At 39.0% G+C, this 72,089-nt stretch overlaps 1 long non-coding RNA gene across 1 annotated transcript; it reads right to left on the bottom strand.

Annotated features, from left to right (window-relative positions):
- Positions 1-40,128: 40,128 nt before the first annotated feature.
- On the bottom strand, positions 40,129-71,133 carry LOC112992540 (uncharacterized). Its single transcript, XR_003261554.2, has 3 exons — positions 71,058-71,133; positions 47,164-47,264; positions 40,129-40,895 (listed from the first exon to the last, which is right to left on the bottom strand). It is a non-coding gene; the product is annotated as an uncharacterized LOC112992540 (long non-coding RNA).
- Between the last annotated feature and the right edge of the window lie 956 nt (positions 71,134-72,089).

Below are 72,089 nucleotides of genomic sequence, written 5' to 3'. Positions count from 1 at the left end.
TTTCACTTTATGGAAGAAGGCCCTGTTTAAGAAGCTATGCAATCTTTGAAGTTAAAATAACTGAAAATACATTTTGAGAGACTTTTTACACTGGTGAAAGGCATGAGTGTCTCCACAGTGTCCCGATAATGACCTAGAAGGGGCACTTCTTATTTAAAAATGTTAAGCTCTATTCAGTCTTTTGGTCTCTGTTGAGTCTCATTAAGGATGCTGCTTGTGATGGCAGTTTCTGTAACTTGGCACATGTCCACTGGGAAATGCATTGATGCCATCAAGTCACTTCATGAAGATAAATTTATTTGGTCACTACTGACCTTTGATGAATTTGAACTGGTGACTCCGACTTTAAAGTCTCCTTTCTTTTACTGCCCTCCTACCATCCAAATAGCAGTGTAAACATTGTGACTTTTTCAGTTTGTCCTTCATCTCAGCCTTAGTTATATTGGGTATGTCATCTACCTTTATACAGGTTTAACAAAAATTAGAGGCTATAATGGATGTTTTAGAGTTTTCAGTTCAGTAAGCAATATGTAAACAGTTGTCTACCAGTTACAGGATACCATACACCTCAGCCTTGCCGTTCAGGCTTATTCAGTAAGGATGTACACATCATGTAATCAACTGCAGGTGACTCACCTTTGGTTCCCCCAAGCCCACCCCATGCTAGCCCAGAGCCTATGGGGATTCAGCAGGACTCTCTGAAGGTGAACTGCTGCAGCCATGAATAGCTGGTATGCTCTAGAGTGGGGTATAAGCTACCAGATGAAATTCTCCTTTCTAAAGAGGAAGAGCAGGGCCACCATGCCTAGCTTGACAATTACAGCACTCCTCCAGAAAATTGAGACTATGAATTTAAATGTCAGGAAGCCACTGAACCCAGATCTCCTCTGTAAGTGCCCTTGCCAGGAAGCTATTGGACCATAATGGACATCTTTTACATTCTCATCTCTTCTTCTGGTCAGAAATGGAAAAAAGAAACCGACAGCTGTACTATACTTTGGTAGGCTAACATTCATTGCCAGCCTGGGATCCTGTCCAAGTATGCCTATGGAGCCTCTCAGTGGAACTAGAAGTGGGGAAAAAAAGAATGAAAGAAAAAAAAAATAAACAGTCCTTCTTTCTAGATGTAAGGCAGAAGATGCTCAGCTGTGTTAAGACAGACAAAAGTTCTGCTGGAAACTTCTTGATATTCTTAAAGCACATAGGGGAAGTATCTTTGGAATTCAGGCAGCAGCTGAGACTGCAACTCTGCACAGAGGCATCTAATTGCTGCCTTCAACATCTATGTATGTCCTTTATTTGCTCAAACTCAAAATTAATATACCTCTTTCACTGAGTAAGAAATTCAGTTACAGCACAAACTCGGGCCTCAAATGCACTTTTTAGCACTGAGACTTCACTTCCCAGTGTACACTGCTAGAAGACAGGCATATTAATTGGGAATCACTGAGACCAGACGCGTTAGTATCTTTTGGTGTTCAGTCACCACTAAAGCCTCCACCGCACTTTGAGAAAACCAATATAATATAAATTAAATATAAATTATAAATTTGTTTCCCTCATCATGCTAACTGACAAAAATCAACAAAGCAGAAGAAAGGCACAGAATTTAGTTATGAGCATATTTTCAACTAAAGGTAAATAGCCATTTCTTTCACAACCTCACTGCAAAACTTATTTGATGGCTGTGGTCAGGGCTGGAGAACACTAATTTAAAATACCCATTCTCTCTTCAGAGAAGCTCTGGTATATCACGGCTGCATTATTTCATGTGTGTTTTCCTTTGCAAAAAGGACTACACAGGCAGAATAGATGTTCATATGATCTTTCTCAAGAGTAAATTAAATTACTATTGCATGGACGCTCTGCCATAAAAGAAGGGAAGTTATTATTTGAGGCGTTCCTTCTCACATCCAAATATCATTTTGTAAGTCACCTGCTAAAGCAAGCAGTGTTACATGATAGTCTAGCTTACCACAAGGAAATGGTTGTACAGATTTCCCTTTCCCATTTTCTAACAGCTACAAATGTCTGCACCTGAAGATAAAACCCCAAAGCTTACCCTTACAGTTATTTTATAAAAGAAATAAAACCATATGATAAGTTAAATGAATGTGTCCTCTTTTTTCCTGTTATTGTGGATGTGGTGAGATACCCTGTTTACAGCTGCAAATACCAAATACCTTAAGTTCTGGCAAGTGATTGACTCTAGATGCCTTTTGCCAGATAAATAATCCCATCTCTTTTAGATTTCTAGCTTCATTCCTGAACTGCTTTTCTGTCTCATTCTCATTATCCTTGCAGCATGTGTTCCTCTAGCCGGACAGAAGAAAAGTTACCACTTGGGCACTGGCAAGGACACAACAGCTGATGCTGCCCATTTCGGAGGGTCTATCAAATCTCCTCAGCCCAAAACAGAGTGAGTGATGTGGGGTATAATCATGGGGATTTGAACCTCTTTGGCTTTACAGATAGGTCCAGAAACGATTGTTTTCAAAATGATTAAGAAGCGCTCTCTTCTGGCCTACTACGTGGCAACTTGAATCCACACACCGAAGTAAAGATACCTACATCACCGCCACACCTGGTTTAGTGTTGCGGTACTTCTTTGAAGGGGAAAATATTAATTACTTCACATTTTCTCCGTGGATTCTGTGTCTGACTTTCCTTCAGCGCAAGGTGAAGCTGGGCCCTAAATGACTACCATTCACATCTTCCTCACAGAGGGGCTGACAAAAACTTAGGAATGAAGACTTGCTCTTACAGATGCTTTAGGATAGAGGCAAAACATGTCAACTGTCTGGGAAGACTTACAGTGCTCCCACACTAGGTGACCTGATCCCCAGAGAAAAAGTTTCACTTGCCATTATATCAATTCTTTCAGTTTTCGTAAGTGTATACTGCAGCTAATTCTGGGATTATTTCAGTGTTCACCTTGAAGTCAGTGTCCCTATTTGTATGCCCTAAGAAAGGCCACACTCGCCCAAGGTCTCTGTTTAGCCATGCTATTGTAACCATGCTTTCTATTTTAGCCACAGCACCTCTAGATAAATACAGTGCAGCCTCCACTTTCCTCCACGTCTCATCTCTGACCACTCATCCCTTTTCCATGAAGTTTTCCAGTCCCGACCAGTACAACTCCCACCTGTTCAGCACAACTGGTGAAACACACAGAATAAAAACTGTGGAGGGTGCTTTGCACCTGGGACGCCCAGAAAGGCAAGGCCAGGGCCAGCACCACCCACCACCCCGCACCACAAAATGGCTGCCATGGGCCTGGCGGCTTTAAAGGGGCTGCGCAGCGGTGGCCGAGCCAGCGCAGCTGTACTCGATGGGGCCCCGCAGCCCCGAGCGGCGGGTGGTGCAGATGGGCAGATTTGGGGGTCATGGTGGTGGCTTGTTTTCCCGCACCCCCACTTCATCCTGATGAGATTTGTGCCAGATGCTGTGTTTCATAAAGTAAACACCCAGGCCCATCTTCTCACTTTGTAATTACGTGCATATATTCTCCACATAATAAAGCTAGAATAAAATCACTCCTCGCCCACAAGTAGTAAATCAAGCAAATGGTGAATTAAGTTTGTCTGATGAATGTTGCTCTTTATAAAATTAAGCTGTTTACAACGTGTGGTTCATCTTCTTTTACATGTTTAATGATTTTATTGCTTAGTATTTGTTCTATTATTCCATTATTGTTCTATTATTGTGCAAGGAAGAGAAGTTAGATTTCTGTGCTGTGATTGTTAAAATTATCCTCCTTTCCATTTCTTTGAAACATTTGCATTTGCTGCAGTTTTTCATGATTATAAGTACAAAATGAAATGTCACTCTCAGATGTCCATCATATTTTTTCCTCTTACATGTATATACACGGATGAGCAGCTGATTTCCAAAAGTTGGAAGAAGACAAGTTTGTGTTGTGGAAAATATTATTTCGCACCCAACAGAAAGTTTCGTTTTGTTTTCAGTTTTGAACTTTTTGCAGTAACATCAAATGCGTTTCCATCTGAAACATTTTCCAGCAAGAACTGTGCTATTTACCCATTCCAAACCACTTTCGCGTGAAACGCCTAAATGAAACCTTCACCTTCCCACCTAGCGGAGCAATTCAGTGACTTCTACCTATTTCTGCAAAATGCTTCAGTCAACGTTAAACCAGATTTTGCAGGCAAAAGACCACTGCAGTTGTATGTTCTCACTTATCTCTGTGTTATTATGACAGGTGAGGACTTAAAAAACAAATTGCTGGCACCTGCACTGCCCTGCGAAACCGCCCACGGCGTTGTCCCGGGTCTCGGCCAGCGGCCCCAGGGGAGCACGGCCAGCGCGGCGGGCCAGCACAGGGCCCGGAGGCGGTGTTTTGAGGGACGCAGGCTTTCAGGGACAAGCCGTCAGGCAATCCCCACGACACACCGTGGCGGGGAGCCCCTGGGGCTGCGGCAGCGCCTGGCGCCCTGCCCGGTACGCGGGGTGGCCATCATCCCTCGCGTGCGCTGCCAGGCCTCCTCACGTTGCGCAGCCCCCGAGGCTGTGGGGCAGGAACAGGGTGACTCTGGCTTGGTGGGGAGGAGAGGTGGCCACTGCGGGGACCCCAAGGGAGGACTGGGGCAAGGGGTAGAAGGATGGAAAAACAGGGGACGATGAGGACAGGCTTAGAGGAGGCTGGTGGAGGGAGAAGAAACCAGATGCTGGGGACAAGGACGAACACAGTGGCGGTACTGGGCGGCCCCACAGCCATGGAAGAAACCCGAGGACTCAGCTGGGCCAGCTGGGCAGGGGGCAGCAATGGCTCGACACAGGGTAGGGGGGTACCCGCACACCCCAAAAGCTGGTGCCCCGTGGGTGAGCATAAAGGAGAGGCATAAAAAGTTAAGAGGGAATCTCAGAATTGAAGTCTGTCATATCAAGTTGCCAAGTTCCTTCTGTAACCAAAAGCTGATTCTGCTTCCTACAAAAGCACAGTTTTTATATATTAGCAAGCAATTATACTGTTTTTAAAAAAGCCTGGAAAGAGTTTTAGAAATAGAAAATATGCAAGTTATTGTAGCCTAAGGCTGGCATTAACTCACAAAATGTTAATTTATATTTTATGTGGGTTTTATTTTTATACACCTGCTTTTCTTTGCAATTCATAAAAAAAATATTGATATCAAAGGAATTGCTCTGTCACAGAATTTATAATCTTAACTGAGAGGTTCAAATCATTGTGCCTTATAATCTTTTAATCTTTTCAGATATCAAGGGTAATTTGTGGGGGGGATATACAAGTTGAAAAAAAATCTTATTTTTCTAATGATCTTAAAAATATTACTCATTCATTTATTTCTCAACTGTTTTTCTAATCTGCTGCAATTCCTGTTAGTCATTTACACAGTGCTTTTTTTTGTCTCATTTTTATTAAGTTTTCTTAAAGAAAAGAAAATGTGAGGCTTACATAGCAGCAGGCCTGCATACCCTTCACAGCTGAATGAAGCCAAGAGAATGCAGTGTTTGGGGTTTTCCTTGCTTTGGTTCCCTTCTCATGTTCTCTGATGTTTTCAAAGCCCATAAACTGCTTTCTTTCAGGTTCAGTCTCGCAGGCAAGCCACTACTTCCTTCAGTGTCCCAGCAGGAGCCTTGGGTTCGATGGTGTCTCTAGGTCTCCGGGCTGGAAGACACAAGGAGCCCTGCAGAGACAGCACCCTCAGATTCAAGAGGGAGAAAAGTACCTCACATCACCCAGGAGAAATCCCTCCGGTCCATTAAGGTGTTGTGCTGATTGGCTTTAAGAGTCTGATTCATCCCTGGAGTAACTCCATTGACTTCTGCCATCTTACACAAGGGACAGTTTTGTCTTCAAACAGCAAATTGCAAGCAGGAGACTTGGGAGTGTGCATGCTTTTCTGAGGCGGGGACAAATGCAATCAGTTGTTATTTTGCTGAGTGTTTCTGCCTGAAGAAGATAGGAGGAGTATTTTCCTGTTAAATCAGCCTTGAATTCATGGACATTTGATTTTTCAAATGTTCTAATCACACATTCAGCTTTAAGCTCCCATTTTAGGAAAGCTGAGTAAACCTGACCTGTTAGTGCTTTACTTGCATTCCTGATATCATTGAGCTTGATGTGTTAGGGGAGAAGGGAAGAATTTAGGGTTCTCTATAGCAAGGTATGGATTGAGAATCGACCTTTCTGCACTTTAAAAGGCCTCAGGCACCATCAAGGTGCCCCTAAAATGCAAGGGAAGGGTATAATTACAGTAGGATAATGATCAAACTTCTGCTTCTGCTGCACTTCCCTTAGGAAAACTTCATTCACTTTCTGCCTTAGAGGGTAGATGAAAATATCCTCGAAGGATTAGATTCTACTGAGTAGCTGTTTCAAGGGAGTTCCAAGACTGGGATTTATGCAATGTCCAAGTGCTGGTTTCATGCACCCTTTGGCCAGCCCGTGTGCTCCCTAAAACTAGCAAATCATGCCTCCATTCATGCTTCATTCCCCTGCCTTCTCTCGGGGCTACTAACAAATGGTTTAGATCTGCAAGGCAGGGCAGGGTCAGCAGTACAAGTATGTTCCCAACCACAACTTCACAGTTGTTAACTTATGCGAAAGGTTAAGGCAGATGTTAATTTTCAAATGACCTCCTATCTTTGTATCACCTCTCTCCCTTCTCACCAAGCAAGCAGTGCTATGTTTTTAATTCCCTAATGTGTGACCCAGCAGCCCGTATCATCTTACAGAGAGTGAATAGAAAAGTGAAGGGCAGGCTGTGTGGTCACTGTTTTCAATATCCTTCCTGCTAGCCATTACATCATCCAGCTACTCTCTAAGAGGATTTTCAGCAGGCTTGGCTTCGTTATTAAAATAGTAATTAATTTTTTCCTCTTCACAAAACCCAAGGACCTTCAAATGGAGGCCTCAGGAGTGAGGGCAGTTTCCTTTTGAAAGTGGCCTTTCTAGAAGCCATAATCAGCTCTCCAACTTTACAGTACACATGTTCCCCAGTAAATGTGATTAAAGAGCCACACAAAAACCCCTTGCAGAAAATTAATTCAGTTTCCAGAATAAAAAGTTTGATAAAGTTGTGCAATGCTCCAATGACAACACATAATAGAAGTGCAGAGTTTTATCCTCTTGAAGGATAAATGAGCGGCCAGAAAGGTCTGGTAGTTCCCAGAGTAAAAACATCTGCTACAGCTAATTCACTTTAGCTTTTGATTGTAAAATTCATTAGCCATATCAGGCAGCTGTAGTTTCAAACATGTTGCTAGGAAGTACAGTTTTACAGGCTGGGATGTGGTTTGTTCTCCTCAGCAGTGGTGAGGTAGCATGAGTACCCAGTGAAATGCAACCTCCTACAATCCAAAAATAGGGGCTTGAATGATGGGGGAGGGTGGGTGGACAGGAAGTTTAGTGCTAAATACAAAGGAGTGCCAAGCACCATCAGAGCCACGGTGGCTGATCATTTCCATTGCCGTATCAATTCCATCTGAAAACTTCAGCCTTCCTGCAAGCTTGGGGAGGAACTTGCTTTGTGGATTATAAAGTAAACAACATGCACATACATAATGTGGCAGTATATTTCATTTCTGTATTCTACAGCACCTTTTTACAGATTGTATTAAGCGTACAGACTGAAGTAAATTTTATGGAAAAGTGCTTCCACATGCCGTTTAAGAGATGAACTCAAACTGGATTAAAATATATATATATATATATATATATATATATATATATATATATATATATTTAACTAAACTAAACAGGGATAGACCAACATAAAACTGCCTCCTGTAGGTATTTTATTCTTGCCAATTAATACTGATCTGTGAATCCAAAGATAAAATTAACATAGCAAATATATCATTCCATACTTCTGACTAGTATCCTGTCAGCTTTCCTGGTGCACAGGTTTGCTTTCCCCTGCACACTGCTCATGGTTCTTGTAAATCATTTTGTAATACCAGGGATATCCCTTGCTATTTGGACTCAGTTTACAAAGGCAGCTAAAATGGAGTGGGAATCAGGGACAGAAAAACTGCGCCTTTGTCTCCATCAGACAATGACTACTCTATCCTGGAGTATAGGTATAGAAAAAGTGATTTTTTAAAATTATTATTTTAAATTATTATATCCCATAAGACTGGTGATGGTCAGTGATCACCAGTTGACTGGTGAAATTCGGTGTTGATTTTTGAAGGCCAGAAAGAATGTCTGAACACCTATCAAACCATCACTGAGGTTGGTTACTGCTGCAAAACTATTGTCCCTCAAGAAAGAGTGACAAATTGGCATTTATGTTTCCATTGCTTCCTTTTCACCAGTCACAATGAGTTATGGATGACTGGCACCTTACAGATAGGAGGGTGCAGGGACAATCAGCCTGGTGATGATATATTTTGCTTAAAGTTGATTTCAGCACAACAATTTTTGTATTTTTAAGCTTTGACCACATAGGGTAGAACTTGTTACTCTCTCCATTCTAACATAACTGTAAGGCAACTGTTGTAATTAATTTTGTAAATTCACTCAGTTTTCCCTATCACAGCCATTATATTTTGTCATTACTGAGAATGGTCTAGGTTTTGCTAATAGCAAAAGTCCAACAAGGACCATTTTGATTGGTGGCAACGATGCTGGTGGGAATACACCATTTTTTGAAACTTTTTTCCTACCCATTTCACCTGATTCATAACCTATATACCTTGTGAAGACTGTGTTCCAGCTTTGCCCCTTTATTTAGTGGGAAACACTGAGAAAATGCTGATTCAGGAAAATCTACATTCTGAGTTCTGGGTTTCTCTTCTCTTCTCTTCTCTTCTCTTCTCTTCTCTTCTTCATTTCATTTCATTTCATTTCATTTAGCTCTGACTAATTTCAAACTTGTATTCACAGCAAATGCATGCTATTGATGATCTGTGGTGGGTAATCTATGCTTGAAATGGGTGAGATAATTTCGATTTTTCAGTAGAGATGTTCAGCTACATACAGAATCTAGGGTATGAACTGCTATTAAAGGCATTGAAATGTTTCTATTTCTGCAAATTATCCACACAAATAAAGGATATGATTCTATAGGCATTCCTCCCCATTTTTCAGCTAGCTTCCATTACTATACATACGTTTTATGATGGTAGTTTTTTCATTGAGCTTTGACTCATATTTGCTTCCACTTCCCGTGCAGCATACTTATTATGGTGACACTTAGAGTTCAGGTCCTCACTGCAGTGACTTTCCCTGAGTTCTTCACAACACCCAAGATCTGCTGGGTTGCTCTGGTAACTCCTGATGCTTTCCCTAGCTGGGCAGTGGGGAGCATTTGCTGGCAAGGGTCTTCCCCTGCAGACCTCTCCTTTCATTTTATTCATGCTGTTTTGGGCACCATTCACAATCCATTCACTTACTCAAACCTTTAATTCAGTATTACTATAACCTATGCTGTGTTTATTCTGCGAGTGAAGCTATTTTATTCTCTTTAATTCCTTTAATAGTCTCGGGTGCCACTCAGTGGGTGCTGCATCAAAATAAATAAGTAATAAACCAAAGGTTTGGTCATGCCTCTGGAAACTCTGCTGCCTTACATGACTATTCTCAACTTTGCTGGCAGACATTTTATTATGCTTCTGACTCTAAAACTGCTTACACAGCACCCGAGGTGACAGATCAAAATTTAGTAACACTTCTCTGTCTTCATGGTCTTATGTGCCTGTCTTCTTCCTCAAAGGCCTACTGGATACTGTATGATTTGGAATAAATAAAGGAGATAAAGAAATATATATATATATATATATATATATAAATTGTATTGAGAACCACATCTGGCCTTCATCCAAAGTTCTCCTGAGCTGAAAAAGCATACAGTAACTACTGCTGAACACCACAGGTGGTGGGACCCAATATGCTACACTTATACCATGATGTCTTACAGCATACTTGCTTCAACATTTTACAAAGTGAGCTTTCCTCCTCAGTGCAGAATAAGATGGAAAGAGGATGGTTTTGGACTGAGCAAATTTCACTGGTTATAGTTCTCTACCATATCATGCTAGTGCACTGAATGCAAATTATCACTTTCCTCTCATGTTCTACATGGGGAGGCTGGACACATTTAATTTAATTTCTGAGTTGTAAACAGCACTAAACCAAGGAACATACCCGCATAGCCTACACTATGGAGCAAAGGCTGTGCCTGATGGGCCTGCAATCCTGCCTACTACATATACTTGGGCTGCACCCTAACTCCATGCTGGGATCAGTGGGGTTGTGTCTCTCCCCCCTACATCTTAACTCCCTTCCAAAGGAAATCCAGAGTCCCAAATGAAGAGGCTGAGTGCTTTGGTGCACTCCAATGGACTCTTGATGGGTACAGGCAGGGGCCAGGACTACACAAAGCACACTTCCCCCACAGTATAGTCTCAGAGTTAATTCCTACTGCAAGCTACCATCGATCAGCACAGTTCCCCTAAAATAAAAGGAGTTATGCTAATCAAAAAAGGCCCCCTTTTCCCCCTATAAATATTCCTCTCCTGCCCTTTTCTTCTAGCTCTCTCTGATTCTGGACAGAGAGGTATTCTCTCTGTAACACTGACTTTCAATTATTTTTGTGACATTCTAGGCTGTTAGCTAAGGATCTTAGCAATAAAAGGCAAAAGGGAGTATTTAGTTGCTCTTGTGGCCATAGTGATGTGAGAGGTTGGACATTCATTTCCCCTACTGTTTTTATAAAGCCATATGGACATGGACATTAACCACAAGTGTTTGATGATGCAGATGTGCCTTCTCCCTTTCCTTGATCTTCTCTTACAATGGGCAACTGTAAAACTTTAATATTGATTATTTCTTCTGGTCATATTGCACCTGGATTTGATCTTTGTAATATTATACAACATTCAAATATGTCTGCTAGATACTGCTACCTCTGAAGCTGTTGTATTCATATGATTGGTAGTGTATGTCTAAATGAATTTACAACAGTCTCATCTCTCTCATAAACTGCAGGATGAATTAATACTGAACCAGGGGAGAAAATTCACAGCTAATCTACATTGTCATTGCTTCACTGCTATCACCGAAGTTATAGCAATTAATACCTACTGAGTATCTGCCCTAAAGTTTCCAAAATGTCAGAGATACTTTTTCTTAATTTTGAAACAAACAATTTAACATGCAGGATTAATTTTCCTATGTTCTGTACTGAAATATTAACTCTAAACATGGGCATCAGTGACTTTCACATAAATATAGGCTTCTCAAAATCTTTTAAAATTCCTTCCATTCTCTGGAGGAACCTATATATATATCTGTATACATCCATATATAAAAATATATATCTATATATATACACACACAGATAGATCAGTGTGACATATTATTTTCTTACATTTCATGTTCTCCACTCTGTCTCATGAATAGGCCAAGTCTTTTGTCTCTCTCTCTCTCTCTCTCTCTCTCTCTCTTTCTTTGCGACCAAATGGAATGGGTACCCACAAAAGTTTTGTCACGTGGGAACATGGTTGGAAAAAAGAACAGATGTTGCACAGCACTTCTTTCAACTTATTATTCATATTGCAGTAATTCCAAGAGGCCATATTCCGATGGGGCTAGACACAGTACATCTAGTCACCAAATACTTCCCTAGAGTGCCACAGAATAGTAGTTAAGTGTCTATGTAAAATGAAGTCTGCCGTATTCAGCACACCTTGAGTATATTTATGTATTCTGAACCACATCTCTACCTTTGGAAGTCTTAGTAAGACAGACACTAAATCTAGTCTTATTCTCTGTGAATCTTCCTTTTAAAAAGTAACATCAGAAAGTGCTCTTGTGACCAGCTGACCAAAGTTGGTTCTACTCAGGGAAAGTGGCAGTCTCTTCTTGAACAGTATTGCAGCTTTGTTGGCCGGTGCAGAGGACAGGACATGGTCTGCACTTCAATTATTCCTACACAATTATATGGACTTCAAATCCCACTCATACGTTTCTGTAAATCCACTGGACACAAATGTAAGAAGAGGTTCACTCGTCTAGGAATGACATCAGAAGAAAAGTAAATAATTGAGCCTGATCCTTTCACAAGGTTGAATTTAAAAGATTGTCAGAAACATAGTCTCCTAATTTGCCAAATTTGCAAAAGGTTCTTTTTGGCACAAAGTTTACTTACTTAATAGAAAAAAATGCTTTAAATAAACCACAGGACATCACTGACTGGAATTCATTTATTTTGTTCAGGTTCCCCATTTTTGTCTTCTGCTGGAAACAAATACCTGCATTCCCCTTTCCTCCAAGTAGGACCAGGCTCTATCCTCAAAACTGAGCTTCAGCTTGATAAACGTGGAGCTGTGAGATTGTGGGCATGATGGAAAGGGTTTATTGCCACACTTCTTCAATCTGCTAGGTCTCTTACAATAATGCAAATGCCTGTTCACTATAATCAGTTTCATGCAAATGCCTGTTCACTATAATCAGTTTCATGCTATTTTTGAAGTCAATTCTCTTTTTCCCCTCCCTTGAGTATGACATAGATGCCAAGTAGAACAATAACCTACACGGGGAAAAAAAACAGACTTGCAGTGCAAGAGGATTACAAAATGTATAAGCTTTCTAATGTTTATGATATTTTTGTCTCACAATACCCAGGAATTAGGAATAAAATGGAAAATAGGACTGAGCTATATAGCTGTGAAGGATATCTGTGCTAATTTTGATAATTTTGATAATTTCTTTGAAATTAGAAGCCAATACTTGAATTATTTATCAGAATCAAATTTCTAATTTCAGATTTATGTAGGTATAACTGTAATCAGATTCTAGCTGTAAGGATATCATTATAGAAATAAGTTGCAGAGAGAAAAAAGAATTTAACAAGATTAAACGACATTGATGATAAATAAATCTACTTGGGCTTTCAAGAGAATTGAGAAGGCTATATCATCAATGACCTGCTATAGAATTTCTCTGTATAGTGACTGCTTACAGGCTCTTGCTAGTTCTGTGGCAAGCATACTGTGTCACACCTATGATAGAGAAACGCTTGTTAAGTAAAAACAAAAGGCCCCTTCGAAAATATGTGCCTTTACTTTGTCATTAAAATATACACATATATGTGAAAATGGCATTGCCCATGAGCGTAGTGATTACAAGAATGTCCCAAAGCTTTTTTCCTCAGTATCTAACTGAAAATAGTATTTTTTTTCCCCACTTTTTCCATAGGGTACCACAGCAGCACGGCTAAAAAAATGGATAGCTTAATTTTACTTGCTGAGAGTAAACAGAAAATATTCCCCAGCCTGACTGGTTTTGTCCCTAGTGATTTTAAAGAGGTGCACTTTTTCTTCTTAAATACGATATAAAGTCTGTATTATTTACTGTGGAAGTTTCCACTATTGAAATAATGATTGCTAATATAATTGAGTGAGAACATTCTGTTTCCTAGTAGACAGAGGTCCTGTGCAACCTTGCACATTTAAACAAAATGATTACCAGCAAGCACCTACTTGAAATTCCTCCAAGGGTTTTTGTGTAGAGCGTGTGAATACACAGGAACAAAAACAAAATACACATTTTGTTCTATTTTAGTAGTTCTACTTAAATTTGAACTGGGAAGCTGCAGAACTGGGAACGATCATTTTGTTCTATTTTTCTGAGTTTGATTAAATGTTAATTGCCCTAAGATGGAGATCTTGGGATTTACTTGCATGAACTGTGGCAACACAGTACGTGAGTTGCACACAGAAGTAACTAAAGAATCTGTTGTGAGACACATGGACAAAATGAAACAACAGTTGGGAATAATTATGCCAGAATATCTAAGCATTTTAAAGATCTCTTTTTATCTGGGAGACTAATTTGTGCCCAGGTGACTAGGATGGGCCCAATCCAAATACTCGCAGACTTCAAGGGATGTTGCCTAGGTAGAGACTGCAGAACTTACTCCAGTGCATCTTAGTGATCAGATGTGAAATGAAGAACTATGGCACTTGCAGAGTATATTGAAAACAGGGGCACAATCCATCAGGTAGATCCCTTTCTATCACTCCAATTGGGAGGCAGGTGGAGGGTTTAGGATAGGTCTTCAAAAGCACATGTGCCAGGCAGAAGTCAAACTTTGAGGAATAATAGCCATGTGTCTTTAGTTAACATTATTGTATCATTCCTCTGCTTTCACCGTGTATTTCCATCAGCAACACATTTAAGCAACGATTCAATTTTGATTAGTCACTGGGATCTGAACACATGCTTAAGCCTGAGAGTTAAGCACATAGTTAAATCCTCCCTTGCCTACAGGGCTGCTGTGAATCCAGGCCTTTCTGCATAACTTCTCTTGATGGCTCACAGTACCCCGTTCTCTGTTACTTTAGCCTAAGACAGAAAATGATGGAGCTGCAAGTTTTACCTATGTCAAACATTTTGAAGTATGGTATTAGGGTTTTTTTTTTTCTTTTTTTGTTTATTGGTGTTACATTTTGTCTTTCATGTTTGGGAAGGGTACCCGTAGTTGCATTATATCCTTTATTCCTGCATGTGCTTAGCCCTTTGGTTCTCCCGTAAGTAGCTAGTATTCAGCCTGTCACAGGTACATGAGGCTAATAGTTCAATCACTAGGGAGAAGGGGGAGAGGAAGATGAAAGGGCAGGAAATGGCTGTCATGGCCCCAAAGGAAATATTTGTAGGAAAAGGAGCACAACAGCAAATAAAGTGCTAATTAATGTCCAATTCCAGCACTGATATACGAACCACAGCAGTAGGCAAAACCCAGCCTTCTGTTCCACTGACTGCTGAAGAGCTTTTGTGTTGCAGCTCTGTGCAAGTATGCATCTGTAAGTTTTGAATTTACAAAATTTTTCCATCCATTCCTGGACATATGTTCTCTCTTTAACTGAGTTTTTCTGTTCAGTTTAGACCTAGTCTTTTTCTCTGGATTTTTTTTATTTATTTGGCTGGGGCTAGTTGTCTGTGCTGATGCTAATTTGCTCAGTGCATCCTGAATTTATAGCAGGAGATACTATAACTAGAAACATTTTGGGAGGTGCAGTGGGAAAAGGGCATATATGATAAGCTCAAGAACAAAAAAAAGAGGAGATCAGAATCCCCCAGGTCTAACAGTGCTTTCATGGGAAATACCAGAATTCACAGTCAAATTCAGGGGATCTGAAAAATACAGTGGCACTTAAGGTACTAATTTCTTGGCTTTGTCCAGCAGAAGGTATTGACAGTGAACCTTCTACTGCGGAACATAATAGCAAAAGCAGCACTGTTTTTATGCAACATAGCAATTGGTACATATTACTGACTAAATGTGATGTTAAAAGAACAAAAGCGAAAGCTGAAATTCACAAAGGAATGTCATGATGATCAATTATTTCTGGTGTTTAGTATCTGAGAAGCACATCTTAAGGTACAATGTTATTTGCTGATGACTGAATGCCAGAAATAATAATCTGACATTAAGCTTTTGTGAATCTGACCAAATGAAAGCCTAAAAAGGGAATTTTTAGAGCAGAGTGCATTTGTTTCAGTAATGCACAGCTTTTAGAATATAAATGACTGAAAAATTATTCATTACCCCATAATCATAAAGGGAACGTAATAGTTATTAAATACAAAAAAACCCTTCATTGAAATATACTTAAAGATATGGCTTCAACCAAGAGGAGATAAGAAACTTGAAGAGTCAGAGTGGAAACATCTCTTTTTTGCTATACTGTGTTGTCCATGGCTGCTTCATATGCACACGATGGGGGAAGTTACTTGCAGTATAGCACATATTGTAACTCTCAGGTCCAAAGAGGTTGGAATATCAGCGAGACTCCAACCTCCTGTACTCATGACTAAAGGACGAGGGACAGGCTCTCCATGCAAGATGCTTTTTGAAAAGGAGATACTTTTACAGCTATAATCATGGCAAGAGTACAAGATACAGCTATGGAAATAATTTTCATTCCACGAGCCTTTTGGAGGGTTTATGTGTCCCTGATTCACACTATCAAACTTGCCTGAGATTAAATTGTTTGATGCTAGCCAAAATCATGCATTGCTCTGGCATACCATGCCAGCCTCCCGTGACGAGCGACTGTGTCTCTCCCTTTAATCTCTGGCCTCATCTGCACCAGCAAAGTGCGGTATGCTCACCAGCGTGCCGTCTTCCTAACACGAGCAGCACAGCACACGTCCACAGCGAATTGCTCCCAGGGGCAGCAATATTTCAGTTCATGAGATTACTTTGCTTTAAGCCAGTGTTTGCTTCTCACCTTGCCAAGCGCAGCATCAGTGTAGCTGGAAGTCCCTGCTCTAATCAGGACAACCTCTGTGCTCACAGCCCTGCTCAGGGGGCCTGCTGCAGTCAGCTGGCGTGCACCCACCCGGGGATTACGATGGGCCGTAGCTCTCAAATGTGTCAGATTAGCATAAAATGTAGCTACAGGACACAGTTGCCTGACTCTTGTCTAGTGTTTAACGGGCTCCCAAGATGAAGCTTTGACATGCTAAGTTTCCACCTCAAGTGTCTACAGCAGGATGGTAACAAAAACCTTTCCCTAATTTTGTTGTGCATGACAAAGTTGGGAAGTTTTAAACATACATAAGTAAAAATAAAAATGGATCTCCTATGGTTATATGTTCATACATATATTATGTTCATTTAGCACCACATGTTCGTAATATTGCTCTCAATGAATATGTTCAATGTGGTCTTATGCACCAGGCTATTCAAAGTCTTATGTATTATGTATGTAATGATTTGCTCCTGTGCATGCAGATGTGTGCGAGACAGTGGCCAAGCAAAAATTTTGCTGCTCACATACCTGGTATTTTTTTACCCTATTTTGCTCAGGCATGAAGAACTGCACAACTCTGAACTCCCCAAGGACCACTTGAGTTACATGCTATCAAGTGTTACCTATCTAAAATCATGGTACCGGATTCTGGCCTTTGACTAACATTTAGCAAGTTGCTTTCTGTAAACAGCTTTCAAGTTCCCACAGCTCTGGATAAAACTGGAACAGAATCTTTCTTGATCCTTTTGCTACTTCATTGAAGTCAATATTCACTTCCTTCAAGTAAGTGAGACTTACATGGATGTAACTGATGGGAGAAACTGGACCTTTGTCTTTGTAGCAACATAAAACTACGTAAACTTGAGTTCATGGCCATCCCCACACCCCTCCCTTCAGAGAAAAAGGGTACTAAATATAAGCTCAGGAGTATAATCAAGCACATTCGATCCTTTTCCTTCTCTGAAAAGACTCGTTACTTTCTTTTCTTTTTGTTATTTTAATCTTACAGATTAAAAAAAAAAAAAAAAAGATAAGAAAGATCTGCTCAGTACTTCAGTAAAGTAGATCAGGATTTTTCACCTTTCAGGAACAATTGCAATTCTGGTGAGGGACCTTTTGAAATTGTCTCCATTTGAGTTATTGCTTTGACACTGGGAGTGGCTTTTCAAAGGATGAATACAGAGGTTCAATAAACTTCATTTCCTGATGTCAAATGTATTGATGAAATTGAAGTGAAAAGCATGCGAGAGATGAAATTTCTTTCCCAGGCTATGGATGTGCCTCTGACTGTTATGATGGTTCCTCCCCTGGCAGGAATTCCTACAAGCTGGATAAACACAAGCATTCTAAGCTTAGCCTGGCTGATAAATACACTGCTCGTGGGTATGCTCCCATATCATATAAAGCATTGGCAAAGTATTTGGATAAACACATCACTAGACAAGATAGCTGTGAAAGAAAAGAATGCATTTGCTTTTAAAACAGTAAGCACAGTTTACAGGCTTTAACGGATTTAAACCAATTATGAAACAAAGATCATTTGTTTTTGTGAGTGGAATATGCTGAGAAGGGTGTATTGTACATGAAGTATATGTTACTTGAACAGACTAAGAAGGAATAGGACAATATCTGAATATTCTATGCAATATATCATTGAAACTGGTCTCTTCCATGGCAGAGACTGACTGGACTTTGGCAAATAGCATTTCTTTAGTGACTTACTTACATTCTAAATAGTGTACAGGATAGTAGAAGGAAACAAGAGCCTTCCTGTTTTACCAGTGTGCTTTATATTGTTTCTTTGCTGGTACTGAATTCACTTTTACTTCGGAAATTTTTACCATAAGCTGGGATCTCTATATTTTCACAAGAATTTTGACAAGTTGAACTTGATTTGGCCCCTCATGGACACTGAAGTATTTTTCAGAGAAAAATGACAATGTGACAATTTAGAATAACTCAGCCAGATGAAATTTTGCCATTTCTGCTGCCTACAATAATGTAAAATCAAAATGTAAAATTTCTATTTCTGAAACTATAGAAAACACGATTTGTTTTATTCTACAGGTATGATTGGTTTTTTGCATTAGCTATCCTATTATTAAATCATTTCTACTTACTATATTATTATGATATTTAATCTTCACATTATCATTCATTAGTTTCATCATAGCACTGAGAGGCTTCAATTAGGTTCAGGCTACCACGTGGCTTAATGGCTCAGCAAGCTTTCAAACTCCCAGTACTGGACCTTTTTACAAACTGACAGTAAAAGGTAATTTGAAGAACAGTGTCTACAAAAGCCTTTTCAAGCACAGAGAGAAAGCAAGAGATACCGAGTCTGAAGATTTAGTCTACAGGTGCTTTATATTTATTTTTAAATGACTTCTGGCTCGGCTCTCTTGTAACAACAACAAAAATTATATTACAATAAGGGATAGATACCTGACCTAAGACTGAGATATCATTGCCCTAGCACTTAAAAACCCACCAAAAAATACAAGAAGATACTGTATCTCCTCCCCAAAGAATTTACAAATAGCTATGGAAAGCAGAGGCACAGAAAGATAGAGTGAAAATCAAGTGGCAGATGAGAAGCAGAGCCAGAAGCAGAATCCATGTCTTTTAGTCTAAGGCCCTATCCATTATGCTCCTGCTATCCCTCCTCTGTGCAGATATGGACAATATAGTCCTCAAGTAAACCATGTCCATGAAGTTTCTAAGGAAAGAGCCATTTCAGGGAACACCAATCCTATCGGTTCAAGCAGAGCTGAGCGCTATCTGCGGTGGTGTTATCAGGGCTTGTACACCATAAAGACATTCACTGGTGGGAGACAGGATCTTGCCTTGCTAGCCCAACTAGTATTCTGCTCAGCACCGGGACAGAATACACATTCTTAGTCTGAACAACTGTTGTTCAATTGAATGTGTATGTGTGTATGCATACACTTACAAGAAGATATCTTAAGAAAACGTTGTTTCAGTTGAGGATCTGAGTGCCAAATGGACTTTTGAAGTTTCCAGTAAAATGGTATTTGAGTAGTCATTAGTGTGAGATGTAATCAAACAGGTCATTGTGGGATGATGAGATTGTGCTTGGAAGCACTCTATAAAGAAGTATATCTTAAGCGGTAAATAGAATGGAGCTAGTTTCGTACTATAGAATATTTCTGATGCTTTGAACAAAGATTTTTCTCTTTTACTGCCCTTATAAAGGTGTAAATTACCCACTGATATTCATGCTATTGTCAAAATAGAAATTCGCTACTGAAAGGAACATTTTTATATAGCTACACTTCTTTGAGATGTGGCTTCATTGGCATAATCAGCTGGCATTTTTATGTCTGGTATCTGAACTGTACTGTTTCATACTGTTCTGAGGAAACAGGAACTCATTTACTTATTTTTGTTTTCTGGGGGTAATGCTTTTGAAAATATATGTGAATTTCAAAACACACATACTCTTTGGTGATTAAAGCATTTATCCGGGATCTAACCCTACCCTAATTTGAACGCAGATAACTATATTACAATTTGCAAGGCTGAAGAGCATAACCTAGAGGAGGTTTGAAGTTCTGAGTAGAAAACAAGTCAGGTGGGCTGGGGGTCAGCAAAACATAGGAACAAACACAAAGAACCTGCAGAAAATTTCTGCCTAAAGAACCACAAATATAGTATAGAAGCAAGGCAAGGCCTCAGGAGTGCCTTACCTTTGGACACATCATTATATGTGCAAGAGACAAAACAACCTTGCAAAAATGTTTAGAAGACATAACATTCCTAAAAAGAAACAAAACATATATATCTGCATGCTGAAGAAGGGAAGTCACAGAAACCACTCAAGGACAAGATGCAATGACTGAAACACCCTGAACAAAAAGAGAATCCTTATGACTTTTGGGGTATAAGTTGCAGCTGCAGTTGAAGTAAAGGGTTTGGAAAGAAACCCTAGCCATAGTTACATACCGAGGAAATAATTTCAACTCCAAATGAATGTTAGGTAGATGTAAATTAGTAATATTATTATTTTTTGGAAAAAAAAGAAAAAGCTTATAATTAGTGCAGGGAATATAATATCTATTTTAGGGCTGAAAGCATGTCAAAGAATAAGTCTCAAGAGAGTTTATACTGTAGAAGGACAGAAGTCAATAAAGATATAAAGTCAAATGTAGATAGAAAAACAATAACATTAAATGAAAATATATGAGGAGAAAAAAATAAAAGTTGTATTTTCAGACAGAATATATATGCCGTAAATAAAATATTAATGATATGAGAAACAGGCCAAAAAGAAGTTAGAACAAAGACTGGAGTAAGACTTTGCTCCTGCAAATATGCTCAAGAAAAACCTTAGAGCCATGTTCCCATGGAAAATGGTTGAATAAAAATCCCTAATGACATGACTGAATTACAATGTCCCTGAAACATTTTATCAATATTTTTATCAGCTATCAGTGTTAATAAATAGGTCAGACCTAGAGCTTATACAATATGATGCTAAAACCAGGATTACTATAAGTTATGTGTGTATGACAAATAAAAGCAGAAAAACCTGTGACAGAGGATCACACAGCTTAGTCTTTGCACCCCAAAGTCAGTAATAGTGGCAAAACAAGGGTACCTCATTAAGTTGCTCCTCACTCCTATAAAATGGCTATTCAGAAAGGGTAGACCTGTAGGAGAAGCAAGATATACCATGTGCTGTTCCATAAAAATGGGAAGGAAAGAGATAGATGCTGCCTGGCCAAAAAAACAGGTGATAGAGGAGCCAATGTTTCAGGCAGTATTGCTGGCAAAGATTGAGCAAAGCAACACAAGTCTAAAACCCATGAGGTTCTTTGGAGACTTACAAGACAATATGGACAATTTCAGAAGTTACTCTTGTCTCCTCCTTTACAAGCTGTTTTTCCTCATTTTGGTTAACCTACTGGTTGCTACCCTTAACCCAGAGCTTTCCTTAATCACCATGCAAGGTAGTCATGTTATTTACCCTTTTTTCACTGAGTCACTACTGCACATACAATTGCTCTTATAATCAGTAGGATTATTCGTTTCCCCTGTTCTACAGGGAAGCCATTGTAGAGTCTCACTCATCTGATTAGAAAGTTCCTTCTAAATTCCTGCTAATGCTTTTTTTCCCCAACCACTCAATGTCTGTATGTCTGTATGCCAACAATGTCTTTTTGCATAAATAGCTCTTCCCCAATCTCCAGTCTTTCCCTTGGAGTGGTTTATAAAAATATTTTTATTTGTTCATTTATGTTTAATGTTGCAACCACCACAATTTATAAAAGAAATAACATAGCATCTAACATCTGTTCCCAGCACAGAGGTCTTTCCAAGATCCAGGACATGCAACTCCAGCTTCAGCTTTGGAGTTGTAACAGGTACAATGCAACTACAGTGAGATGTTCTGTAACTGTTGATGTTATTTTTTTGTACTGTTGCAACTGAAACAACTAACTTCTTTCATAAGTAGCCTGTATAGCAATGGAAGGGAATTACCCTCATACCAAGCAAAAGATAACTCCAATGTCAACTCACCCATCTAGAATATGATACTATTGTAGAGCATTTCCTTCATGGGAATCCCATAATGAAATCAAGCACATTGTGCCTCTGTAGGTAGATCTGTGCAATAGATCATATGCTCCAAGATAAGGAAAGCAATCCTAAACTGTAATTGTAGCAGGCAAATGTCTGCTGTGCTGGATGCATAGCATCTTATTCTCATCTATGCTCAGACTTGCTGATGTTACACTGATAATGTAAGAGAGATGTAAGAAAAATTAGTAAGTATTTACATTCACTTTAGGATGTAAAGTGCCTTCCCTTCTATGGAATTGTTGTCACATTGGTAATGTGCTGTAATAATGGCCTAAGTGTAAAGGAGAATTTGGTTTATATTCTTTATCTTCCTCAATATTGTAACATGTACAAAGAAAAACCAAGGTGTATCATACTATGTCGCTGACATAGTCAAGAGATTTGAACTTATCAGTGGATAAATTGCAATATAGTAACTCCAACAACAGACATAGCAGACAAACAGCTTAGAAGGGAATTTTTTGGTAGTAGCTGGCTGTGGTTAAGTGAGTTGCAAATGCAGAAGAAAGGGAATGGCACTGGAAAAACCATTTTCATTTCTGCCCCCAAAATGCCAGTGCCAACTAATTAGATAAGCTCTTCAAGCAGACCTCTCTTCCTGTCATCTGGTATGATGACTTTTCCATAAAATGCTTTTCAGTAAGTTTTTTTTTCCTTCTAGAAAGCCCTAAGCAGAGATGTCTAGGATGGGGAACAAGAAGTGCCAATGACATAAAGCATTTCTTTTACAAACAGGCTTGGCCAGGCAGGCTTTTCTCATGATGTGTCTAATAAAAGCCAGGTAGTCTTTGACAATTCAGAATCTTCCTTCTGGCTTGTCCTCATCTACAGGAAAATTAACTTCTTAAATACTTGTTCCTCCAACTCCCTCTCTAGCCCTCTTTTCTTTAGGGCAGCTTATGGTGCTTTTAACATAAGCGTTACCATGTGCTGGTTTCTTCCAAGAGCCATCCTCTATTCTTGCCCTCCTCTTTCTGCCACTCCTCAAGATGAGCTCATCTACAAAAGCGTAGATTGCATTTTAAAAGATAAATGGGAAGCTGTGGGTATCCAAGGCAGCCTGCTTCATCTATAGGAATGTGATTAGACTCAGCCAGTGGAAAGTGCAACTACTTAACGCTTCCTAACCTATGAAAGGGTAAGGAGCTCCTAGGAGATGTCAATCATGTTTAGAGGGGGTAAAAAAAAAAAAAAAAAAAAAAAAAAAAAAAAAAAGTACAATTCAAAGGGTTAAAACAAAGTTGACTTCTGAATCCTCCTTTTTTCCTTTTCCCTGGGTTAATGACAATGGGGACTGTATATGTTATGACTTATGGCATTACTTCAGCTTGTTTTCATAGTCTGCCAGTGGCCAGGAAAGTGTGGAGCAATAATATTGCAGTATTTATTCAAAGACAATAAGCAGTCATTGCTGAGCTGGGGAAGCCAGGCCATGTTTATCTTCATGGATTTAGTCAGCTGGGAGATGAATAAGAGTCAAACTTGAACAAGCAAACATTTGCCTTCTTCTCCACAATGCAGCTATTTCACTTTGCATGGCTGAAGACATAAATCTTTCTTCGGTGGCAAGCAAACAGCTTCAGATACATGGCACTAGCTAGGCATCACAGGACATCAACTGAATACTTGTGACCCTGAGTGTTCCAGAAAACAATCACAATCCATCTTAAAACAAAAAAATGGCAACAATCTTATAACGCTTCAGCAGCAAACAATAAAAAGCTGTAATTCCTTCTGTGAACTGGTCTCTGACTAAATATCAGCTGTAAAAATGACTTCCTATCTATTGTTCCGCTCACAAAAGGAATTATAGGAAATTATTGATTGTAGCAACCAATTGTTGCAATGCAAATACAGAAATAAGGGTTCCAAGCAGGTATAAAGCAATTTAACTTCTATTGATGCCTTCATGTGGTGACTGGGAATGTTTCAAAAAATCTCCCATATAGGCTAAAGACATAATGATTTCATTGATATTTTCTTGGTGCAGGAATTAAAAATTCTATACCATCTTGGACAGACAGTCAGTCTGGTGTCATAAAGGATGGAGGGTGGGGAAAATATTCTAGGACCTTGGTTTTTTAAGTCCTCGTGCAGTATGATTCAGGGAGTGTAAAGTTGTTGCATTGCATTGCTCCTGGAGTCACTGCAAGATGTTATTAGCTTTCTTTTAAAAAGACTGTTTTAGTCCTAGTATTTCCTAAATATCTTGCATACAAAGTCCTGAGCATAACCAAACAGTGATGCTTCCCTCAGTGTGCTCACAGCCTGAATCAATAGAGAGAGCTGAGGTAGCCTTTGGCCTTTACCCTTCATGTTTCGTGTGTTAACTCTGGTCAGCGTGTACACAGGTACTTTGGCATGGCTGGCAGGATAAAACCTGGGCACCCATCTCAGTGACCCATTCCCTGATCTCTGTGGGAAATAAATCTAACTGTATGAGTTGTAAAGAAATGGTGACCCTGCTAGTCAGTCTCCTCGCGCACATGATCTGCCCTGCACCACGTGTTACAAACTAACCAATCAGTTTACCTAGGAATTAAAACACTGGGTCAGACAGCACTGCTTGACTGGAACTGCATGCAAGGATGGGGATTAGGATTTGGCTGTGGGTAAGTCTGAAAAGAAATGTTTCTGGGGCAGTTGGCTATAGGACTCCCCATTTCTCCCAGTTATAGGAAGAGAAGAGATGATGGGGAGGCATATGACCAACTGCCTTGGGAACACACCAAGGATCACATTTCATCTTATTTTTTTCTCAAAGTGGGAGTCATTTGGTAGCCACGCAGAAGCATTTTAACTAAGGCTGGATTGTTTCTGCTACTTGCTCCTTTTTAACTTTCACTTATTTACAAGACATTCATTGCCAAGGATCAAGCCCTAAGTAGCCAGACCCTCTGTTGCTGCAAACAGTCGGTTACAAAAATGTCCAGGAGGAGAAGGCAGATGGTACGTCCAGGAGTATAACGCAATATATACTGTGATCTGCCTACTGTGTCTTCCCAAACTGTAGGTGAGATATTGTGTGAGCAGCTGTTAGAGATGTGGGAGGGGAGACAGCATGAAATGAAATGGATTAATAAAAACACAGAGAAAAGTACACAGAAATGTTTTCTGGTAATGAGAGTATAAAAACCTCAGCAGCTCCCCTGTACCAAACATAATGTTCCCCCTCATATGCACAGTACATAAAATAGCTCCCCCCTGCCTTTGGGGCTTCCTGCTGCCAAACACACAAGCTAAAGTGCCGTACTTTCACATCAGGAAAGAACAAGTGGCCCAGAGCTATTACTGGGGTGTTGAATCCAGGCCAGCATATATGTTAGGCCATATATTCCTTTAGCATTTTCAAACTGTTTGTGGTTGGAGTTGTCATCCACAGGAATTCTTTCTGACCTTCCTGCATCTAAACTTTAATCAGACATCCCAGTGGGACCTGGATCCGCTTACCTCTTGTGGTCACTTTGCTGTCTCTTCAAATGCTTCTTTGGAATCCGCTGGGCTGAAAAAGAGGGATTCTTTTGTGCTGACAGTGATCTTTATGCACAAGTGCATGCAAATTCCCCACTTTTTGCTTTTACAAAACCATGTGCACCTTCTCTGATTTCAGCAGAAAGCTCAGGGACATACAGGATATAGTAAGAGGCAGAGTTGATAGAAGAGGGTGAGAAAGGTGTTCCCAGATAAAGATAGCTCTTTCCCTCCTACTGTATTTTTAAGGAACTGAAGGGCAGTCTCATTCATTCACCTTCTCTTCTGTAGAACTGTCCTTCTTTGCACCTTCTTGATGACTTAAGTAATGTAGACGGCCTTAGCTTTTTTATCTGGAAATGTTGCTGGCTCTGATTTGTACAAGGTAGTATTCCTATGAAACAGAAAGAGGTTTTGGATTAAAATCTTAATCTATCATCTCCCAGCCACAATTGTCTGTTGGGAGTTTTGACCCATCGGAATGACAGAGCTGAAACCTATTTGAATTTGGAAGGGGAAAAAAAATAGGAAGCACTTGTGGCCTCACTTTCAATATAAAATATACCCCTTACCTTAAAATGCAGTTCACTTCTGAAAAGAGACTTTACTGTTGGCATCACAGGATTCCACATGTATTGAGTTTCATTGATAGCCGGATCATTTGTTTGCAGTTTTATAAGTTTTGTTATCATTTCTGCAGGTAATTTAATGTGGGTTACTTGTGTGAACGTACTATTCCCTCTCTCTCCCAGTATCCCCAGGCTGCCTAGAGCAGACATGAGACTGGCTGCTCTCTGCCCAGCATAGGGACCCCACAATGCCTTGGTCTCTCCATTGATGTCTGTCTGGGACACACCTATAGGCTGTAATGGTCACAGAGATTCCTTGGGTTGGACCGAAGCTTAGTGAAAGTGCATGATGGTGTGCCAGAGAAGCTGGCATTCAGTTCATGTCCTCCAAAATATTTGCTCTGCAAGACCAGGAAAATTGAGAAGCTATAAAAATATATGCCTGTTCATGCTATTAGTAAACGTGTCTCACAGAGAAAGGAAGGAACTTTTTATACTAATGCTTTTCAGAACTGAGCTGCACCTCAAGACAGACATGAGTAAGCAGACAAATGGAGGGAAATACCAAAGTTTCAGGAGCGTGTGGAACCTTTACCTGGCTGCTCGCAGTTGATGAATTATTGTGCAGGCTATGATTAGGCAATTTCTTGCCACTGTTTCCTAGTGCACTCAGAGTGAAGTCAACAGAGAAATAGGTCCTAATAGCCTATATTCAAATTAAGAACAGCTTAATCCCCATTCTCCTATAATTTGTGAAGAAATGGTGCATAATAGCCTGAAAGTTACCAGCCATTATATATATTACTACATACAATGTGTAAAATTAGACATAAGGTAAAAAGGGCTAGATAATTTATGGTGTATTTGCATGACTAACTTCCATTAATTTCTCACCGAAAAGTATGCACATTAAAATATGGCATTTAAAGTGCTGCTTGCACTTTTGAGATTAGGTTTTAGGTCATCTTGAAAATTTTAGCTGATGTGTTTTAAGTTAGATTATCAAAAGGTAAGGTCTGTGCATGAAGGGAAATTAGTTCAGAATTAAGCACAAAAAGCACTTTTTAATATGGAATAAGAATGTCCACACATACAGAAGTATCTACCATGCTTTAATTCACACTTTAGCTTTTCCCACACTTCTTCAAATAGGCAAATCCTAGTTCAAATCCAGTTTGTGTCACTTTGAAAAAAGTATCTTTGATTCTTCACGAAGGAATCTGGTTTGAGCAGAGACCATTACCAGTCCACATGATATGAACTACTTTCTTTAACTAGCTGGACATCTCTTCAGCAGGACTATGAGCTCAACTATCAGGACATGGTCTTAACTGGTTAGCAGCTTAAGTCCATGCAATCTAATAAATGCAATCCTTGACATTAAGAACACAAAGAAGACTCTTAACCACTTACCCATTACTCCACTGATCTTTACTACCTTGTTACAGATGAGCTGTACTCATAATTCCTGCTAAAAGACATCAGTCCGAAGAAGGAGGTGGGATTTGGGTCTTACTTCACTTGTTGTTAGGGCAAAATGCAGAACTGCTTTTTGGAAGAGGTAGGTAAAAGCTTAATGGGGTTCATTTTAGGGAAGAAAAATGCACAGAATATTAAAATACTCTAATTTCACAGATATTTGAAATCCCTAGTCAAGGAAAGACTTTGTTGCTACTTACGTATGTCCCTCTAACTGGGGCCTACTTTCATTTTTAATGACCTTATCAGCTCTAATGCAAAAGTTTTATCTGAAAGTAATTACAAAGGTATGCAACAGACAATAGACAAGATTACCCTTCCTCCCCACCCCTTTTGTTAAGCAGGTGTCCTCTCCCATTAGAAATTGGCTGGCCTATTTTATACAAATGGTCAGATTAGGCTATCCTAATGACCCCTTCTGAGTTCAAAGTTGCTTACTCTAAACTGTATACAAGAAAACTAGCTTTTATTATACCTAATTCATTATTTTTAACATGCCAACTAAACAAAACCATGGTTACATAAACCAGACACACAGGCTACTCCACCTCAGTGTGTAACTGTGACAGTTTAAAAGCCAGATACAGTGGACTGGATAAGATCTATGAAAAACAATACAGATTCATTATACATTGGCATAGATTCACTCAAGACACACCAATTAAGGCCCAGTAAAGTGAGGTTCTGATTCAATATATTTATTTATTTCATCACTACTATTGAGTAGCTATAGGCGTAGAAAATTAATGAAAATGATTTTTAAAAAACCTCCTTACTTCTGGCCAAGCAGCCATTCGATATTTTCCAGGCCACACAGGCACCATGGAGAGTGATGCTGAGCCAATTAATATGTACGAACTGGCAGCGCTGGGAAGTAAATGGCAGCAGTACCTGAAGAGAGTGCTCAGGTAGAAAGCAGCAATGTTCCCTCTTAAAACAATGTTAGAAATGATAACGGTGACGGATGAACAGAAATGGGACTGAATAACCCTGCAGCAGGCCACTAACTGTAAATTAAAATAATGGAACAGGTCTCAAGGTAGGATTAGCAACAAGGAGCAACAGGGCTGGGATAATGACCAAAAAGCAGCCAGTCAGAAGTGTGTTAGAGGCACTGAAGCAAAGAGGATAGTGGAACAAATGCACGAAAAGGATCTACTTCGTAATAAGAAAGGAAGATGCAAGAGAAACCATGTGTGTGAGTGTGATAAAGGGAAGTATTTTGTTCTTGAAATAAAGTTGCACGTGGAGAATGAGATATTAGCAACATAAAAAGATAGACTATCCATGTCTGTGAAAAACAGACAGGGAAGTCCTGAACAGGCAGGAAAAAGCCATCAGCGAACACCATCAGATAATCTTATCAATTAAACAGCCATGCTTATTTTATCATATTAAAAAAATACTTGTCATGGTATTTCAAATACTTTATTAGAAACCTTTTCATTGGTGCATTTCTGCTGTTTTTGAACCATAGGGTAAAATCATGGCAAAATTCCCACTGACTTTAGTTGATCCTGGATTTCCCTCCCTAAGGTTTTCCCATTCACACTTTCAATTCAACAGCTACCTCAGTTACCACATACTTTCATGTTACTTAAGAACACGTATAAAAAGCAGTACAGATAAAGCAGCCTTTCATGAACAGCTAAGAGTTACAAAACTCAATTTCTGTAAATATATAAGTGTATCTTAATTTTACTTCCATGAGTAGTAAAATCAATGAAATCAATGAATTACTCCTATTAGTAAAGCTAAGCATATGCATGCATAAGTGTTTGGAGGACTGGGACGTAATTACGTAATTGCTATATCTGGTGCAATACCTATGCACTGCATACCTTAAGATCAGATTACATGCTTTTGTCTGTCTGAATGATCAAAGCTTGCACACTTTAACTCCTAACTTGGATGCAATTCTTGGCAGCAGCATTTATACAAATGCCTTTTATCAACCTCCTTGGCTTTCTATTTCCCTGTGAAGATTTCTGCTGTGCCATAGGAAACATGTGAGATATTTCAAATGTAGGATTTCTGCCAGCCAGTGATTTATTCCATTGATTACATTGTCATGTAATGGGAAGAGGCAAACCATTTTAACTGCTCATATAAACTGCAGTGGTGAGCTGGATTCTTATTTAATACAACAAATTTAGTTGCTGCTTTGTACAAGTTGTCTAATTCATTCCACACATTACTACTACAGTGTATTATATCCACTTCGGTCCCATACAGTATGTTAGGACACTAATGGTGACCACTAACTTGCATCTGTCTAAATAATTCAAAAGCAGGGAAGGCTGTGCAGTTTGTTGCTGAGTGACTTTATCTGTCGCAATTTGATGTCAATTAGGTACTTGGTATATTTAAAGCAAAAGTAAGGACAATTTTTCAATCTTGTGTTACACAAGTCTGTTTTTTTGATGATTACTTCTTCACTTTGCTAGTTAGTTCATTCTAAGATAAATTTTTCTGAACCATTACTATTTAGTAATTAGCACTAGGCTGATCCACATACAGTGTAATAGTACCTCATAGAAAATGCTGATTTCAAAAAACTTGTGCCAAGACTTCCCTATACCTCTAAACACAGGTTTTGGGAAGGACAGCTCCAGAAGGAGCACTGGAGGTGGGAGTGTAAGATTCATAATAGAAAAAAGCAGAGTATTTCATTTTGTTCTTCTAAAACTGAAGATTCTAAGAGACAGTGGTGAGTTAACAAGACCTCTGATCAACATAAACTAGCCTAACTAGAGAAACTATAAGCTATCAAATTAGTAACCTGTCAGCTGACCTCGCACATGAATGCTTTTTTCTTGTTGCTTTTGCAAAATAAAATGGCTTAGCTGAGGAATGGACGCTTATTAAGCCATAGTGAAAACCCATACCTGCTCCAAAGCAAAAGCCCCTAAATAGGCTGTAATGTGTGATCCAGAAGCTCAAAACTGGAGTCATCTTTGAAGTTTGGACTTCCATCTAAATTATTATAAAGCAGAGACTTTGAAGGTTTGTTTTGGTCCATGGCAGGGTTGCTGAGCTCTCTACAGCTACAGCGCTGGGAGATCTGCAAGCCCATGGAAGTGGTCTGAAGGGCTTCCTTAAACTCTGGGGGTGTTTGGACCCACAGCTTTAGACTGACATTTGCTTTGAAGAAAAGTTCCCAAATACCATGGGGTCAGGAGGGATGAATTTGCTGCTTGCAGACAAAATATGAATCCCTGGGCTTTTGGCAGTCTTCCTTTTGCATGATTTTCTGTAGGCATTCCCTGTCCCATCCGTTTTTACTGATGCAAAAAAAAGGAGCTCAGTGAGCACATACATTCTCCTCAGGAAGAAAAAAAAGAAAGTGAAAAGAAAGAGAAAAACCCTAAAGCACCTCCTTTATTCATGGGCACCCTGATAAGTGCTCACCCTACAAAAGTTTGGGGCTCTGGAGTCAGGCGCTAGCCAACCTTCAGAATGCTTAAATTCAAGAGCATTTCTGTTTTGATCTGAACAAGGCTGTTTCCCTCCTCCTCCCCTTTGTCTGATAACTTTACTGCACATTACATTATTTAGAAAAATGTCACTGGAGGAACACTCTGTGTGGTCTCATAAAATATTAACGACTCCTGAAAGAAAACTTGAAATCAAGATGCTCTTTCATGCTGGGGTATGTACACGCTTTTGTTGGCTTCCCCCCCTCCCCATGGAGTCTGAATTGCTTGGCTGTCTTTCCCTTCATATGAGCTGCCCCTTACATTTGTCATATTGCCGGAGAAGGAGAAGGGGCTTCAGAGAATAAACGGTACGATGCCGATGGTAACCAAGAGGTGACCTGTCTCTGCAGCAACAGCTTCTACAGATACTAAGCTCAAGTCCTGTGTAGTCATTTATTTTTAGGTTAATGTCAATGAACAAGGAAAGTGAAAGAGGGGAAGGAAATAAAAAGATAGAACAAGCTGATTTATCAATCAAACACAGATTTCTGGCAATGACTGATTTACTGTTTTAAAACATATCTGAAGAGACAACAACTGGTTGTAATTCTTTAAAGAAAGGGGAAAAAAAGAAAAAAATACCCACCAAAAAAACCCTTCATGTAAATTGAAAAGCAGTCTACATGGGGGAAAAATAATCTGACTGAAAACTAAGGGAAAGTAAATCTTCCTGTAGTAAAGACCTTTAAATTTAGAGGTGGATGGCAGTCCTGAGTAAAGAATACCGACATTTTAAGTGAAACATTTGCTGGCAAAGTGGCCGTCGAAAGCGGTTATTGAACGTCTTGCAAGAGAGCAAATTGTGGACTAGGGGTCTTTCTTATATTTTGTAGCAAAGCCAACTTCCATTGATACCACCTCGATGTCAGCCCCTTTCTGCAGCCATTTGTAAAAAGGCTTGTGATGTGAGATTGACGACTTAAATACTTCATCAATCAATGCTTTAGCCAATGTGTTGTTCAGTGATTGGTGGAAAATTCAAGTAATCCATCTTACCCCATCACCCTTGTTCTTTATTCTCTTCAGGTATTTTCATTTTTCCCCCCCTTCTTTATTTGTTCACTTTCACTACACTCAGAAAGAGAAGCTGTACCTGGAGAGTAGGGTCTGCTGCTATCCTTGAAAACCTAATCATTGCAGTAAAACTCTTAAGTGCAGAGTGTTAGTGAATTAACTGAACTTTTAATGATCCTAGAGGTGATCCTGGTGCATATGGACTAGCAAAGCACTGGGTTAGGCTGAAATTTGTGCCATTTTATCAAATTAAATATGTCAAACATCTTGAATCATTTATATAATCAACAATAAGGCAGTTATTCCTGGTGAATTAATCTTCTAAGGAGCTTTAAGGAAAGAAATAGGTAGGATACAAAAGGAAAAAAAGAGTGTAAGGAAACAGAAAAGAGGTTAGCTTGTTCATTTTGGCATAATGGAAGGATATCCGTTGCCCAGTGAGTGAATATCCTTGGCTTGTGAGTGAATATTTATATTGATATCTGGTACTGCTAATTTTATTCTCAACAAGGACTTACATTCTTAATTGCCTACTTGAAATTTTAGTACAGGTTATAAAACCACAGCATTAGTCAGTAGGATTTATTCATCTGGACTTTGCTTTTGCATCTAATAAAAATAGTTTCTGATATAAGGGAAAAATCTGATTTTTTTTTTAAGGTCTGAGGTGGCAAAGCATTTAGGTATCCACTTAGTTTTAGGGGGGGTGTGTAGTTTATTTCACTTTGCTGAATCCAGTGTATTTGCTTTTTGAGTTTATTGTTGCAGGCGATACGAATTAAGTTATCGTTAGGACAGAACTGTCAGGAAATGTTTGATTTTCAATTAAAATAGTTTATACATGTTTTATAAAATATATATTTTTCATCAAATAGCTGAAAGTGTGACAGATATCTCAAAAACTGCCAATTCAGTGAGAAATTTTAGTGTACCTTTTTAAAACGGTTTTTATTGGGCTTTTGTTCAGATGCTGAAAAACATGAGGAGAGAGAGCCTTAAGCTTCTAAAGTTGGTGTCTGATTTATTCTGATTTTCTTTGTAGTTTTTTGGTTGAGTATCATCTTAATCACACCAGTTTGAAGCAGGACTGTAGTTACAAGGAAGAAAGCAAGCTAGCAAGAATCTGAAGACTGCTGAGGGCAGGTAATCCACTCATTGCTCACTGCACATTTATTAACCCAATGTAAGAAATTCTAGAGAGCAAAGTGAATTTTATGATGCCTTTGCTTCCTTTTTATTAGTCTGTTTATTTATTTTCTACTTTCAGGAATTTGGATCTCCAAGACATTTGAATATGTCAGGACAACATTATTCTTAATCTGCAAAGTCCCAGACAGGCCACAATCTGGACAAAATACCCCAAATGTCTGATTTTCAGGAAAGTAAGCAGTGAGAAGATGACTTGGGGTTATTAAGGCCATGTTTATATCATGATTTAGTTAGTTTTACACAAATCAGACCTAACAAACAAGTTCAAGATCATTCTGCACAGAGAGCACATGTGGCGTGAGAAATAAGAAATAAAACTTTTCCTCCGGATCCACACAAAAGTGCTGCACAGACTCAGTCTCTAACCAAACAAGACTTTGCTGCACTATCAGTCATCCCCATTTCAGTCAATAGAGGCTTTTAGTGTCATAAAAACACAGAGTTAGTGCAAAAAGTTCAATGAAAAGTATTCAGAATAACAATTTTCACATGACTTGTCTTGACCCATTATCAGGACAGTAACAGAAAAAGGGCCAAGAGGGAAGTGGCTACTCCATACATTTCAGCTTTAATTCAAGCTTCTGAGTGCAGTGTATTGCTAAGTTGATATTTAAGAGACATTTGATACTCTTTCACCTGAATAAAGGCAGATTTCTTTGTGTGCATTTGCGTGTTCATAAATGCGCTGCTTGGTGAATCAGTTCTGTCATTAGAAGGTAGATAAACTGCAGGGAGGGAACAAAGTCATCATTTCTACCTCTGTGAAAATGATGGGGGTTTTTTAATTATTAAAATGCAATTATTTCCATTATTGATGAGCGTGATACTCAGGATAGCATCAATACAAACTGTCCAGGACACATGCTCACTTGGATCTCAGGCTGGTCTGGCTGCAATAGAGTATTGATGCCAGTGTTTGTTTCACTTCTAATTCACATAATGGATGAGGACTTAAATACAATCCATGGCATATTAGTACCTAGGAGATTGGATTTATTTATTTATTTATTTAATGTGTTTATTTTTGTTACATGTGAGGCCTTCCACAATACCAAAGCAGGAGACTTTCTGTATTAAGGCAATTAAAGAGCACTAGAATTTGAAACATAACAGCTGATTAATATTTGAGGTTCATTATCTTGGCTCTATGAAATTTGCCACCAATGCAGGTGTCAAGTTGCTTTCTAGTCCCTGCATTTTGATTGTTGCTTCAGTTTTCCCCTATAATACATACATAGATTAATTCACACACCCATGCACTTTTAAATATATAAATAGATAAACAATTATTTTCATTTTCAAAAACTGTTTTGCTGCTAGTGTCATGTGATGTTTACAGATCAGACTGGGAGACTGGCACTATTCATGATCTGGCTTTGTGAATGAAGATGTAGCTTCATTCATTTTGACGTGATTCATGAAGACATTTGGCCCTTAAAAGTATTGAGGCGTAGGAAGTAGAAGCCTTTCTATGTAACCCTAGGTGGGGGCAGAAGGGATGCTCGTGTCCTCAACTCCTCTCTCCACCTGGCCAATACATTCCTCTAGCCTGTCCTGTCTCTGCCACTTCCTGCTTAAACATTAATAGTTAGAAATGAAATGCCCATAAATGCAATTTATTCCATGAGTCTGCAAATCATTTTCTGGACATTGCAGGCTCTTGTGGATATGCAAATACCTCACATATTTAGAAGTCTTTCTGAAAATGTCTGTATCCAGTCCAGCTGAGAGGCAGGTGAAGCATGTGCAGAAGGCCTATGTCTAACCCAAGGGCTTCTGGGTCTGCCCTGGAATGACAGGAACCGCGTTGCATGAGACCTGAAAATGCGGTAGCGTCCCTCTGTCAAGTTGCCAGCCTGCATTCCTTGGTTTCTGTGGGAATCAGACTCTGGGCTTTTAAGAAAAAAAGCTGACCCAAACCCACCATTCCAAAGACACTCTGCATGCTAGAGGCCCCCTCATTTTGTTAAAAAACTTAGTGCGCGCACTTAGGCTTTCTTAAGCATAAGAAATTCCCCCCACCAAGAAATTAATTTATAGCTAGTGACTCTTTTCAGCCCTCAGCATAATCGCATTTACTATTATCAAAAGGGCAACCAAAGATGCATCTTCTAATACAACATATTTCACTTTTCCTCTTAAGATTATGTATATTCTAAGTCAAATATAGGTCTTTCCTTTTATGCTTTCTGCTACAAGTTGAAAACATCATCTGTACAAAGCAATGACAAAGACTCTTTTTGACCAAAAACCTGATGTAGGCAGGTTTTCTTATAGACAGGGGTTTGGCTAAATGCACAAAAGCAACTGTGCAAAACAACCAGTACAATACTGTGTATCAAGAGTAATTAAAAGCCTTCATTAAAAATGTGACAACCAAATCATTTGATATTAGACAGAGAAACCCCTATCGACACCTTGAAAATAATGAATAAACAGAATGTCAATTCACTAACATTTGCTATTTAGCCTTTGATGCATACTCTTAGCTCTAAAATCTGCTCCTGGATACACACAGGAAACTCCTATTGAAGTCAGTTGGAGTTGTTTATGTGTAGCTGGCAGTGAATTTTGGCCCTTAGACATTTTTTAGTATTCATTTAAGAGAGTACAGGCTAGCATAACCCTTAGTTTAACCCTATATTTGAAGAGATTGCTCTCACTGGATCCAAACTCTATGGCTGTGGTCCATTCTCTTAACACAGACCAGATCAGTTTCTACACAACCTAGCCAGACAAAAGTGGCCATGCAGTTGCTATATTCCCTTTCTGCATAGAGACATATTAATAATAAAAACTGATAAGACAGAGTGACTTGAATTTTTCCTCTCTGCTATGACACAGTTTAATCTCTATTGTTTAGGAAAATAGGTTCTAATTATTCCAGCAGCCTCTAAGGTCCTCTGTTCATGATAGGGCACCTTGTCCTAGACACAGTACAGACACATACCATCTCACTTATCACAGAGTGGCACAGATGGGCATAAGGCAGCTGTTCAAAAGATTGGGGTAAAAGCAGCAAATCTGAGGAGCGATGCAGATTTTCAGTGAGTGTATTCTCTGTACATCTCCCAAATTGCCTTTCCCTAAGGATTCTCCTTAGATCCTATCTCTCCTCTTCTCTCATCCTCCTCCCAGTGCCCTCCTGCAGCTCCTCTCCCTTCTTCTCATACCAGTGGGGCACAGCTGTGGTAACGTGGTGCAGAGAGTTACCTGTGGTTGTAGCATCCTAACCTCTGCTCTCTTCTCTGTGGATTGCTCTTCAAGGGGGCATGCTGAGCAGGACCAGAGAGCGGCAGGATGGCCTGGAAGTGATGTGCCCTCAGGGAGCAGCTCTCCTTAGCTCTGTGAACTGTTGGAGGAAGAACCAAGAACTTTTAGGAGCTCCAGGACCTCGGGTGCAGGTCCTCTCCTTGGAAAGCTGCTCCTCTTGGTGAAACTGCATGGTTGCATCCACCCAGATGGAGGGGTAGCTAGGAAGCAATGATAATGCTTGCAGGTTAGAAGGACTCTCCGTTGTCTGTGCAAATAATCAATGCAGTGTGTAGAAACAGAGTTGCAGTACTACATTTAAATGGGAGCAGGGACACCAAGAGTTGGTGTTCTTTAGCATTGCCTCTCTTCAGTGCTTCCATCAGTTGAAATAGTGTTTTCGTTTTTCCACCATTCAGTTGGCAACCACTTGAATAGATTTTGTACTGCATGTTTTCATTTACACTTCTCCCTGCTGCATTTCCAATGAACACAGCTGCACTATGGTTTACAGTGTGAGAAGCTAGGGAACCAGCTGAGCAGTTTTGTGCACCATCGGCAATCATAACTTTTCCTTATGAAGCAATAGGGATTTTCCCAGCCATGAAACCCATAGATATTTTTTCCTGTGCTTGGAAGCCCAAGTTTACCTAAGCCTCCCAAGTCTGATATTCGACGCTGATGAGCCATAACAGGTTTAAACATATGTCCATGGTTCATGGCTTGCCTGAACATCAATGCAGCGTAAAGTGCCATAGCACTTGGAACACTGTTGGATATGAGAGGACCAAAAAGAAAGTGGAGGCCAATTTTTGATTACTTGTACAGCAGCACCATGCATGCTTTTCCTGCTTACTCAGTCTGGACTATATTTCAGTTACAATCCAGGGTTTTACACATGTAAGAGAATAATGCTTTGCACATCAAAATCGGTGTCTTGCTTGTAAGGGTAGGGAGAAGCATCTCTTACAAATATGTTTTTAACCTTAGCCTCATTTTTAGGCATGAGGAGATGCTCAGCTTCTCTCTGTGTTGGCTCCCAAATATTAGGAATTTATTTTAAATAAATCTCTGATGCAAAATCATATCATTTTCATGGCAGTACTTTCACTAGTGTTAATTGCTATACACTTAAAGCAATCCCTAAAGTACAACTTAAATGCCGATTTTTTAATTTCTTCCTCTAATTTTTAATTCCTGCATTTTAACAAATACTAGCCAATGATAGTTTTGCTATTAGATTTAACAGTTAAATTTACAGTTTTAAATTGTTTTTATGACATCCAGCTACATCAAGGTGACAAGTCTACTGGTAAAACAACAATTTAAGTATTGCATTTACAGTCAAAAACATTTTTTGTCACTTCTAAATTGACAAATTTCAATTGCTCCTTATTGTTAAAAACAATTTTTAAAATTACATAGGGAAAACATAACAGTCTCTGTCACTGTGTAATTAAGTCCCTTGAACTGCTTGCTATATACAGAAATACTGTATTATAAAGTGTTAGTTACCATTAAAAAATGACCAATTACATTTATAGTGAAAACCATTAAATTGATTTACAGCAAAACAGTTAATTCACTATGTTTGTGCATAAAACTGCTGGTAATTTGACACAAAACGTAGTTTTCATTTTGAACTCTGCAAACTTAATAAAATTATAAACAGGAAGATACAATGAAGCTAATGAACATCTGAAATACTTATATTCAATAAATGGCTTTACCATTGAGAAAGATTTCTGCCAGAGAGACAGTTTGCTGGTTTATATCACAGTGAGATTCTCTGGTTTAATGAGGAATTCTGAAAAGCATTAAGAAGCATCTGACTCCTCCTGTAAGGCTCCAGTTCAATTATGGGGTGAAATACATCTTAATTTCCAGCTTAATTTTAAGCATATTCCAGTGCTTTGCTGGTCTTGGCCACATAAATGTGGAAGGTAGGCAGTGTTTATTAGTGTGCAATACATTACCATCAACTTATTTTAATTTTTAAATGTTTTTCCTCTGTAGTTAATAATGAATATGTAAATTTCTCAATGCACATTATTTCTGATGTTGAATAGTTTTAGTTATCAGTACTAAAGACACAGATGTTATTTTGAGGTTCAAATGAAATGTCAAAAAAAGAACTGTTTTCCATTTTATCCTATCTTAAATAGACTGTAATAAACTGGTAGTTATCTACCAGTTTATGTAGACTGCATACACACAAACAAAACAAAGCAATCTGGCATATAAATTTTACCCATAATAAAATGAAAATGAATTATATTTGGACCAAAATAATACAACAACATAACAAAGCAAATCCATACCTCCTTTCATCATTGGTATTTTGTTTTCTTTTAGCCATCTCCATCCATTGGATAACAATGGATCACTAGATAACATTGGATGATTGCACCCATTGGATAACAAATCATCATCAGTTTTTTGGAAATTTTTTACCTAGAGGGAAAGACACCTAAATCTTGTGGGTGAAATCAAGCCCTTGCTACACTCAAAGGAAAAGACAAATTTATTTTGGTCTGACCTAGAATTATTTGAAATCTTTATATTCCAGAAATGGACCTTTTTGTAACTCCTGTTTTATTAAATGGAAACATGAATGGCTGTACTAGCAAGAAAGGATATGCGAATTTGCATTGCCAGGTGACAATACATTTATTATTAATGGAAATTCTGCCCACTGTTTACAATGCTGACTTCCTACTTCCTTACAAGTAGGAAAAAGAATGTCCTCTGTCATCCTACCAGAATATAGTAGGACTCAGTTTTCACAGCTCAAGTAGCTGAAGACCTAATATTCAGATGACAGAATAATGTGTCAGAAATAAATATTTGGCTATCTTTATACAAACAGTGAGAAGTAATGAAGAGATATTATCAGTGTGCCTGCTTCCTGACTTTCAGAAAGGACATTTTTATTTTTCAAGCATTTGCTAACTATAAACTTTAACTTGCAAAAGACAATCAAGCAATTTGCTAAATACTTAAGGTTTTGCACCTCTTCAAATTATTCACCAGAATGAGAGAAAAATCTTGACAATTTACTTGTTTTCTTTTTTTTTTTCAGATCCAGTGTCGTTTTTCCTGCTTAACAATAGCCGCAAGTTAATAAAATCCAATTAAAGACCAGACTGTAACATTGTAGAAACCATGTCTACTTGTGAATGATTAGTATAAAGAACATTAATGAGCAGGAGAGAATTTCAGGATTCTGTCCTACACTGCTAATGTACACGATGAACAGTCAAACCCAAGGCACAGCCATCCTGAGAGCTACTATCTCATTCTCAAACAGCTAAGGTATAGCGTGCCCACTACTTGGGGATACGGCTATCCTACAGGCAATTTTAAACAAAGCTGAATGATTTGTTTGGAATCCAGATATTTCTAAACAAAGCCTTCAATATTCTGGGACAGAAAGCGTAATTACTATGAGAGTGATAGGGGCTAACGAGACCAATAGTGTAGCATATCTACTTTGGCAATCTCCAGTTTTCAAAATCAAGCGCCATTATGCTGGATTATTCCAACTGAAGAAAACAGGTTGTGATAAATGTTGGCTTTTTGCTATCAGTCATTTTTGCTTAAATATAATATATTTAATATATTCTGCGATTGGTGTATCACAATCATCAAAAAATGAAGCTGGTCGAAAGTGTCTGTACTAAGGTGGAAAAAAATACCACCCAGTTTTAAGAGGAGGCTAATCTCCCACAGAAAATGTAAATTAATATTTTTGATAAAAATTTAGAATAAATTTTACTAGTTCTGGAATAATGCTGCATTCGGATTTTTAATGAAAATGAAACCAAGTAATTTCACCTACTTTAAAACACTGAGACTGGCAGTAAGATAGCAACAATGCCAAGAGAGTATGTTGCCCTCGGTTTAAATTGTGCCTATTTTAAAGTGTAAAAATTAATAGTGATGCATGAGACATGGTCAATTTTCTCACGTAAATCATTTGCTACAAACATCAGCCTGTGACTGAATAAGTAATATAAAACTGCTTTTGTTTCCAACATTTTCTGACTTCAGATTATAGTTTCACAAATTATCTTTATTTTTAGCATAAGAGAAATCAAACCCCTGATATTCTGTTTTCTTGGAAGTGCAAAAGTAGGATCTAGCATTTTTTACATGGTTTCACCTTTAAGGCATGACATGCAAAGCACATACTGACTTAAACAATGCATACAGTTTTGAAGTTTCATAACTTTAAAAACATTGTTTCTATGTATATGAAGTATATAACAGGTTACATTTAAGCAAGCTTTATCATATCAATTAATGAGCCTTTTCATGCCTTCTTAACTCTTATTTTACTATAAAGTTTGAAATCAGAAATGACTGTGACAAGTTAATGACCTTGAGTTTAATGTTTAAACTAGGACGTTACTTAGGTCACAGCGTGACTGAAAACAAAAATCTTTTTATATACTTCCTCCCTTTTGGTGCACACAGCCTTTCCCATTCTGCTACTCTGTGGGTGTCAGCTGGTCCTTGGCAGTAGAAGACATGTTCTTGCATTCTCGGACTCCATGGTTGTCACCTATAGTGAAGTGAACAGTTAATAAAGTGCAACAGCACTGAGTTCTTCACTAGTTATCCCAAATTTGTTGATATCTTGTCCTGACAGGCTTGCAATTTCACTCATTAGTTATAGAGTAAAAAAACTGAATCCTTTCAAGCACTACAAATGCCAGTCCTAACAGAAGTACAAGAGCCTCAGAGTGGATCAAAGCTAACTTTTCTGGCTCCTAGTCTCCCTCACAAAATTCCTGATTTGTGTATGTATGAATGAACACAAAATGGGAAAACATAAGATGGAGCAAGAGAAGTTAACCCTTTGCTTTCAGTTGGACCAAAAAAAAAAAAAAAAAAGAAAGCGGATAAGTTAGGATCCATCCCATGCAGATCAACGATCCACAGCACCAGAGTCCAGCTAATTCTGAAATTTTATCTGCATGCATAATTTTCTTCCAAATATAATGAAATGTTTTTAAAAAATATAGAGGAATAATTCTGATGACAGCAAGAGCTTTTTCACTCCCTAATATCTGAATTTTCCAAGAATGCTATGGGTTTAAAATAAGCATGTTCACCAGTGGTTTTTTTTCTTTCTAGTTATGATTCCAATCAGAGCACCAGTGACATAGTATCCTATAAAGATTCTGCTGTGTTTATTAGCTTTGGCTCGTACCATTGAAACTTGGATGATATCTCCTGTACACTCTAAGCTGTAGCTGTTAGCTGCTGACCCTTGGCAGGGAGCGTGTGGTAGTCCAAGAGGCAGCACTGAAGCCCTGTACGAGTCCTCTCACTGAATCCATGTGAATGGAGGATGTAGGGAAAGGGGTCTGCACAGCATCACTTCTGAGAAATCACCTCCTCCCACGCTTTCCAAGCCTGAGCACAAATGAGGGGGATGCTCCAGTCACACCGATTTCTACACGTCAATGCCTTTTCCTTTGCCAGTGCTGACTAGCTCCTTTTTGATCTTCGTGCATTTTACTTGCAATCTAATATGTCACATAATATTAACAGAGATAATTAACTGAGGAGTTGATCCTGCTCCCATTCAAGTCAAGAGGAATTCGGCTTTGAGTGAAAAGGGGAGGGATAAGACTAGGTAGGGTCAAAGGTCACCCAGTTTAAAGAAATTTATCTAGGTTCACTTTAAAAACCACATAAATCTTTCTCTCTTTGCATTGGGGATAGACAGCTAGAGGAAGTAAAAAGTGTGGCAAAAGATTTACAGACAGCTTGTCATTTGGAGGCAAATTTCCGAAGAGGGGAGACTCCCCCCTCATCATTTTAAGGTTTTGCTTGCATCTATCACTTTCTGTTTTGTCTTCCCCTGTAAAGTAAAGAAGGGAAAGCAAGCAGTCTGTGTTCAGACTAAGTTTATTGCAAGCTTGCAAAGTTCAGAGGTGCCCAACAGACTTTAACGAAGACCCCGTTGGGCTGTGTATTGCAACACATCCCATCATGCTGTTATGCATGGGATGCGCATTCATCATGTGGCCAAAGTACAGGTGCTGCAGGCCACATGGCAGGGGACCATGACAAAGACATATCTGCACTTCAGAGTGGTTATCGTGACAGATATGTCCCCACCACTGCCCCTGACAGAGGCCCAGGGTGGATCTTCACTCCACTCCCATTGTGCAAGTGGAAGGACAACTGTCTCACCCTGGGGTGGAGCTCCTTTTTATCACATGATGGATGTACATGTTGTCACCTGAAGGTGAGGAGAGACCATGAACCCCCCCAAAAAGTCATTAGCAGGGAGCATGCTTCCAAAAATACCATCTGCCCCAGAACCTACTCCCTTTGCAATGCCTGTGAGGCTCTCTGAGAAGGCAGGAAGATCAAGCAGCACTCTGCATGCAGCCTCCAGCAACCTCCACCCAGCCACCCTCAGATTAGGTCAATCAGCAAAAAGATTTAAAAAAAAAAAAAAAGGAAAAAGGAAGAAAAAAGTAAAAATTGATGTCCTGAGACTGTAACTAAAATGCTGAAGGACTGCTGAAATATTTCTCTCTTTGCAGACCCAATCTCCTAGCACAGCATAGAGTTGTCTACCATACATACAAAGATAGAAATGGCATAAGAAAAGGTAACATTTTCTCTCTTTCTTCTGTATCACCTGCATCTTTCTAAATTGCATGATTTATTGGGGATGAAGTTATTATTTCATTCTTCAAAATGTCCATTATAATTTGCCCTCTTCTCTACCAGCCTTCCAATGATGGAAAGCCAAAAAACCAGCAACAGCAGAGATAAAGCCTATGACTGTGAACACAGAGGCACTTTGGCTATTTAGCATAGTTTAGCATGCAGTATTTGGCATTCAAAAAATCCTTTGGCGCATTATTCATTGCAAAAACGTAGACACTTGAGAGAGAGAAGTTAAAAAATATATTAAAAGACCTTCTTTTTTGCCCCAGGCTGGTTTCTGAATGTTGTTCAATTTACATCTATTTAGTGATTTATTTAGTAGCTGTGACTAAAATAATAATACAGAATAACTACAGAAGATTAAAATAAATTTTGTCTGGTAGCTGTCCAGGGATACCCTCATAGAAAGCAGCAAAAGCTTCCAATTTACTGTGCTTTTAATATTTGGGTGATTAGGAAATGACTACTGTAATTTTATAGATTTGAGTTTGGTTTTAGGACCTTAGAACAAAAAGTGCAGCCTGTTCTTCTGTAATGCTCTTTTGTTTGCACAAACTGTATTTATGTCTGTGGGCATCTGGCAGCTCTGGTGGTCAAGGAACTGTGGAAAGTGCTGCTGTCTGTGGAATTTTTGTTCAGAATTTCTTGACACTTAAAAAAGTTTCAACCTTGTTACATGTTTTCAAGGCTACTGTAAGAAGTATGTACTGCTCCTGTCCTAAGTCTGCCCGAGGAAGATGCTGATTACTGTGAATGGGAAATGTTTCCTTTTGAGTGGGAGTGATGTGGAGGGAGGAGGGAGCTAAGGGTCATGGTTTAACACTAAAATGGCTGCCAAACTTACAGTGGCAAGTGCTAAGGAGCTTCTGGGTGGGATATATATCTTTCTTTTTTTCGGGCAGGACACGTATGATACAATTACACAGTCTTGTCCTTAGCCCTGTTATGGGAAGCTGGGATGTTTCCTCTCTCTGATTTAACCATGAATTTTTTCCTGAAAATATTTTTAATTCTTTTTAAAGGAAATACTAGGCAATCCAAAAATAAAAGAGGGAAGAAGAGGCTTGCACATGCTGTTTTGTCACTTTCCACCACTACTTTTTTTTCTGATTTGCTCACAAAAAGGTCAGCAAGGTGGGGGAGAGAAAAGACAAAAACCCAATCCAAACAGAAAAAGGAAATGCTTAGTCCTGTTTTTATATTTTTTTTTTTGGTGAAAATACATATCAAGATATGCAGCCCTTTTTGATTTTGAAAAAAAGAAACAACCCCTATGTATTGTCAACAGTTATGAAGAAAAATAACTGATCAGCTTTATCCCTAATCCTCTAGGTTCAACTTTCAGTAGCAACATATTCCCAAATAATAACTGCTGCCACTATCTGGATCTAGCAAGCATTCAAAAAGCTAAAACCCCCTTTTTACTTGTCCAAAGAGCTTTGGGGCTTTTGTCTCATGGACATACCCGTTGGAGCTGGAATAAGGAAAACTCATCCCATTGCAAGCCTGACAGCAGGAAAGAGTCGCCAGTGCAAAGGAAGCGCCACAGCTCTGAAAGGCAATGCCCAAGGTCTGTCTCTTGACTTTTTACTTGTCTAAAACATTTGTCTGATACAGGTTCTAGGACATGACACGTGAAATTTCATAATCTTAAATAATTATATTGCACTTGTTTCTCTAATTTCTTAACTTTGCTTTCTGCTTGTTTTCCTTCCTTGCACGAAATTGTTCAGCCAGCTACAGCTAGGTTTATTTATTTATTTATTTTAAATAAAAAGTAAGAGTATTTCAGCCTGTGCCTGCTGAATAGCAACTCAGCTTGTTCACAGCATAAATTAATGAAATATGTTTCTGTTTCAAAATACTGCCAGACTGCGCTTCTCCCCCGCCTCCTGCCAGGAACCTCAAATCAAAGGCAGAGGCTCAAAATACAGGTATAGCTTAGAAAGGATTTGAACTTTCCTACTTGCTAATGTAGGGCCTCTTTCTGCTCCAAATACAGGGAAAAGTACTCCCACCCAAACTGGTAGGAATGTGCTTCTGAGGTAACTGCGCTTTTGGTGAAAGCCACCCCTTTCCTCCTCAGCTGAGAGCTAACTCCTCACCTGTACATGCATGGTAAGAGCACACGGCAGGAATTTTGGCAGTGAAGTAGAGCAGAACCCCAAGCGCACAGGAAAAAAAGGAAGAACTGTCTCTCACACCTTTAATAAACAACAGCACTTTTGTCATTTTCCCCGTGCCCTAAATAGACTGGATTCAGTAGCTTTGAATTCATGACATTCCTTCTCACACTGCTCTCCAGCTCATAATAAGCTAGTAGCTTAGCAGTCTTTTTTTTCCCCTTTTTCCTTTTTTCTTTTTTTAAATTGGCTAGGAAGGCAGGCAAGCTTTACAACCAAAACAATCAATTTCAAGCTGCCGAACCCAATCAGGCCAGTTTGAGAGTGACCCTTTAAATTGAGTGTGAAATTGGGAGATGGAGCTCCCCTTTCCTACTCCAGAGCTGGTGGAGAAACCATCACTTCCTTTTGTATGTGGGTGCATTAATAGTTGTGCTGTTCTTGCAGACATTATGTGCTAACAAAACTATGTGTGCCTGGTTCTGTAGCAGGTTACAGGGGAAAAACAAAGCGAAGGCCATCTGGCTCCACGAGTTTGTATGTATAATGTCCAGATACTAATGCTTAATGCACTTGTAAATGTAAGTTGTCTCTCTCTCAGGGTCTGATTTTAATTTGGGTAATATTCCCGTTAATAATAACATCTAATTACACCATCCATTAAAAGTTAGTAACATTAATTTAACAGGGAGAAAATCTAATAGAGTTCTTAGAGCGGTATTGGCATTTTTCCATTAAATTAATGTTACAAACTTTTAAAAGGATGCCTTAAATAGGCATCGTTAGTGGTGGGAATATTAAACAAATTAAACTCAGGCTTTTAATATGAGGTGGGAGCCTATTTATGAATCCAAGCAAAGGTGTCTGCTATGCCTTTCAACCCGTTTAAAACGTTCAACAGGAAGCATAAGGTTGTGCAAAATTCACGGTACCCAAGTTTCCTTGTAGTAAATGCTCAAGTGAATGACTTTTTTTTTTACAGTATCTCTTTTGCTGGCCGTGTGGTCCACACATTCCTTGTTAGGCTGCTGCTGCTGTTTTTCTTTTCAACAACAATGCCCTTCTAGGCTATTAATTTTCCTCCTCTTGGTTATTGTTGTTTTTGTTTAAAGAGGGTGACAAGGAAACCAAATGATGGAGTGTTCCTCCTAATGCGACACAAGCATCTTGATAGTTTTGAAACAGGCTCACAAGTTTGACCGAGGAGAGACAAATTGTGTCAGGGATGTATACGTTTTTAAATGCGTGTCCTAGGCTAAATCCATATCTCATCTGCAATAAAACAGTATATACATTTTAAACATTGGCCTGCTTGGACAGCCCAACCAAACTGTTAAGAGATTATTTTTTTAATGATGATTCTTGGTTTACAGGCTGATTACAGACAGAACTTTTTCTGACATAAACATTGGATTACACAGACTATTTTCCCTTTGGGTAAAGGATGAAAGGAAGAGCTACATATGACAGAAGTTAGTCAGATGCTTAATGTAATACTCAAAGAGGGTCAGCAAGGGACTGTATGTTGTGCCCTGTGTACAGTACAAGTTTCTAACTTAGGCTATTGTTAGACACTTCAACACAAAGAAAACAAAATTTAATAAAGCAACAGTGTGGGTGAAACAGGAACAAAGCAGAGCAGTATTGACAGACTAAGAGCAAGCTTTAATAATGAATGTCCTCAAGTTTTTTAACCACCACTTTGGTGTTTCAAGGTTTTCTAAGCAGACAGCAGCAAAGACACAGTGTTCAGAGTACCCAGAAGAGATACCAGGATAGCACCTTGACGTAGCCAGCCAATGTTTGAATTCACTGAGCTTACTCAGCCTTGCCGATTACCTTCTGTTAGGAGCTTATTACATCCCCATTTAGAAAGGTCTGATCTGCTGTAAATAATGAAATACACATGGATTCAAGCTTACAGATCATCAGAACTCACCGCATCATTCATTAGGCAAAAGGCTATGTGTGTGTGAATTGTTTTTACACTTATCTGATACGACAGGTACTCACCTCTCAGTCGCGTGTTTGTCTGCGCCCTCCAGATTTCAACCTGTGAGTAGTCCAGCTATTTCTGATGGGTAATTGCTGGACAGACCACACCAAGTTGTCTCCTGTTTGGGCATCGGAAACATTTTAACACGTTACTGTATGCAACTGGTGAAGTAATGAATGAACAGCAGAATCACAAATAGTTTATAATCACGATGGAACGTGCACGCTGGGTGCTCCCGTGAAGTTATTAGCATTCCCTCTAACCTGGCACGGCCAGGATGGTGTAATTCTTCCCCAGTGCTGGGCTTACGGATCCCAGAGCCAGCAGATGAACCTGCCGGTACTAGTTTCAGGGGTCTTCAGGGATCATTAATGCTACCAAACTGTATATTTGCATCCTTTCTTTTGGCCATTTCCAGTCAGTCCCAGCATGATCTCCTGGCCTGCGTATGGCTGGCACACAGGGCTGTCCTGCGGTTCCCAGGTGCTTCTCGCCTGGACACTCAGTGCCGTATGAAGCAGACGCACCTTTGCATCACCGTTCTGAATGCATTTTGCTCATGAAGTGCAGCAAACAGCCCTTATGAAAAACAAGAAAAAAACAACAGCAGCCACCTAACCCTGTTGACTCCAGTGTTTATTAATAACAAATACCTGGAGGTAGGAGAGGTGTCTGGAATTTGAATGGCTATTCCTGTGAGCCAGAAGTTGTTCATATCTCAAACTGCAATAGTACTTGGCTAGTCTTATTAAAAAAAAAAAAAAAAAAGTAAAGCTTTTAGAGGCAAATCAGTATGTTATTTGAAGAGTATTGAAATGTTACTTTAATGCTAAAATATTAATGATGAGAGAAAAAGAATAGTAACAAATAAATAAGAAGGGCTAAGAAAAGGTTTTTTTGCTTCTGATAGGTCAATCAAATGCCAAGTTGTGACATATACTGAGCTTGCAAATAATTTTTAAAATCCTTTGGCGCCTATTTAGTTATACTTTTGAGCTGAGATGCAAAAAGAGGTTTTACATTACCAAAATGCTTAAATACTTTAGTGTCCAAGTAGTTTAGCAATACTGTTTGAAAGAGGAAAAAAGCCTAGTATGCCATTAAGCAGATTGGTTTTCCTCTTTTGTTCTACAGTAAGCTCTGTATATTTGAGAAAATATACAGCTGTTTATACCATCATACAGCTAGAAGTAATAATATAGCATAAATTTATAACCAATACAATGCCACGAGAAGAATGCAGAGACTTATGTTACCTAAAGCAAGAACATTATTACTGTAGTGATATTAGAACAAAATCATTTACAGTGTTAAAATTTTTTTAAACATTCCACCTCTGTTTTCTCCTAATATTCCCCAATATTTTTTTTAAAATATATTAGTAAAACTAAATCATGAGATAATTTTTATACCAGTAATTTTAAGTATTCAAGCCTAAAAAATCAAAATAGATAGAACCATAGTAAGTGCTGTTGTTTGCTTTTGTATTTCCCCGTTATATCCAGACATTTACTAAAAATGATTCCGCATAGGATACCCCTATGTGCATGTTTACACACCCTCACGTAAGGCTTCAACATGCCTATGAGATATAAAGAATAATATACACAATCCCTAAGAGCAAGCAGTAAGCAACCAACTATATTGTTTCTCTTAACATAGCTTTTTTTTCACAAGAAAGTAAAGGCATTCTTACGACACCTCCACAACAGGATTGGTTCAATCAATAGGGATAAGCTACTGTTAATTAGTCTGATCTACTTTAATAACTTTATTCAGAAGGAATGGGAGGGGGTAGGGGAAACTTTTCCCTGCTGTCAGTATTATACCCTGTAGAGGGGCCTTATATCAGCAATTCAGGGGGAGGAAGTCATGTGGAAGCATTTCGGCATTGTTCCCACAAGCATTCATCTCCTAATTTGCATTAGACTAGTAGGGAGTTGACACTGGTTTGGATCCATACCTGTAAATCTTCTGTTATAAGATGAAAGTATTAAAGTGCTGCTCTCAGACAAACTTGCTTCCTGCCCAGGTTGAACAAAGCAGATCTCTAATGCAATTTAGATTAGCCATAGAGTTTGGTGGGCATTTTTTTTTGGTGTGTTTTTGTTTTGCAACCGGGAATTTGTCTTATGCAAAATTACCCATCAGCCTTTGCTGTATACCTAAAGACTTCAGCCCACCCCATCCATTTTGAAAAACAAAAAAAGCAATAGCCCATACCCAAAAGCAAAAACAACACAGCCAGCATTCCCCAACGATGCGTATTAGGTGAAGGAAGGGAAAAGGGAAAAGGGCACTCCCACAAAACATTTCAACCGAAGGGGGAAATTCTCCAGTTGTGCAACCCTTTTGATTTCAGTAGGATTATTCTCATTTATTTCAAGTGTGGTCCTGGCCCGAAATGTTTTTCTGTTAAGAAAGTTTTTAGTTTATGAGACTGGATTTATACCTGCCTATTCCTCAGAAATTGACCAAGTCAGACCAAATCAATTAATCTTTCTCTCTGTTTCTTGTGGTGCTATCTCCATATGTGTATGTGCATTTTCTATCTCTCCATCTATCTATAATTATACAACTAGTGCTTGGCTGGGGGGGCAATAGCAGTAAACTATTGTTTGAAGGAGATTGCAAATTGCTTGGAGCAGGGAACTGTCTTCTTAATTAGTCTGGAAAACACCACACACTTATGGCACTATAGGAATAATAAATAATAATAAAAATAGTTCCTGAAAGGGGGTTCCTACTGCCCAAAGGCAAAGGCTGGGCAGTTGTTGGGAAGATGATGGTTCCCAGCAGTAAATATGAGTGGATAAAGCAGCGATTCCAGGAAGCATCTTGTCAAGCTGCAGTTTCTTTCTAAACCCGATACCTGACATTGCATCTATTTCAGGTATATTAACTGGAGATATTTTCTCTGATAGAGTATAAAGTTCACTCTGCTTTTAAATGACAAGGTAAAAAGTGAGAAGTAGTAAGGTAACTTCGCAGACTGAGCAGAGCAAAGTAGCCTGCTGCAGGAGTCTCCTTGGGCTGACCTTTATAGGGATTTCTTTTTCTTTTCTTTTTTTTAAAAGGAAGGAAGAGTGCAAAGGCAATCCAGTGAGACTACTCTTAAGGCCTAGCAATATAGTGACAGCCTTTGGAAGCAGCTGTGCAAGGAGACTGACAGATTCATCAGGTACGGTGTGGCCCTACTGCAGGTCTGCCTCACTGAAATTGTTTAAGCTTTTTTACAGCTGCTTAACCTAGGGAAGAAAGGGAGTGGGCAGAGACAGGCTGGGAATTTCACTATCGGAGAATGCAACGCTCTGCTCTCCCTTGAGACTACTCCTAGAGTCCGATCTGTTTAGTAATGCAAGAGATAGCTTGCCTATTAAGGCCAAACAAAGGGTATAGAAAAAAAAAAACCTGCCAGAATACAGCTTATTTGGTGGAATTTACACATTTTTGTAAATGAATTAAATTGCTAGATACTTAAGTGATGTATCTCGGCAAAACCCATCCATTGGAAACCAGCAACAAACATAAACTTAGAGCCAAATCCTTGCAGTCCTTATTTAGTGATTATGCAGGCAAAGCTCCCAGCAACTTAAATGGAAGTTTTGCCTGAGTAAAGACCGTTAGATTTGGTTCACCGTAAGATGTTAAAGCCCATGCCCAAAATATCTTCACAGTTTCCTTCTTTTCTTCTTTCTATCTGAAAGTATTCCATGAACACTTTTTTTTTTTTAAATAGCTCATTTTATTTTATTTTTTAACTGAGACAAAATCATGTAGGATGCCTTAGGATGGAGGATGACTGTTGCATCTGCTCCTGACAACTTGCATATTTTAGATGAAGCTCTGGTTCCTTTCAATAGCAAAGCTTCTCTTCGCTTTAGGAAGGGCCTTAATTTCACCCTTATATCTGAAGTCGATCAGAGGACTAGCTGGCTAATCTCCGAGGCAGGCAAAGTGAGAGAGGTTGCAGAGAGCTTTGTTCTGTTCCTCCGATGCCGTGAGCCTCTGAGGCTGGCGAAAGGCACAAAACAGAACAATTTTAGACTGCCCTCAGGTAAACACCTCAAAGCTCCCCTAGACTATTGTCTGCATTGTCTTTTGACTGCGGGCATAAGACCACACTCACTAGACGTGTGCTCTTATTCATCTGTGATATAGACACATCACAGGACATCTACCTATTTTCATGGGTTCAAATATGAGTTTTATCTGCAACAAGCATAAGCTGGACCCAGCTGAGTGTACACCTGCCTGGCTGAGCTGACAAGGCTCACTCTCCTCACTTGACTTCTGAAAGGCACAATGACAGCTATCAGTAACCAAGCTCCTGGTGTGCACATCACTGCAAAGCGGAGCCAGGCCAGGCACCATATTGTGCTTTAAGCCCCTCAGGACTGTAGCAATTATATTGATTTTTTTTCTCTTTGCTTCCATGGACATGCACCCTCTTCCCCATATACATCTTTTGCCTAGTGTTATGGGAACTAAACTGCCTTTATGGTAACTGAAGTTTACCTCTTGGGAACAAATGCAAGTTCTTGTGTAGCTCTACAGGAAGTAAGATTTGGCTCAGGGCACCCTCCCTAGTATTACCAGCTAGTCACAAGAACTTTCAAGGACACATCCAAATTCACTTTTCACCAGTTTAGTATTTCTTCATCTATGCCTTAATTGCTGCAGATGCTTGCACAAGTAAAAAGATTTGAAATGTGAAGGGGTGGGGGAGCTCAAAACTAATAAAGGCATACATACCCCTTCAAAAGTCTACAGTTATTCTCCTGGAAGATGTTACCTTATATCTATTCTAATAATAATAATAATAAAAAAGAATAAAAAAGAAAGTATTATTAAAGACAAGAACAAAAGGATGCAAAGTGCACTCAAAGAAATCAGAAGCTACTTCAGTTTGCTGTACAGTCCCATGGACAGTTGCATTAACCTAGCTGAAAAAGGTTTTTAACTGTTGTACAAGAAAGGATAAAAGTGGCTGGTAATGGAGGACTGGGACAAAGATACAACTTCTTAAACTCTAGCTTTCTTGATGGTAGCAAAAATATTTCATGGAAAATGAACCTTTGGTCAAAAGCACTTTACCTTCCAGGGTGAAGCCAGCAGTTTGTATATATTTTAAGGCAAAATCATGAAGCTGCATAAGCACATCACTCCTATGCAAAGCTCCTGAAAAATGTGAGAAGTGAGATACAAAAATCCCAAACCCCTCTGTGATGCATGTCATTCGTTCAAACTGCTATAAACAGAATTTTAATACTGCAATCCGGATCAAGAGTACCTGTACCAATATATAGCTCAAACAGTAATTAATACAGTTATCATGCTTATTATTTTGACTGCAGCTTTTTCTGTATAGAAAACACTAATTGTTTATCCTTGCTCATATTAAGACAGCAAGAAAGTGTTGTCAATCTCACTGTCATTGTTAAAGGATCATTTCTGACAGCAGTTTCTGTGTGATATTTTAGAAGGTAAATGATGGGCAAGAAATTGGTTTTCCTGGAGGAAAAAAAAAAGAAAAACTGTAAGATATCCTAATTAAAACCATAAAAGTAACAAATATACCATATTGCTGGTAAAGAGAAGAAGCCAGCAGCCTGATTGGAGACTAATTGTGTTGTTTACTGCTTTAATATTTGAAAATACATTTCTAAAGTAAGCACACTGTTTGAATGACAGAGGGAAAGATTCAGGTCACCACTGAGCTAGACCTGCAGAGATCAGTGAGATATATCATAAGAAGTTACAGACAAACCAAGACGTTTGGCATCTGTATTGTGAAATTCAGTATATTCAGGGCCTTCTTTGAAAGGATAACTCTTGCTGTGTCTGGAGAGCAAGAAGGAAAAGAGGGAAGCAAAAACAAACTCCTGAACCAATATTAGAAATAAATGCCATAGATGTGATGAAATGTTAAAACATTAGCTTGCCCTACCAATACCTTATACTCAGTGGTGGTTAAATTTTCACTTCTGAACAGCCAGATTGTCACTCACTTATTGAAAATCAAGAACATAAGGAAATGTTTGGCCCATTCTTGTCATGTTGAAAACAATACTCCCCCTCCTCCAAATGCTACACATTTTAAATGCAAATGGATCATTTCAGATTGTAATGTTTTGTCTTTCAAGAGAAAAGAAATACAACTTTTATAAGTGAGATAAGTATTTCTTATCTTTTATATTGGAAATTATGTAAACTTTGCAGTATTCTGCTTTTAAGCAACATTCTTCAGAGCCACCGTGTTTAATGCAGAGACAGGTTACCAAGTCAATCTCAGTCAACTGAGACCAGCTTTTGCAAGAAATAGTGAACATGGTCAAGTTGGCAACAATCATTAAAATTTTCCTCCTTTTATATATGTGTATAGACTGAAGTGTTCTGATGAGTGGTCTCAGAAAGGTCACTGAGGGCAAGGGATGATATAAACAGTCATCTAAGAGCATGGCAAATCAATCATAATTAACACTCAGAGTTACTTCCTGCATATAAAGCTCCTGGAAGGAAAGGTCATTGGAAAGGATCACCGGACAATGTGCAGATACGGGAGCAAACAGGTTTCCTCACTCCAGGCCTCCCTTTAGGTTGATCAGTTCCTGCTCTCATTTTCAGCACCATCCAATGCTAGAATGGCTTGGGGTGCAGTTGGGAAGAGAGCAGAGCAGGACAAATGGGAAATTGCACAACCAATGAACTGTGAAAACCTTCATATTTCTGTCATGTCAAAACACATGCTGAATGTTGTATGCATTTATCCTGGAGATAATGAAACAGCCATGTAACACTCCATTCCCCTCCCTTAATAAGCCATCAACATTTCAAGGTGTGATGGGCACTAAAGGTTAGATCTCCACAAGACAGAGCTATACTGCACAGAGAATCTTATATTTTGATTCTAAGAGTCATTAACACAAATGGGAAGCTGGTTCCTTAGTGCCCTCAAGAATCCAGGCTAAGGAACCAAACTCTAGCAGTATCTTAGGTCCTAGCAGAGGTTGCAGTCCTTAGACAGGACTCCAGGTCCATACCAGCAAGGGGGATTCTTATGGCTCAATCCCAAGTGTTGCAGAAACTCTTAGGCTTCTAGACGATCAGTCAAAGAATCCACTAATGGTTTGAACCCCTAAGGTGTAAGGGTTCAGGCCTGAGGTGGGACTGTGAAGGTGCGGTTGACAGACATTCAGAAGTTGAACTTTCCTCTCTCACATGTTAACTAGCAAGAGTTATTTAATAAAAAGGGGAAAAAGTAGGCAATCCCTTCTCTTTTCTCAGCTCTAGATCAGCTAGTACGATACAACAGTGTCTTCTGGACTAAATCTATTGGTGAAATGCTTGCTTTGTCGTCTTCTTGGGTGTTATGTGACAGAGAAGCATGTGCCTACCAAGAGCTGCCAAGACCTAAGTAGTTCAGGATAGTCTTAGAAACAGACCCTTCAGCACATTGTGTGTATTGCTGGCATCTCGAAGGTCCTATGACAGTCAAACTGGGGGGTGAGGAAAAGGTCGAGTTTGAAACAAGCATTTGTTTACACAAGGGGTGCAACCAAAGCACCTGAAATGTTGCTGTTTGAATAGGTATATGAACCATTACTGCAGGTCATCAGTGGAGATTTATCATGGGATTAAAAACCACAGACTTGATCTAATAGATCATATTAATAGTTTCCAAGCAGATTAGACATGAGTGAAAAGTATAGCATAGCCAATGCAACAGAGATATTTTTAAACTTGTGGTCACATTAGATCAGTTATTTAAAGCTCCTCCTTCTTCTAGAGAACAAACTCTTTGCTGCTGAAGATAAACAGTTAAATCCAGAACATAGGATAAATGATGTGCTAGTATTACTAGAGCCAGAATTCCAGACTCCTGTTGTGGTAGGTGTCCACCATACGTATAGTGACATTTAGTCCGTTCCTACTGCATCTAACAGTCCAGACTATTTAAATGCTAGTAAGCAGTTTGGGAGGCAGAACAGCTGAGCATGGACCATTGCTATATGCCTTGATCTTCACTCTCCTCAAACCACACCCTCCCTTGATTCAAATCCCCCAGGATCCAAATGGAAGAGGTGGTTATAATACGCATGCCTGCCCCTCAATAGCAGCACCAGGACTGTTGGCTTTCGCCTTCATTAGTGGAAAAGTAGGGAGGTAAATAGTTGCAGTATCTCTATTGCAGCAGAAGAGAATCGTTGAGTCACTGGAAAGTTAGAGTTTCTTCTTCACTAGACAGATACTGTCGCAAAGATGCAAGTGCCTGACTTCATAACTGTGGTTTTCCACAAACTAATTCAATGTCTCATCTAGAAAGAGCATAGATTGAAACAAGGTATTTTGCTTCAGCAAAATTTACCCTGAACACAATTAGCTTTAAATACCTTGCAGCAACAATGCAGCATAGGAATTAAAAAAGTGTTTGACAAACAGAATTAATGTTCTTCTAACAGTTATCATACTATATGCTTCTGATTCTGTTGGCATATCCTTTTAGGAGCTTCACATTGAACTCAATGATCACACTAAGTGTATTTCACAAATCAAGCCTGGCTTCACTTAGATTCTGAACAAAAATGCATTTACTATGTAACAAACCCAATGCTTGCATAACCAATTTAAATGCAATTTAAATACTATTATGGGGGTGAAGCATAATTAATTTTAAAATCATATTTAAGTGTTTTTTAGTTTGTGATCTCCTGCCTCATTTAACGTGAAGAGAACATCACTAAATCATTTACTTTGCACATAGGGGAGGCTTACTTTCTGCTCAAGTGTTTAGCATTTTTATTCCTTTTTGTTTTGTTTTTTAAACCAGAAGATTTTTCACTGTTGCCGTGATTACATCGTAAACTGTTTAAAAGCCTCTGTTCACAAAGGAATCCTGCAGGAATGCTGAAGCTCTGACTCACTTCCATTTAGCAGCTTTGTGAAATTTCTCTAGCTTGAAACATGATGAAACAAATTAGTGACAAACATTCAGTGTTCTGCTCTTATAAGGCCTATAAACATTTTGGTTTGTACAGATAATAGCAAATCTCAGGCAGCTGAAATAAATCCAGCCAGCAAGCTTAAAGGGGGAGATTTTCCAGCAATGAATGGTAACAGATCATGATACGCAATGGCCTCAGGTATGTGATGATGTAGCATTATAAACACAGCCACATAAATGGAATCAGCAAATATGAACAAATATAAGTTGAAAGGTTAAAACTACACAGAAGAAACCTTAGCAATCAGGTATTGGCCAGTGCATACCATGCTCACCAGTGTAGTATAGTACCACCAAGTATGTAAGCCTTGATACAAAGCACAGTAAGCATGTATACATTTAAGTAATGTTTGGCTGTGATGAAATGAAAGCACAAAATATTCAGATTTTCTTAGACCACAATAAGCACTTTTCTGGATTAGGTCCTTAGGGCAGTCTTTCCCAAAGGATAAAGGGCACAGGACAGCTTAGAAAAAAAACCAACAATGTAGCTTTTTTTGCATTGTTGTTCACCTCTCTTCCAAAATTTATCATATATGATGGCTGTAATTAAAGCATCACAATTTACCATCAGACAATGGAAATATTGTGGCACTTTTTCATGCTTGGCACACATTCCCTGGAACAAGAACCCGACAGAGCACAGACTGTCTCTTTAGGCACATAAGGGTGACAGTAAGATACTGGAATGCTTGCATTACCTCTGAATAAGGAACTTCTCAGAGGGGTAAATTAGTCCAGAAGAAGCGCCATTCAAATGTGGTTATATCCAAACTAGGTCTGATATCCACATTGCACTGTACAATGCAGCAGACATATTATTCAATGTATGCTTGTTCAGCAGATAGAGAAGAAGCTAGAGAAGAAGCAGCTAGCTAAAGAAGCCTAAGCCTCCAGTTGTAATGACCATGCAAATGATAAATTGTAACAACACCTCAGAAATAAGGATACAGCAGTTTTGTTGCATGGCACATACTTGAAGTAATGCTTAAAAAAAAAAAAAGCCATTTTAAGTCGTATTTAAAGTAATAACCATGTATTTTTTCACAGCACAGTTCAAGTATATTCTGTCTAATAGGACACGGACGTCATGTGCAGCCTCAGCTTAGGTACAGCCCTATATGTTGCCAAGCTCTATAAGGAACAAAAGAGGATGGGGAGAAGGACAGGATCCTACCACTAAGGGTCCTAGATGGCAGTGGCATTGGTCTACACTCCTAAGTTGCAGCCCTAGAAGTGCAGCAATACTTGCTTCTGTTTAAATACTGACACTGTTCATACAGTGAAGAGATTCTTTCTGTTCAGAGAGGACTTCTGCAGCATAGCACAGAAGACAGGATTTATCCCTTGACACATTTTGGAGACAGACCATTTCTTTTGTTTCTAACAGATATCTTACTAGCAATAATAAGGGCATTTCAAAGCACTCATCTTGAACTGGTAAGTACAAAATTAGGTATCTAAGATCCCCATCCATGGGCACAAATGTCCACTTGCAGATTCTGGCAACACTGAAGAAATTTCTTCGGAAATAAATTCATCAGCAAATATACCAGGGGTCCATCCTGCTCCAGTTTAGTCTTTGGGCACATTCCTATTGACTTCATTGAAAACAGGGTTCCCTCCTTGCTCAACAGCATTCACTATACTCAATGAATTGTCTTATTCACCCTCTGTCTTAAAAACAAACAAAAAACACCTACATGCCTACATTAGATTAGAAGTGATATGAAGGGGTTTATCCTGTACTACTTATTGTCTTGGCCTATGTTCCCAGCATTTCATTCACTAAGTAGGTTTAGACTCTGTTAGTACTTTGGTCACACTGCCAAGGAAAGCCTTGCTGCTGCAGGAAGTAGTGCCGATGATTCATTAGGCAGCATTCTTTCCTTGGAGCTGCACTGAGTGACAGCACTGCAGAAGTTTGCTATTTTCCAGATGAAATCCAAGTTTAAAGAAGATTCATTCCCAAGGCCCTTATAGCATGCCTCAAAGTGTTAATCCCGGTGTCCTGGCCAAACTCTGGCCTGGATGATTACACTGTGCCTGTTGAAATTCTCTCTGTAGTTTCAATTGAACAGCACACTCTTCCAGCTCCTAAAAATTGCTGTGTAGTGTTGTTAAAACATTTTACTTAGAGTGAGTACATTTCATTATCTCTGTGTTTCGGGATAGCAAATACTTGAAGAAGTCCAGGATGACCAGAGAAGTTGAAGAACTTTTTGAAATGCTACTTTAATGGCTGAATACGTAGCACCTTTTCAGTTGGCCTCCACATTTATTCAGGCTGTGATTACACATTTGGTTGCAATACCGCTTAGCCCTATTTAAGAAGTCTGTCCCTAACACCACTAGATCTTCACAGCTACCCACCAGCTGCACTGGGCCACACTGCTGTGCTCCACGGTGAAGTAGATCAGGGTACACATCTGGTCAAAAAGTGATGCTTTTCTCTTCTGTAGATTGTCAGATGGGCAAGGATGACCCCAGCCAACAATGGTGCTGCCACAGCATAGGGACAATACCGAGCCAATTGGATAGAGAATGCTTAGGTCAGCCTTGCTACTGAAAAAAATGCCATGCAGCTTAGCTCTGAGTACAGTAGTCAGTGAAAGGCAGGGTTGGTGCTCTAATGAGGACATCTGTGAGAAGCTGTAGTCTTGCAGAAAGGACAGGATTTGATCACCTTATTAAGGAAAAATAACAAAACATTCACTATTTAACTCTTCTAGCTGTAGCCTTCTGTATGCTGGTTTTAAAGATAAAAATATATAAACTCAGTTAAGCAGTTATTTTTGAACTGATCAGCAGCAGGTAAAGTCTTTCCTTGCCCTAGCACTAGAGCAATGACAATGTTAAGCTGTTTTCTCACCTTGTGCCACCAGATTCCTCACCTCATACCGTGTTCTAGAGAAAGCATCTAACCTAGCAAGCTTCATAATTAAACTGATGATGGCATGGATGCTTGCAACATCACAGGATTTGAACAGATAATCCAGAAAGTCCCTCTAGTCTTGTGTCTGAAGGCAGAAATCTTTAGTTCTCTACTTCCCTGATGGGTTGCCAGACAGTCGTGTTATTGGGTACCTGGAGAATCACAGTGGCTGGTGTGATGCGAGCTCTCACGCACTGGGTGGAGAACACATTTCACACAGGCCTCTGAGCTATCACAAGGTGTCATAAAGGAAAGAATCAGGAGCAACTGGTCTGTAAATAACTTACCCAAACTGTTTTCTTTTCTATACTCCATAAAAAATGCTGCTACTGAACCAGCAATGAGATACCTTATCCCTCAAAAAGCCACTTTTGTCTGCCAGGTAACGAGTTAGCACTTGTTATCATTTCAGATCTGGACTAAATTCAGACCAATAACCGAAATAAGAAGCGAGAGACAGCATACACAAAACCCGCAGGAACATCTTGGCTGTCTGTATCAAGTCAGTGGCTTGCAGTTCAACACAACAAATACATTAGCATTTTCGTTTGCAAATCATCATATGGTTTGGGCCTTTGGGCCCCGATTACCTAAAAGACAAATGTTTTTTTTAACAATAGATGTACACAAATACAAGGTCTAGTTCAAACACAATCTGTTATGTTGGACTTCATGACAAGCATAATAAACTGGCATCCATTTCAGTAAATACACTTAGAATTTTATAGCAGCAGAAGTTATCCAGTCTGCAATACTAGAGCTTCTTAGGACACCTACAGATGAATTTATTACATTTTCCATGCAGTAGCGCACTGACTTGGAGTATTGTATTAGATTTTTATATCACAAAGCATATTGGCCTCTTTTAGAGTTAGATATAAATGTTAAATGGTCTCAAGAATTCATCCTGTACTCATTCCTTTTCAGTTCAAGATGAATTATCCAAATTGATCATACCACAAACATACCCATTAAAAGAGTTCAACATTTATGATGCATCATGTCAAGCAAGGTCTTGATTTAACGTGAGTTGATATATCATAAATTAAGAAGCCAAGGAAACAAACTCCTGAAGGCCAAAGAAAGCATATATTAAAGAAATAGTCTGTAGTGGCCTATGCACAAAATATATCACTTCTCCAACAGTATATGTGTATATAAATATAATTCAAAACTAGAAGTAGATACGTTGGGTGCTTTAAGAAAGGAGAATTTTCAAATCTGAAAACAGCTATGAGTAAAATTGAGTGGGAAAGGAAAAATAGATACATAATGATGTTATAACTGGGAAGTATTTGATTATGTAGCACTGACAATTCTGTAGACTTGCAGGAAATCTACTTCAGTCAAAAGTATTCTGGCTAGGAAAAGTGTAAAAGTAACATTTTAAGAAATATTAGAAATGGGGGAAGGGACAGGAAAGGAAGTGAGGAAATCACACTAAAACAAACACTAATGCAAGCACAGTGTTTCAATATTATGTAGGATAGAACAGTGGAACACGCTGTAATTGAAAGGGATGGGAAAAGACTCCCCGTCAGAATGCAGAAGAGGCAGAAGTCTGAAATGCAAATTTGTTTTCTTGGGGTTTTGTTTCTTTGTTTTTAGGAGAAGCAGCAATATAGAAACACCTTATAGAATAAGGTTATATTTTCTCTTTTCCTTTTCTAGCTAGCAAGGGTGTTAACAAGTACTAATTAGAAGTAAATATTTTAAAATTTGAGACACTGCATAAGATACACCAAGAGCCTTCCAAGAACTGGCTAAAAAGATCATATGAACTACTAATATTGACTTAGTAAATTTTGGGGCACTGGGGAACAATCAGTTTTTTTGGGTTTTTTTTTTTCTTTTTTTTAAACAAGGTAAACCTGGAAGAAAAAAAATACTGGAAAGGATCTGGAGATCATATTAGACAATAGTAGGCTATAACAGAGATATTCTCTATTCAGCTGTGTCTCAGATTGTAAATGCCAATATTCAATGTAAAACGAGGAAGGGAGGGGTGGAGGATGGAAAATTTTAAATACAAGCAGGAGCGTGACATTACTTATGTTTTGGCAGACCATTACCAGAATATTCTGCTAAATCCACTTCAGAAGTAGGCTGATCAATTTGAAAGGGTTCAGAAAACAGTCGTAAAAATGACTTAAGGTCTGGAAAACAAATTCAGGCTATCCAGTGCAGATTTTAAACGGCAAGGATGGTTAGCTAATAAAATAATCATAATCCTTGTGATGCAAATGGGCCCTTGAATCTTACAGCAACTCAGATTGCAAGCCTTTCCCTAAATTAGTATAAAGTTAATTGCTGGCACAGAAGCCACTTCTATAATGTGCTGAATATGAGTGGACCACCCTTGACAGCCAGCTGGAACACTCAGTGCAGGGAGGAATATATGTTGCTAAGTCAGATACAGGATCTTGCTTCAATCCCCTCAGACAGGGATGAAATTCAACCATAGCACTACTTGTATTTCTACAAATAATTCTACCAATGACATTAGCATTCTTCACAGAATGAGGTTATTATACAGGAATCCTGTCCTTATTCTGGTCATCTTAGGGTTTTGGGGGGGGGAGGGGGGTGGGCGGGGAGAGAAGGGTGAGAGACAAGCTGTGTATGCAACATTTGTGTGTTAATTATCTCATGTCAATTCTATGTATGTGTGTGGGTTAAATGTCCACGTACACAATCTATATGAAGTAAACTGTTTTCTCATTTACATACACCATATTAAAATGTTTGTGAAAGTGTAGCTTACATAACAGAGGTAACAGTCTATTTATTCTTAGTCATAAGATGAGTTCTCTTAGAAAAAAGCTTCTGCAAAATTATATAGTGAAACATATGCTATTACTAAAATGCATTTTTGTATAAACATATGTTTTCACTCACTGAGATCTAAGAGATTCTCTTCCAACATTAAACAGAAAAATAAATGGGAGTAAATGTAGGAATTTTTTAAGAACACACGCTTATATGCTAAGGGTATTTATGTGGGAAATCATTCAAAAATTCAGATTATTTGAATTTCAATACCAATCCTTGGAAATTTAGAGGCAAGAAATTATTCACATGAGAAAGAATGTGATATTCTCACATGATCCTCTTTGTTTCCTTTCTGAATCATTTCCATATCACACAAATTGATCATGAAAACAGAATTTTGAAAGGGGAGGGAAGCGTCAATTATATAAGAAATGCATAAAAATTTCCTAATTTCCCCCCTTATTTTTTTCCTCCAGGCAGGGGGGAACTAAGAGGCTTCTCTTATTTGATCTGCTGTGCATGAAGTTCTAGAAAGTGAAATTTTTGCCCTATTCTGGCTAACTACTGGCTACCTCAGAGCTCTGTTGAGTCAGGTTACAGTGTGGAATACCCATTTCTCAGGAAACCCCCATTCCTCTATGAAAAGGGGCCACTCACTGAAAATCCCTTCACAGGCTGCTACAAAAGCTTTTCTGCTATTCTTCTTCACAATAATATATATTTTACCCTTCTGAGATGAAAAGACGAAGGGGCTCAAGCTAAGAAAAGTTGACCAGGAGGCTGGTGACAGCAGTCACTTGAGATCCTTTCAGAGATGCTCTCAGGCATAAATATTTAATCTCCTTCGTTCCCCCTAGTGTGAATAATTTTTTTCCCCTTCAAGTATCAAAACAAAGTTATTGAAATGCATATAACCCTGATATTTGATCCATGGCCTCTAAGGGTCAAATACACACTGACCAGGCTCTTAAAGCCTGCAAAACTTTCAGGTGGTCACTTTGCACACACCAACTCATCAATCAAGCAATAACCAGCAGGACAAATGGGGAAAGATGCTGGTACAGACTACTTAAAAGGCCTGGACAGCTGGTCCACTTCAAGAGTCTCTTTATAAGTTTCAGCTTTTAGCCCTCCCTGTTTTAGAGGAAATTAAACACACTTGTTAGTTCCAATAGTTTATCCCCACATCTATTTGCATTAGCAAACAAAACTGTATGTTCTTGCTTCAGCATCCCTGTTCTAACATTAAGGTCACTTCTCCTCAATTAAGGAGCACCCTGAAAACAATTTAGCAATTGTAGTTTTCATTTAAGGCATTCCATATACCCCAATCCTGTCTTTGTAATAATTGATTTAACAGAAGCTTAGGACAGAGGACGACACATCTATCCTAAATAATTTGCCCGTCACAGAAACAGATGATGACAAAGCTCAACGAGTTCACCCCGAAATTAAAAACATCGCTGTATACATGTCTCAAACTGGGCTAGTATTTATTTGCTTTGGGTGTTGGTCGGTAATGTTGGTGATTAAGCTAGTAGCAATTCTGAAATGTTGATCACATCTGCATATCAAATAATATGTAGTGACTATTCTCAGCTTTGCAATAGAATAGGATGAATTGGTTGGCAGCATAAAGTACAAAATCATTCTGTCTCTCACCAAGGAACAAGCAAAATTGACAACCTCCTCCACTCCCAGTATGTCATAATTGGAAATTAGAGCTGCATCAAACTGTTCACTACAGCTGTAAACTCTGGCAAAAGAAAAAACCCTTAAAAACTATCTGTCATTTACTTAATAGGCTTCTTATTTACTGTGAGCATGCCAAAATTAGGGATGGAGCTTTGGAGCAGAGAGCAAGCATGATATTTTCAAGACTTTCTGGAGGTTAAAAAGCTGCTTGAAAGTGTCTCTCTTTCTCTCTTCTTATCATATTTAAGAGTGAAATTCTAAAAGGCTTTGAATTCTCCAAACACAGAAATGAAAACACAGTGGCTTCTTCTGTTTCTAACTCTAAAAGCACACAATGAAAAAGCAGCAGAAAAATGCAATATGATAAAAAGTGAAGCATAAATAGAATGGGAGGATTCAAACATAGATGCCAAGAAGAGCTTTTAAAAATCAGTTTACTTTTGGAATGAAGTTATTGTATTATGGTTGAGTCTTATGTTTTGGGGTTTTTGAAGAAAGCTGGCAGGGAAGGAAAAAAGGATTTTGTCCCAAGATATCTGTCTCCAAGTGCTTTCCTTCTAAATGCCAAAATCAGAGAAAACAAGTTAACACATACCATACTAAATAAAAAGTAATAATCTGAAAATGAAAAAAATTCAGGAGGCGTTCAAACCACAGAGCTGCCAGCCCAGCTTCTCCAATTGCCACTAGGATCAACACAGAAAGCAGAATCTGTATAGAAAACAGCATGGTCTGAACTCTGCCCACTTTTTAAAAATATCCAGTTTTGGAGTCTACCCCTCTTTAGATTTCTTTTTATAGTCAAAGCACAGAGACGGACATCACTATGGCGTGACCTGGAGCGCTTATCGGATGAACTGCTCTGGGGAGATACCAATCTCCCCACACTCAGTATATGAGGAGGAACCACATGTCTACTTCCAGCAACTGCAGCTGGTGAGATTAATATGTTATTATGAGACTGCCTTACGAGGCCTTGAAACACATGGGCCTCATCTTACCTTATACGAGGCCTTGAAACACATGCGCCTCATCTTACCTTAGTAACTTAAACACAACCAAGAGAGATTCCCAGGTATTAGATCTTACATATGCATATTATTCCTTTTTTAGGACAGTCCCTAACAAGCCTTTGGCCCAGGCTAACAAGCATTCACTCAAAAAACTCTTAGACATGGTTTGAGAATTTACTTGGGCTTGGGACCACTCCCAATAGGCAGACTGCGTGCACCCAACCTGTTCTGAAAACAAAACAAATTTAATAATATGGACATAGGTTGGTCTGGGACTCTTCTCACAGTGTCAGAGAATAGACCTGGGCTCATTTAAGTTACTAGCATACATGTAATCATGGCATCCAAATATGGCTCCCATCAATCACTTAGGACATGCAATAAATACTTTTATGTCACTATTTGAGGGCTGGGTTGGTTTTTCTGGTTGCTTTTTAAAGCTCAGAGAGGCAAGTAGGGAAAACTTAACACTCCCCCCCCCCCCCCCCCCCAAATTTTTTGTCTATATATCCATTGCAGGTATGTTGAATACCTTTTCATCTAAGGTAAGTGACCTAATAATAGGCTACCGGGATCTTATTTGCTGTTTATGAAACAAAAACTTAATACTTTCGCTTAACTGAAATATTTCTGTTGCTTAGGAGAACTTTGCTGGTTAGCAGCCAAGTGCAAGAAAGAATAAGTTGTAATAGCAATAATACAACCATGGTAATATAACCATTGAAGTAAATTCATAAGAGAGTGATTGCCTGTAGCGTGTAAGATTTAGTTGGATTAATGAGTATGTAAAGTAGATAAGGAAATGCATGAAGGGCATATATGGCATTAAAGTTTTCCCCAGGGCAAATATTTATTTGTCATCAAGCTGTCATGTTCTGCTAAGCCTTACGAAAGATAAGCAAGACAAACTGAAGTGCTCACAGAACCTTAAATTCAGTAATAAAGGGTATTAACCTATGCCTGAGTTTCCACCGAAGTTAACTGAAATATGCTAACAGGCAGTAAAAGTAGCAAGTGCTTAGCTGGGCCCTATTTCACCTTGTTGAACGGGATGTCTAAGACCTTGCTGAGCCAGGGTATGAAGTGACCAGAAATTTGATGACCTGTCATGAGATCATGGTCATGTAAAGCAATTTTGTCACAGTTTTACTAGCCCTTTCTGGACAGGGAAGGGGGAAATAGTTTTTATAACTTGCACTGAGACTCTCTCACATGAGGATTTAGTGAATTTTTATGAGGACGTTAGTCAAAAGTATGTTGAAATACAGCGCAACAAAAAAAGGAATCCTCTCAGGCGGTCTGTAGAAAAGATTCAACCCTTATATGACAATCCCGAGAACTGTGCATTCTGTACATCACTAACAGTCCATTTCTTCCATGCACCCATTACCCCATGATCCCTCAAAAGAAGAGTACACTAAAGAAAAATATTCTGTCATAACAGCTAGATATAACAGCTGATCTTACAGACACAGGATGAGGTGGCAGGAGTATTAAATTAGTGTCACCACCAAGCTGTTTGTAATGCAAGCCTACAGCGCAGGGGCTCCGCTTTGGAAATGGGCACACAATCAAATAGGAAGGGGCAGGGGGGGAGCCCTCTTCTCCTGCCAGTTCTGTCATGGATCCTCAGACGACTTCTCTCCTGCTGGCCAACTAGAAAAATAAGAATCCAAAACCTGTGATATATAAGGTAGAGCTCTATAAGGTGCCACTGCTGAGCAAGATGCAGAGCATACCAACTGCCAGTTGCTTTACTCCAGGTGAGCTAGGAAAAGCCATTGAAGAGAGACAATTCAAAGCACAACGAACCAGGGGGGCAAATAATCAGGATTGTGTTGCTGGGCATTAGCCGTGCTGCACAAAATGTCAGTAGGTTATTTGGGCTGTATTTCTGGGACAAATCTTTCAGGAAACAGAGCTTGTCCTCCAGGCTCATTTTTACCAGAGTTTTCATCACAGTACTCAATGCTGAGAAGCACCTAAGTAAGCATCCTTCTTGTGATAACAAAGCAGATTGTGAGAGGGCAGGCTCCCTTATGATACCTCATGTGCCTGATTCTATTTTTGAACAAAGTACAATAGACCCCTGAACATGGAGGGGAGAAGGAGGAGGACAGCAGCAAGTAATTTGCTTAAAGAAGCATCGAAAGCTATAACTTCAAACCCTGCAAATCAGCATAATTCCAGGTCTCGTATGCACATGTACCATGTTAGCTAAGGGAACAGAACATGATCCATAACAATACTGCTGTGCCAGTTTATGGTAGGGGAGGCACCAAATTAAATTTAAGAGCAGATTTAATCCTTATTTGCCACGATACAAGCCATCCATTTTATAGGCCTTCCTCCACCTTGCACTATTAACTCACATAGTGATATAATTTAGTAATATTTGCCTCACGCTCAGCTTCATATCCCTCACCTGACTTTCTTTTTAAAGTTGCCTCTGGAAAGTTTAGTCTCGAGAATTTCAGTGATGCAAGGTGAAATTTGTGGCTTATTCAGAAGATGCAAGCATTAAAAACCATCGGTAATTTTTTTTATTTTTTCCTCCAAATGACTTTCCAGAGACATGCATTTTTTCCCCCTCCTTGTATGTTTTGCTGCTCCCATCTTCATTGTCTTTATGGACACAGAAACTTGCTCTGGTGTCAAAAATACCATTTGGATGACATTTCCTATTAGGCTTTGTTCCCTCTCCTCCCCACCTCCCAGACTCCAGTAAAATACACTTCAGTGTTTGGGATTTCCTATTCATCCTGATTAAAACAAAGCCAGTAAGGTTTCCCCCATCAAACCGTGTGCCTGTTTTGAAGAGGCAGCAGCCACCGGCTCTGGTTTTGTTGCAGATGAAAAGAGGGCATCGCAGCTGTAAGGCAGCACAGACGTGTGAAATGGGTTTCACACGCTGCTCAGCTACCAGTGGGGTGGCCATGTATGATTCAGTCTGCATTAAGTCAAGAAAAGGAAAAGCCTTCAAAGCCACACCAGCCATCACCTCTTACAAACCCTAAGTACCCCTTTTGACTGCCATTGCTTTGCTGAAAATAACACATTTAGTCATTTGTCATAATTATAAGAGTCCCAATGACATGGAATGCAGGCCCGCCTTTTAATGCTGCCAAGGCTGTTATAATACAGCCAGCAGGGGACTGCTGCTGCGAGCAAATCGCAACCGCGGTGCCAGTTAAATTCCAGCCGAAAGGTCATACGTGACCTTTGTGAGCAGTTCATCGCAGATGATTGATCTGCTAGCAACAAAACTAATAATTACACAGCTCTTCATTTCCATTCATCTTCCTAACATGAAATTTATCCCAGTGTGAAGGATCCAGGTCATGTAGGAGTAAATTGGTGAACCATAAACCTACTAAAACCCCACAGGTGCAGCTCAAGCCTTCTCTGCCCCACCCCTCTTTAACTTCTTGCTCCCTGCAGGTATTTCCCAAAGACAAATGATCAACCTATTCCTCTGGGTTCATCCACTATTTTAATACTCCCATCTTGTATTTTTTACGCGTAATCTGCAAAACCTCAACAAATCTTAGTCCCGTTTTTCCCTCTCAAGTCATTGTCAGTGGTGTACTTGTTAGCTTTCTAGCATGTTTCTGTGATACACAAACATCTAATCTTATTAGAAATATTCATTTAAACACCTTTTCAAGATGAAGAACATACATGCATTTTTTTCTCTCCTCTCAGTTACCTAGACACCTAAAGATGTTTTTGCGAAACAAACATTGCTTTCTCACATGTGGAAAAGACCTTCTGCCCTCCAAATGAATTCAGGACCCTTCAGGAGCACAAGTGCAGAACTCCTGCAGGGATTTCTGTATTTACCAGAAAACCTCAGCAGGAAAACACATGCCCCATGCTTGCACCACTTAAATATGGACATTTCAGGGTGATAGAAGGTAATGCATTATACTTATCCCACATATTTTGGAGTTCTCTCTGATAATTCCCCCCCCAACCCCCCGCCCAGTAGACAAACAAGGATGTCTCAACCAAACTTCTGCTTGCAAATGGAATATCGTTGAACATCTTGAAGATGAGGTGGTGGGGCAGTGGCAGTGGGGGAAGGAATTTCCTCAAAGCCTGTGAAAGTTTTGGCTGGGAAAATCTGTGCACGTGTGCATGCATATGTATACACATCACATGTATGTATGTAATGTCCTGCATGACCTGGATTGATCCTTCACACTGGGATAAATTTCATGTTACTATGATATATATATACACACGCACACACATATACATACATATACACACATACATATGGTCTTCAGGACATGGTCACCACACGCTTAAATGCTTTAAGACCTGCTTGCAGTTAAGCTGATGTAACAGTCAGCTACCAAGGTACCCCCCTCCCCACTCACTAAGCCATCAGAAGAAGGTTTACATCTGAACTAAGGAAGAAAATGACTTTAGCAGCCACTTTCTTTGCGCTGCTTGGATGCAAATTACATACACCTTGACATGCCTTATAGAGTGCCAAAGGTGGTCTGAACAATTGTACACTTTTGACAGCCTAACACTTCTTATGAATCACCTCTGAATTTAATACTAAAACCCCTAGACAAGCCATTTATCAATAAGCCAGAAATCACAACAACATTTAAATCTTTTCTATTCACCAAGGAAAGAAAATGCTCTGATGTTTGCTTTGTTATGCTAGAAGAGAGTTTTTCAATTCTATGTACAGATCTTCAAGTAATGAAATTTTTTCAGTAATAACCTGACACCAAGTATGACCTTCCTCTGAATAACTCAGTAAAATTAGTTTACTTGTGCAAAGCAAGACCCTGTTTCACAAGTAGACATTTCAGATTAGAAATTGTATTACCAAAAATCTTGATGGCTAAATCTTGGTGGCTTTACTCAAGTTTTATTTTGCCCTTTTTTTGTCCAAACTGCTGTTGAATTCACAGCTAGCATCCATAAAATGGCTGAGCTCAGGACCTCAAGATTTTGCCAAATGCTAGGAATATCTCATAAGATGTTATGACAAGCAGCACTCCAAGTGAGAAGAAACATGCAAAGACCATAGAACAAGCTCAGTCTTCCTTCAGTACAGCAAAAATGCACTGTAAAGGTCTGCTCAGACTTTGAAAGCATCCAGCTTTACCCTCTCAACTTTGTTTCTGCTTTGCTAGTTGCATGGCTTTCTTTTAGCTCATCCATAGCAAGTAAAACTTTCTTTTAATTAGAAAGAGGTCCCGTGCTCTACTTTTACTGCAAGGAAAACAAGCAATCCTTCCTCTCCCCAGCAAAAAACAATAGTGCAGGAACCCAGTCCCTGGCAGCTGCTGCTGACTTTAAGCACCGTATATAAGGTATTAAACCACCCACTTTATGTTCTAATAACATTAACAGTCTCACATGAACCAGGACATTCAGAGTTAAAGCTGAAATTCTCTCCTTAAGTCACCACATTGTGTCTAGGTACAGTATTGCAGCACTTAATCAGGGGGCCTCAGAGCAGTGGGGGGTTCATACCATATGTGCTATAATACCTAAGCACAGCGGGGTGAGCTAAGGACAGAGTTTTAGACTTAACTCTGAATTTCTTAGGTTCTACCACTCCCACACTTAATGTTTTTGAATACATTGCATTATGTGTGTCTGGAGGGTTACTTTCCTCTTAAAGAAAAAAACAAAAAAAAAAGGTGTTTGGGGGTGGGGGAGAAAAGAGTAAGATTTCTCATGAGAAGATGAAAGTAGGTATTTAATGCCAACCACCTATAGTATAAATACTGGACATATACTACAAACATTTATACAACTTTCAAATACATATTAACTTAATCCAGATCACTGAAATGAAGCTGTATTAAAAGTACTGCTTCAACAAGAACTTTATAGTTTTCAAGCCATTTAGTCAAATGCTATTGTATTAGATTTTCTTAGCATCTTTCAGGCCCCAATCTGCAGTCTGGCAAGCACTTGAAAATAAACTCTGGAAAGAGATGCTTACATTTTTTTTAAATCAATGCTATTTGTGTTAGAAACTCTTTCAGCTTCTTTTTAGCAATGCTGTAAAGAAATATATTTGCTATATATAAACAAGTTACAGATTCAAAATTGGTCTTCAAAGAAACCTAATTAAGCAATCTGCAAGAAGGTCAGAAGACTAAATTCACCAGTGTAATGGTGAACTATAAGTCATTTTCCTAAGACAGCTCTGTGTATCTCCTAGTGATATCCAGGGATGACAGAAAACTAGAACCTGCATGTCTTCCTAAAGTAAGAGGAGAAAAATATATTTAAACAAACAGCATCTATGCATCCTTAAATCTAGAAAAGGAACAATAATAAAAGTTAAAGCAAACCTATACAGCTAGTATTAGCTTCTGGAAATAACACTGCCACAAGGAATATCTTGTTTAGTGTAAAGGTGAAATTGTTTGTTTGTTTGTTTGCAGTCTCACCTAGGAAGCTTCTATTCCTATAGCAAAATAAGCTTCCAGAGCACACACTACTCACCTTTTCCTCAAAAGAAATCCACTGGTTCTTGAGTCACAAGCCTTTCTCTCAAGTATGGGCACTTGTTAGGGCTTCATTATCTGCAAGTGAAATCAATTGAACAGAAAATGAGCAACACCCAAAGAGTGTTCCCTTCCTCTCGCTATGGTTGGTTCAGTGTAAGGTCTGATATGGTATGTTTTGCTTACCTGATGATTTTTAATGTGGGGAAAACAGTAAGGTGTACAAGGAACGTTTGAGAGAGACTCGTGAAACACACACCCTCAAGAACAACTCCCAGTGAAAATACACATTCACCTCTTCAGAGAAAAACTCATTAGAAACTAGCAGTTCTCTGTGGTTTTATTGCAAACCAATCAACCTGAACCTGTAAAGGAGTCTGACCTCACCCAGATTCATGGGTCCTCTATTTTTGACTTTACCTGCTAGTGATAAGAATTGATTTCAAAGGTTCTAAAATTAGCTCTGTACATCAAAGTATTGTTATAACATGTCTCAGTAATGCTGCAGTTTTACATGTTTTGCTGTTCCGTGTGTGTTCTCTAATTGGAAAAGAGTAACCCTTAAATCCAGGAATTGGTGACTGAGTTAACTTTTCTCCTGGGGGAGTGATTGAAAATTGACTTCCTCATAAGTGAGGTTGTTTCCCTGGGATGCAGGTGAAAACTTGAAGTGTAGTTCTCATAAAGTTAACAAGGTCACTTTGCTGTGCTCAGGCCTCATGTAATTTAAGTCACCTATTGCCAATGAAGGTAGGTAACATTCTCTACCATTACAGATCAGCCTTTCTAAACCATAGCCAGTGATCTTTTGCAGTTTTTAATGGATGAATACTGCCCCAAATAATCAGGAACAGAAAAGATTAAAAAAAAATCTAAATACTCACACAGTAGAATGATACAATGAATGTGTACAGTATGGTGGGAAAAAAGGTACTATACTATGTGAAAATAATTCAGTGCTTTTCCATTTAAGTGTTTTATACTGAAAGATCTAATCATATTTATAACCATATCTATATCAATACAGGCA

Source organism: Dromaius novaehollandiae, chromosome 2 (genome assembly GCF_036370855.1).
Source record: "Dromaius novaehollandiae isolate bDroNov1 chromosome 2, bDroNov1.hap1, whole genome shotgun sequence".
NCBI classification, from domain to species: domain Eukaryota; kingdom Metazoa; phylum Chordata; class Aves; order Casuariiformes; family Dromaiidae; genus Dromaius; species Dromaius novaehollandiae.
The sequence above is the reverse complement of the archived record's forward strand: the minus strand, read 5'-3'. Positions and strand labels throughout refer to the sequence as shown.